Raw genomic sequence first — 72,089 nt, forward strand, 5'->3', positions numbered from 1 at the left:
CCACGAATAGGATGGATGGACAGTGTGAAGAGAGCACTGGATGCGAGAGGGATGTCTGTTGAGGAAGGAAGAGTGGCTGTGCGTGATAGACATGAATGGAGAGAAATTGTGAATGAATAAATGATGACGCAGCCCTGGGGGGATATTCTCCCCCTTTTGGTCCGATCAGCTGATCGGGTCAGGTGCGGGTAAGGGGATGGTTCTATTATTATATGGCAGGGGTAAACCAGTTCTGCTGTCGGGCCCTGCTGTGGATGACTGATTGCACTGCGCAGTTGACCCTCGTGCGGTGTGGTGCAGTGATTATCTGTCCCTTCTCCCCTTTGGGGCTAAGATGCGAATGAATGTGTTTGAGTGGATGAGTAAATTGGGAGTGTGTCGTCCTGTCTCGGCTACCTCCCTTTTCTTGGGGGAAGCAGCCTAGGTATGTAGATAGAATTCTTGCACTCACTTCGCTCACTTTTATTTTTGTACAGGGGTACAATCACAGCCTTTTTCCGCTCTCCCGGCACAGTTTCACTTATCCATGCCTTCTTGCACATCTCCAACAAGCACTTCATTCCGTCCTCTCCACTGCATTTAATCATCTCTGCATACACCTCATCACCCCCAGCTGCTTTCCCATTTTTCAGCCGCTTTACAACACTCTTCACCTGTGCGAGTGTCACGTCTCCTGGCACTGCATTCCTTCTCTACACCTCCCCAAAACCAATCATGTTTACAGCCGCTCTGCTCTCTCTGTTACCATGTAGGGGAGGCGGTGGCTGAATCGGTAGAGAGGCGGCCTGCAGTCCTGATGGACCCAGGTTCGAATCCCGGCTGGGGCAGGGAACAGCTTAAGGATTTGAATTTCATAAAAAGCAGACTTTCTTGATCTACCAGATGACCCGCCGACATGTCGTAAAAATACCCCCGCTAATACCAACACACCAGTCCTGTATGAGACAGCCCTAGCATGTATTCAATATGGACGGTGGGTGTTAGCGCCGAAATGGTGACATGTGGAGGTGTAGGAGGACTACTGGGCCTTGGGATAGGCTACTGCACCCGAGATAAAGGCCCTGAAGCCTTTGCCCAGAGTTGGACACATAAAAAAAAAAAAAAAAATCAGGCATTCATTATATTCTTTCCATCATGTCCTTACTTCATCCTCATGGGTTAATAATCTACCACCTGCATCCTTCACACCTGCACATTTCTTTCTGCTGTCACTTCTACATTTCCTCACCTCTTTCCAGAATAATTTCCTGTTTTCAGAGTAATTTGCATTCATTTTTCTTCTTAGATCATCATTTTCCTCCTTTTTCCTCTTCACTATTCTCTTTACGTGCTTCTTGCTCTCAGTATATTCAGTTCGTATTTCAGTTGAACCCCTGTCCTGTAACCACTCTAACCACTTCCACTTCTTCCTCTTTTCCTCCACCGCTCTCTTAACCGTATCATCCCACCATGCCGTAGCTTTTTTCTTTGTTACTCTTGCCACTCCGCTTTATCATTCCAAACTAAGCAGTCCCTATATGCATGCCACAGGCTGTCCAGATCCATTTCAATTCACTGATTCTAACTCCTCCTCTACTTTTGTCCTGTAATCATATTCAGTTTCTTTGGTCCTCAGCTTCTCGACTTTCAGTCTTTCTCCCTGACTGCTTCTCTCTCTCCTGGTCCACCTCACTCCTCTCAGCTTGATCTTGCAGACCACAATCATGTGATCTGTCAGACCTCCACATCGTCCTCTCGTTGTCCTCGTATCAACAACCATTCCCAGTATCGACCTTTCTACGAGCACGTGATTAATCAGGCTCCTTTCAACACGATCCCCGTTCCCTCTAGTCTATACCATGTATATTTATGTGCATATATATATATATATATATATATATATATATATATATATATATATATATATATATATAAAAGGACTACCGTAGTTCTATACAGATATACTTCAGTAGCTGTTTACATAACCTTAGTAGCCATGGCTATAGTAGAATAATACACAGGTGTGTGCAGTTTATACAGTTTGCATCCCTCTGACGTGTTCATGGTTTTGGACCCACTGAGTAGTAGCCATGACGGAAGGAAAATCGACGTTGGTAATACAGGTTTGTCAGTATAGACCAGACTGTTAAAAGGAGCCCTGGTGGCGGACGTGAAGGTACTGATGATGGGTGTGGTGGTAGTGGTGGTGGTATTTGTGGTGATTTGGTGTTAGGAGCTGGTTGGTGCTGGTCTCTCTCTCTCTCTCTCTCTCTCTCTCTCTCTCTCTCTCACACACACACACACACACACACACACACACACACACACACACACACACACACACACACACACACACACACACACGCTCAGGGTTTTGCATAAGGCATAAGGATGATGGCACACCCGAGGGCCGCCCTTCACTGTGGGGGGTGGATGGCGGGCTCCGTTTGTCTCGGCTCAAGTCATTTATAACTCCCAAAGTTTTAACAAGAATATGAAACTTGGCACAAGATGTATTGCATATTGACAGGCTTTTACCCCGTCCATGTTTTAGGCAAAGTGGGACCTCTGATGGCCACCCTGCATGGAGACAACATCAAAGTTTTTAATAGGTATCTGTGCTAAAAAGAAATTCCTCAGTATTATACCTTCAGCCGGACCAGAGTTTATAAAGGATGGAACCTCTAAGACTCCACACTCCACCTCCCTTGTAAATAATTATATCTTTTCCCGTGCAATATTCCAGGGGTGGTTGCGGCTATCATATCTGTCCTTTGTCTTGTGATAACAGTATGAAGCACACAGGTAAGGCGTATGTGAAGGAAGGGTACTCTTCGACATGCCGTGAGGGAAGGAAGTAGCTGTGTGCGTAGTGTGTGTGTGTGTGATGTGAGGGTGTCGAGTACGTGTGTGTGTGTGTGTGTGTGTGTGTGTGTGTGTGTGTGTGTGTGTGTGTGTGTGTGTGTGTGTGTGTGTGTGTGTGTGTGTGTGGGTGGGTGGGTGTGATGGGAGAGTGGGTGTGGAGTAGGTGTGGGTGTAGATGTGTGTTTGTGGGTGTGGGTGTGTTAGTGTGTGCGTAACTCTAACAGAACCACAAACCTCACCCAGACACGAATAACACACACACACACACACACACACACACACACACACACACACACACACACACACACACACACACACACACACACACACACACACACACCTAATTTCACGTGGCGCCACATCCAGAGTTTCTAGCACTTTCCTTTGAGCCAGAAATCTTTAATTACTGATCTGTATTTTACCTGTTGATTTGTTTTTACGTCTTGTCTCATTTATATATATATTTTTTACCATCTAGACAATATTATTTATGTGAGAGGATTTTTGAGCGCCCAATAGGTCAAAAAAATACAAAAAAACATAAAACCTGGTCCATTTAAGAGGAAAATTTAAAATAATTATATGTGGTTTGGAATATAAGATTGGGGCCAGGATTCCAAGGGATGATATTGTGTGTGGATGAGTGTGTGGCCCACTTTTTTTATTTTTTTTCTAGTATGCTGTTGGTTCTCTGTCGCACTTCCTCATTCCTTGTTTCTGGGTCCTGTCTCACCCTCTCCGTAGGTGATGATGATGATGATGATGATGATGATGATGATGGTGGTGGTGATAATAATGATGATAATGATGATGGTGGTGATAATAATGATGATGATAATAATAATAATAATAATAATAATAATAATAATGGTAGTAGTAGTAGTAGTAGTTATATTTATGATGATGATAATGATAATAATAATAATAATAGTAGTAGTAGTAGTAGTACTAGTAGTTATATTTATGATAATAATAATAATAATAATAATAATAGTAGTAGTAGTAGTAGTAGTAGTTATATTTATAATAATAATGATAATAATAATAATAATAATAATAGTCGTAGTAGTAGTAGTAGTAGTAATATTTATGGTAATAATAATAATAATAATAATAATAATAATAATAATGAAGTTGAGGGAAGTGGAGAAATAAGGGAGGAGAGATGAGGCAGCAGGAATTACACCTAACCCATCCGTGTCCAATGTCCTCAATATAGGACGAAACTGGACATTTTCTAAAGTTAATAAAGGGGGGGAACTCAGGGTGGGGAACCTATGAGCTTCGCGACTATGAGCTGATAGGCGGAGGGCGGTACGTCTAAATGCGAAGCCTGGGAACTAATGGGTTAAGACACAGAGCTACATCGGGTGGGGGAAGGGTAGCGTAATACAGTGCTACATCGGATGAGGGAAGGGTAGCGTAATACAGTGCTACATCGGGTGAGGGAAGGGTAGCGTAATACAGTGCTACATCGGGTGAGGGAAGGGAATAATACAATGCTACATCGGGTGGGGGAAGGGTAATACAGTGCTACATCGGGTGAGGGAAGGGTAGCGTAATACAGTGCTACATCGGGTGAGGGAAGGGTAATACAGTGCTACATCGGGTGGGGGAAGGGTAATACAGTGCTACATCGGGTGAGGGAAGGGTAGCGTAATACAGTGCTACATCGGGTGAGGGAAGGGTAATACAGAGCTACATCGGGTGAGGGAAGGGAATAATACAGAACTACATCGGGTGAGGGAAGGGAATAATACAGAACTACATCGGGTGAGGGAAGGGTAATACAGTGCTACATCGGGTGAGGGAAGGGTAATACAGTGCTACATCGGGTGAGGGAAGGGTAGCGTAATACAGTGCTACATCGGGTGAGGGAAGGGAATAATACAGTGCTACATCGGGTGAGGGAAGGGTAATACAGTGCTACATCGGGTGAGGGAAGGGTAATACAGTGCTACATCGGGTGAGGGAAGGGTAATACAGTGCTACATCGGATGAGGGAAGGGTAGCGTAATACAGTGCTACATCGGGTGAGGGAAGGGTAGCGTAATACAGAGCTACATCGGATGAGGGAAGGGTAGCGTAATACAGTGCTACATCGGGTGAGGGAAGGGAAGCGTAACACAGTGCTACATCGGGTGGGGGAAGCGTAATACAGTGCTACATCGGGTGAGGGAAGGGTAGCGTAATACAGTGCTACATCGGGTGAGGGAAGGGTAATACAGTGCTACATCGGGTGAGGGAAGGGAAACGTGATGGTGATAAATGAGTGTACAGTACTCCACCGCTCGAGGAAGAGTGACTGGCGAGTTGAGGTGGGGGGGAAAGTGACGCCAGGGAGGGGAAAGTGTGAGGTCCGGACACTTTCCTTACACCCCGGACACTGACGATACGATATAAATGGCACGAACAACACGCAATATAGTAACGGAGCAGAAAATAAATCGGTAAGGAAGAGGTGTTAGGAAGCTCTAAGAATAACAAGCGAAATAGTAATAGAGCGGAAAATAAATCGGTAAAGAAGAGGTGTTAGTGAGCTTTAAAAATAAGACACAAGAATATAGTAACTGAGCAGCATCGGAAATAAATCGGTAAGGAAGAGGTGTTGGTAAGCTTCCTAATTCTCGTCAGGTATGGAAGCTCCCTAACACCTTTTCCTCAGCGATTTATTACTGGCTATGGTTAATATCCCTTTGTACGACAATTATGCAGAGTATGGCGATATTGGAAGGATTTATGTTACACAGTAGAGGACAGTAAGGTGTAATAAGCAAAATAAATCGCATAGGTAAAGGTGTTAGGGCTTGTAATCCGTGGTAGTGTTAGTCTTATGGGTAAATCCTGGAAAATATATTCTTTTTTTTTTTTATTAATATCATTGTACAGTATTTAAGCGGTTCAGAATAGCTAGGTTATTCTCTCTCTCTCTCTCTCTCTCTCTCTCTCTCTCTCTCTCTCTCTCTCTCTCTCTCTCTCCCTCCCTCCCTCAAACTGCCAGAAAATTAACAGGTGAAATAAAGTTGCATAAATGACCGTAACTCCTTGTCCTTCATGTAGGCGACAGGTCAACTCTGGAACTGTCTCCCTCTGTCTGTTTTTCCTACTGCCTACGACCTCCAGCAGTCTTTCAAACGCGGTGTGTCCAGGCATCTCGAAAGGAACGGATCTTGAATTTGGCTCTCCGTTACCTTGTTGCCGTTTTTCTTGGAGGGGACAGTTTGCGAGCCCTTGGCCTTGGGTTCCTTCTTCCTTGAAAAAAAAAAGAAGAAGAAGAAAGAAAGACAAGAAAGAAAGAAAAGAGAAAATATATGTTTTTTCTCTCTCTCGGGATAATTGCCTCCATCAAAATACTGCTTGTGTCTGGCCAGCTTACGTATTGAGTCTCCTTGGTTACTAGTCAATTTTACACTCCAGTCTGACTACACCTGGCCATCAAGTTACCTTCAAGGTGTAATGGCTTCTTGGCAGGTGAAATTAACCCGACTATAGTTTATCTTGAAGTGGTAAAGGACAAAATAAATATATGCTTTTATGTATCAAAGTTTTATTTATTATTAAAGTTATTGACTTATTTATTACACCATGACTTAGACTAATAAAGGGTATACAAAGATTTGATTATGAAGAGATTGAAAGTAGATAAAGTGATAGATAGATTGAGTAGATAGATAGACTGCAAGTAGATAGACTGAGTGGCTAGATAGACTGAGAGGTGGATTGAGAGTAGATAGACTGAGAGTAGACAGTAGATAGATTGAGAATAGACTGAGTAGACAGTAGATAGATTGAGAATAGACTGAGTAGACAGTAGATAGATTGAGAATAGACTGAGTAGACAGTAGATAGACTGAGAATAGATACATAGAGTAGATAGATTGAGAATAGATAGACAGAGTAGACGGAGTAGATAGATTGAGAATAGATAGACTGAGTAGACAGTAGATAGATTGAGAATAGATAGACTGAGTAGACAGTAGATAGATTGAGAATAGATAGACAGTAGATAGATTGGGCGTAGAGTGAAAGAAGACAGAGTAGATAGATAGTGTAGATAGAGTACATAGACAGAGTAGATAGATAGTGTAGATAGATAGTGTAGATAGACAGTGTAGATAGACAGAGTAGATAGATAGTGTAGATAGATAGTGTAGATAGATAGTGTAGATAGACAGAGTAGATAGATAGCGTAGATAGATATAGCAGATAGACAAAGCAGGTAGCTATTCACAAACACACACACATTCATCCATTGCAAAGGGAAATATATCCGGTATTCACAAACAGACTTAAGGTCACTTCCCCGTAACTCACGCCAGGAGGCATAGCACCGCTCCGTAACACCTCTTCCTGAGCGATTCATTTTGCGTATCACACCCTAACATATGGTAAAGATCGAGTTATGTGGACTTAGTACCAAGAAAATAGTGATGTTTACTGTGGAGAGAAAATCGCTTAGGAGGAGGTGTTGCGGAATGGAGTTACTTGTGCTTTGAATTGAATTACTTCTGCTTTGAATTGCGTTACGTCTGCTTTGAATTGAGTTACGTCTGCTTTGAATTGAATTACTTCTGCTTTGAATGGAATTACTTCTGCTTTGAATTGAATTACTTCTGCTTTGAATTGAATTGCTTCTGCTTTGAATTGAATTACTTCTGCTTTGAATTGAGTTACTTCTGCTTTGAATTGAGTTACTTCTGCTTTGAATTGAGTTACTTCTGCTTTGAATTGAGTTACTTCTGCTTTGAATTGAGTTACTTCTGCTTTGAATTGAATTACTTCTGCTTTGAATTGCGTTACTTCTGCTTTGAATTGAGTTACTTCTGCTTTGAATTGAGTTACTTCTGCTTTGAATTGAGTTACTTCTGCTTTGAATTGAATTACTTCAGCTTTGAATTGTTACTGCAGCTTTGAATGGAGTTACATTTGCTTTGAATTGAGTTACGTCTGCTTTGAATTGAGTTACGTCTGCTTTGAATTGAGTTACATCTGCTTTGAATTGAGTTACTTCTGCTTTGAATTCGGTTACTATACTTCTGCTTTGACTGCTTTGAATTCAGTTACCTCTGCTTTGACTGCTTTGAATTCGGTTACTTCTGCTTTGACTGCTTTGAATTCAGTTACCTCTGCTTTGACTGCTTTGAATTGAGTTACTTCTGCCTTGACTGCTTTGAATTGTTACTTCTGCTTTGACTGCTTTGAATTCAGTTACTTCTGCTTTGAACTCACTTACTGATGTTTTATAATTATTTTTTTTGAACTTTACTAAATTTTCCATCTATGCTTTGAACTGTTCATTAGTTTTTCTTAGTTTTTTTGAATATTTTGATTTTTTTTTTGAATTTCGAAATTTTTGAGAAATTGACGAAAATTTTGTGATACTTTGAATTCCATGATTTTTTTTTTTTTTTTTTTAATGTCATGAGAAAAATTTGATATTTTTGTCTTTTTTTTAATTTTGAACTTCATGACGAGAAATATTTGTGATGTTCTGAAGGTTGTGTGTGTGTGTGTGTGTGTGTGTGTGTGTGTGTGTGTGTGTGTGTGTGTGTGTGTGTGTGTGTGTGTGAAAGCTTTGATGTTCTGAAGGTTGTGTAGTCATCGTGTGTGTGTGTGTGTGTGTGTGTGTGTGTGAAAGTTTTGATGTTCTGAAGGTTGTGTAGTCATTGTGTGTGTGTGTGTGTGTGTGTGTGTGTGAAAGCTTTGATGTTCTGAAGGTTGTGTGTGTGTGTGTGTGTGTGTGTGTGTGTGTGTGAAAGCTTTGATGTTCTGAAGGTTGTGTGTGTGTGTGTGTGTGTGTGTGTGTGTGTGTGTGTGTGTGTGTGTGTGTGTGTGTGTGTGTATTGATGGTGTTGGCGGGCTAGGTAATAACGTCTCCACCATCACTCTCATTTTCTTCTTCTTCCTCTTCCTCCTCTTCCTCTTCCTTTTCCTCCTCCTTATCTACCTCCTCTTCCTCTTCCTCCTCCTCTTCCTCCTCCTCTTCCTCTTCCTCTTCCTTATCTACCTCCTCTTCCTCCTCTTCCTCATCTTCCTCTTCCTCTTCCTTATCTACCTCCTCTTCCTCTTCCTCTTCCTCCACCAGACTTGGGACTAATCTGGAAAAAAAAAAATGTTCATGTCAACTTTGAAAAAAATGTTCATGTCAACTTTGAAAAAAAAGATGTTCATGTCAACTTTGAAAAAAATGTTCATGTCAACTTTGAAAAAAAAGATATTCATGTCAACTTTGAAAAAAATGTTCATGTCAACTTTGAAAAAAAAGATATTCATGTCAACTTTGAAAAAAATGTTCATGTCAACTTTGAAAAAAAAGATGTTCATGTCAACTTTGAAAAAAAATGTTCATGTCAACTTTGAAAAAAAATGTTCATGTCAGTTTTGAATATTTATTTTGAACAGCCGTGGCGAGTAAAATAATGTAGATTTAATAGGGGAAAATCTCTCTCTCTCTCCCTCTCTCTCTCTCTCTCTCTCTCTCTCTCTCTCTCTCTCTCTCTCTCTCTCTCTCTCTCGCCATGGCGGGTAAAATAATATAGATTTAATAAGGGAAAATAGACTTACTGATAACTATACTTAAGGTTGGTAATTGCATTCTCTCTCTCTCTCTCTCTCTCTCTCTCTCTCTCTCTCTCTCTCTCTCTCTCTCTCTCTCTCTCTCCGTCAGATCATCAGTAATTCCATCTCTCTCTCTCTCTCTCTCTCTCTCTCCGTCAGATCATCAGTAATTCCATCTCTCTCTCTCTCTCTCTCTCTCTCTCTCTCTCTCTCTCTCTCTCTCTCTCTCTCTCTCTCTCTCTCTCATACGGTATCACAAATAATAATCTCCTGAGCGCTACATCGGGTGAGTGGATGGATATAAACTCACCTTAACCTCGTTCTCGTACGTCTGCTTGACCTTGAATCCTTGTCTTGTAGGTGTTACTGTTGTCTCCTGTAGTGACGAAAGGATTATGTAGGAGAGAGAGAGAGAGAGAGAGAGAGAGACTTTGTGCCTATATCTTATCCGTCTATCGGTCTGTTTACCTGACTATATCTATCTGTCTATCTATCTATAGCCTGACGTCTTCATCTCGTACGCAGTGGCCACAAACAAATCGCCCCCACGTCACCCTCTCCTCTGCCATCAGGCCGGCCGTTCTCCAGCTCACATCCCCCTCTCCTATTTACCTCCACCCCATCCCTCCATCTCATTCTCAGCTTTCCTCGTCCCCTCCCCCCTCCACCTTACTCGCATACACTCCTAGTTAGTCTCACATTCCATTTTCTGTAAGTGGCCAAGGTACTTCTAATGCTTTCTGACAATAACTAATAACAGTAATAATAATAATAATAATAATAATAATAATAATAATAAAAGCAACAAGAACACCGACAAATTGTCCACGGATAGTTTTGCTACAGCCTTGCCACAGCCGCTGCCTACTGGAAGCCAAGCTATGAAGGACCTTGAGGTCAAGGTCACTGATCTTGTGCATGTCACCTTAGGTCATCACAGTCTGTAAGTTCACTAAGTGTAGTGACTCTGGCTTTAATCCTTCATGGAAGATTGGCTGATATTGGTAATATTCGGTAAAGTCCCAATTATTGAACCCAGGCGATCTTAGAGAATAATCAACTGATTGGAACCACATTCCTTTCCGCTCTGCGTCAGCCTTAAGGCTGTATTGTAGTAAAATTTCAGCTGGCTGGCTTAAGCGGTTCTTGCGATAGCCTGGCTGACTCACTTTTCTGTGTTTGGTACAATATCCGGTGATCCGGGTGATGGACTACCGCCATATTTGGCCACAAGAAGCGGACAGCTGTCCGACTAGGTTGACCGGGTTTGAAGGCTCTGGGCCATATAGCCTTTGAAATATCGCAGTTTTAAGATAATAATAATAATAGTAATAATAATAATAAGTAATAATAATGATAAAAATAATAACCTGTCAATCTGTCTATTCCCAGACGCCTTAATCCCTGAAGGGGTGGCCACAAACAAATCGCCTCCTTGTCGCCCTGTGCCCCGTCATTTCACTGCCCTGCTCCCAGCTCACACACCCCCTCTCTCGTATACTTCTCCTCTCCATCCCTGCATCTTATTCTTGGCCTCCCCCTCCCTCTCTGCCCCTCCACCTCACTCACATACACCCTCTTCGTCAGTCTCTCACTCTCCATCCTTTCCATATGGCCAAACCACCTCAGTGTATTTCTCCTAACGCTTTCTATCACATCCACATCCACATCACAACACTTCTTCACTTCCTCATTTGTCATTCTGTCTCTCCATGTGACTCCACATGCTCCTCTCAAATAACTCATTTCCACTGCTCTCACTCTTGACTTGTGTCCTTCCAACAAGGTCCAAGCTTCACTTCCATACGTTAGAGTTGGTATCGCAGTACTGTCATGTAGTGACTTTTTTACTTCCATGCTGTCTTCCTTGTTCTTTATCACTACTTTCAAAGAACCAACAACCTTTCTTCCTTGTACCCTTTCAAGCACTTCTCCCTCTAAACTTCCATCCTTACTCATCACTCTACCCAAGTACTTAAATGCACTCACATTTTCCATTTCCTCCTCATCCAGCCTCACTGTACATTCAGTGACTTCACTTCACTCGAAGACTATCACTTTACTCTTCCCTACATTCTCCTTTAGATTCCGTTTCTTACACACTCCCAAACTCATCCACCAAGCCTTGCAGCTCCCCTTCGTCTTCACTTAACAACTCGGTATGATCTGCAAACAGCAGTATAGGGAGTTTCCAAACACTGCCCTCTCTTATTAGGGCCACTCCAACATCCACTGCCCTACCTTGTATCTCTCTTATAACCCGTTCCATATACAGATTGAACAACCATGGAGACATGACACATCCCTTTTTTAATCCAACCTTCAAAGAGAAAAATTCACTCGGTTCACTATCCACACGCACTGCAGCCTTAGCACCATCATACATACTCTTCACAGCATTCAACAACTTCCCATCTACTCCATATATTCTTAATACTTTCCACAATCCTTGTATATCCACCCTGTCATATGCTTCTCCAAATCTATGAAGGCTGCATAAAACTTCTTGCCCTTCTCTAGAAACTTTTCCACTAAAGATCTAAGAATGAATATCTGATCTACACAACCTCTTCCCTTCCTAAAGCCTCCCTGTTCTTCTCCAACTAATTCCTGTTTTTTCCCTAACTCTGTCAATAAGTATCCTACCGTATACTTTTCCTATTACACTAAGAAGACAAATGCCCCTATGATTACCACACACTTCTTTTTCCCCTTTTCCTTTGTACAAGGGAATAATTATACCTGACTTCCAATCCTCCGGGACTCTACCTTCCTCCCAGGCCAATCTGCACATCTTCCACATCCATTCTACTACTATCTCTCCCCCATGCTTCAGCATTTCACCACACACTCCATCAATTCCTGGGGCTTTCCCCATTTTGACTTTCTTCATTGCTTCCACAACTTCCATCCTACTGATTCCTTCCTGTCTTCTCGTATCCCTCCTTCTCCCAGCCATTCCCCAGCCACTTATACTTGCATTACTTTCATTCTCTGTGTTCAACAATTCCTTAAAGTGTTCTCTCAATCTGCTCACTTTTCCTCCCTTTTCCACTAGCAATCTACAATTTTTATTTTTCATTCCCTGACTAACTTCTTTATCAACTTATCAAACTTTTTACCTTTTTCCACAACATCATCTTACAGTCCCTCCACTTTACGCTCAAACTCTTTTCAAATATTTACAAAAAATTAAAAAAGAAAACTTGCCACCGGGCTGTGGGAGGTGTTGATAATAGCTTACCCTTGTGATGGTATTGCTGAAGTCAGCATTGGGGTAGTAGCTGCTTGCCAAGTCCATGACAGTGGCCTAGGGAGGAATATTCATAAACAGTCTTACACAAAATTACAACAGAAATTGGCTACAAGAGTAAAGACTAAAGTGTATATATATATATATATATATATATATATACCGGTATATATTTGTTTATTTATTTATTCAAATCAGTATCTTTTTTCAAGTCACGATCTGTTCTAAAAGGAAAAAAAAAAACAAAAATAAAACTCCAGATAGGGTACAGTAGTGAAAACAAAGGTATGAATATATATAAAAATAATCAAATTTTCATAGTTCAGAATCCATAAAGTCTTTTCTTTACGTTACCCTGTCTACTAAAAAATTAAAATAAAAATAAAAAACAGGGTACAAGAATGAAGACAAAAGTATATGTACTTTAAAAACAATTTTTTCCCCTTAAAGGAAAGCAGATATATTAAAAAAAAATCAATCTTTTTTCATAACTCAAAATCCAGATTCTTTTGTTTACGATACCAGATCTTCTCCGTTGGCCGTGTAGTGGCTGATGTACGTGTCTCTCTCATCACGCCTGGCCACTTCCCTGCCTGAGGGTGAGAAAATTATTAGAGAGAGAGAGAGAAGTGGCTGTTGTTATGTTTGGCTAATTCCCTTCCTCAGGAGTGAGAAGGCAATAAGGGAGAGGGGAGGAGGGGTGGTTATGGTGCTTGTCCCTTCGTAACGTCACATAATCAAGAATGACACAAGCAGGAAATATTGGGTGACCAATACAGAATTATTATTATTATCATTATTATCATCATCAGATATTATGAACTGGGTGGGGCAGGATTCACTATTACTACTACTACTATTACTACTACTGCTTGTATCCACTACTACTACTACTACTACTACTACTACTACAATTAATTCTACAATAATAATAATAATAATAATAATGAATAACCAAGAGAAGTCTCATCAGGTATCACCACATTCATCATCAGTGTCACAATATCCCTTTCTATCATCACCACCATCTGTTAACATTATCATCGTCACCATCATTATATTCACCACCATGTCATTATCACCTCCACCATCGCTATCACCCCCTAAGTCACCGTCATCATCACCATCACCTTCAAAACCCCAATCAGTTACTATGAACATGGTAGGTAGCATCCGAAAAGAAAAAAATGGACTCAAGTTAATACTGTATTGTTGACCCAGAATTGACATATGTAAAAGAAAGAGTATTTTATATATATATATATATATATATATATATATATATATATATATATATATATATATATATATATATATAAATGTTTTTTTTTTTTTTTTTTTTTTTTTGGGGGGGGAGTCTTGGGTTGTAATATTGAATAGTACAAAGTGCAGTTTGTGGTGTAGTTGTGTTGTGCTGCTGTACATGCGTCAGTTTGATCCTGTGTGGGTGTTGGAGAGGGAGGCCTTCACGTGGTGGCACCGATGTAACTAGGCGGCTCCACTGCCTGGCTATACAAATTCCCTCAACTGCTTCCCTCTTCCCCGAAATGCATGGTGGACTGCAGGAAAAGGCCAGCCTCAGCCTGCAGTCCACTGGGTTCACGTTTCACATAGGCTTTATTACTACTATTCCTACCACCACCACCACCACCTCCATCACTACAACTAGTACTGCCATAACCCCACCACCACAGCCACCACCACCGCAGCCACCACTACTACTGTGTCAAGACGCCATAGCAATTAAGCGCTGTTATTACCTGACATTTTGGTTGATTGGTTGGTGGTTGTGGGTCCCTGACTGGAAGTGGCTGGAGGAGTTGCTTGGTTGAGAGTTGTTGATTGAGTTGAGGATTCTTGTTTATATTTGCTTTTTTTTCGGGCGAGTTGATTTTTGTTCGGTTGAGTTGTCAATTCTTTTGTTTGGTTGAAAGTTGATTCTCTTGTTTGGTGGAGAGGTAACGCTTGTCACCTCTTAGGCTGGGAATATGGTTCTTGCAGCGTTGGTGGTTACAGCGCTAGTGAGGACCAGAGTGCGAGTTGGCCATTATATGCCAGGGAGGTATGATAATAGGAGGAGGCGGCGCATCGGTCTTCCTCTGTTGGCGCATATCCCGGTCGGCGGGGCTTAGCGGCCTCTGGGAGGGGGGGTGGGACTGATTGAAAACATTGCAGTTTCGCTCGCAAGGCGAGTTATTACATTGAATTGCTTCCTGGTGTTCACCACACACACAAATTAGGAGAAATGTTATTTAATGTGCAAGGTACGATATATATAAAGACATTTCTTGTCAATGATATAGACCCTTGAAAAACCCACCTGGCACCACATCATACCTTAGAAAATGTCAAGGTCTTGATTTGTTCACTCCACAAATACTCATAGATATTCCTTATATGAAATGCTAACAACGTGTTGTTTTCATCACATTGTATTATAGTGACTATAGGTACATATGAATCAGTCATGTAGGCCAATAATAATCACAGATGGTACTATTGTTTAATAATTTAGGTTCTCATTTGCGATGGGGGGAATTGACTCAAAACTCTGCAGTTTCACAAGGAGATTTATTACACTGTATTGCTCTCCAGAGTTCAACACACAAGATTATTTGAACTGTTATTTGATATGGAAGGAACAAATAAAGACACGGGCATTCTTTGATAATGATCCTTAGAAAATGTTTAGTTATTTTGTTCACCCTACAAATACACAAAAATATTTCTAATGTGGAATGTTAAACCGTGCTTTTTTCCCACATTACAATACCCTGTAGATACATATAAATCCCCAATATACGTCAGCAGTTATCATAAATGGTACTATTATTTATTGCTTTTGTTATTTATGTGTATGTATCACTGTTTCCGTAATTACTATCAGATTGGAAATATCCTTAATTCTTATTTACCCGCTGGAACCCAACCCAATCAAATCTATCCCACAGAAGACTGCATAAAATTACAACCTTATAATATTGGTCGAGTTAAGCAGTGGGTTGTAACGAGGTTTTGGAATGTGCTCAGATCTCTGTTTTTATTTTCTAAGGTTTTATGAAGGCATCCATCAGCGAATCATGAATGTGTGCCTCAGTAATGGTAACTTTTATGGTATCCTGATTCATCTCTCTATCTCGTGCATTGTAAGTTAGGTTAGGTGTGCTAGGTAGGTTAAATCATGTGGATGAGCTGAAGGTAAATTAGGCTAGGCGGCTAGGTTAAGCTAAGGTTATATTACGAGTAGATTAAGTGAATTAGATTAGGTAAGTTTAGGTTAGGATGAGCTGGGCTGGCTTGGGGTAAGTAAAGTTAGTTGAGTTAGGTTAGTGACTGGTTAAGATTGGCTAGGCCAGGCAGAGCTAGGTGGGTTAGGTTAAGCTGGGTTAGGTGGTTAGGTTAGGTTAGGCTAGGTTGCTTAGGTTATAAAGGCTAATTTGGGATAGGTTAAGTGGGTTAGGTAAGGTGTTTTAGACAGCAGTAAACCTCAGGTCCAGCCTACGTATTGATCGACCGACCACAACTCGGAAGCGTTTCCCTTCCCCCCCCCCCCTAGATTTGGAATTTTTAGTGCCAGTATCAGTGTCTGAACTGAATATAGATTATTGGAGGTTGCTAAAGTCTTCAAAAACACCATTATCGAATCACCAGACCCTAAATGACAAAAGAAACGTGGAAAAGATCCCAACATGACAGAGTCTTAAGCTCATTTCTAAAAATCCATTTCATTATTAATCTGGTAGTTTTGCCTGTGGAATGTTACAGAGTCCCGTCGGTCCCTGTGCGTACACCCAGAAGCTGAACATGCAGGCCTGTTGAGTGGCTACACTAAAAATCCTTAAAAGTTGCACACTCAGCTGACGTTTGCTTTGAGCCAACGGGGGGACGGGGGGCTGGACCGCGCTGGCTTCAAGTCACATGACCTCACGCCGACTCCTGCCCTGTTATACCTCCATGATACAATGCTGAGTTGCCTGAGCATATGCATTCTGTCGGCTGGCGCTACAGTATACGTATTTGGGAGGAGGGGTGACTAACAAGAACCATTCGTACCTTTCTGCCTTCTTATAATAACTCCTTCCATTGACCTCTGCCCATTTACTACTCTTAGATAGAAAATTACCTTACTTTGCCCATGTGGAGAGGATGGAGAGCGAGAGACTAACGAGGGAGTGTATGTGCATGAGGTGGAAGGGGGAGGAGAGGGAGGGGAGGCCGAGGATGAGATGAAGGGATGGAATGAGGAGGTATATGAGAGACGGGGGTGTGAGCTGGGGTGAGTGCAGCGAAATGGCGGGGGACAGGGCGACATGGAGGAGATTTATTTGCGGCCACCCCTTACGGGATTAAGGCGTTCGGCTAAAGATAGATAGATAGATAGATATATAGATTTTTTGCAACCAGACAGTGTTTAATATCAGAGTTGTATCATTTGGGTTTAGAAGTTTTGGCAGGCCTTGTGTTGCACATTGGATTGCATTACTTGATTGCATTGTTGAGAGTTTCTGCTAAAAATATCCATGCATCACTGGTGTCTAATGTTTTGACAGTGGGAGGAGTTGGTGGTGGTGATGATGATGATGATGAGGAGGAGGAGGACGAAGAGGTGGTGGTGGTGGTGATGATGATGATGAGGATGATGAGGAGGAGGAGGATGGCGAGGTGGTGGTGGTGGTGGTGGTGATGATGATGATGATGATGATGATGATGAGGAGGAGGATGACGAAGAGGTGGTGGTGGTGGTGGTGATGATGATGATGATGATGATGATGAGGAGGAGGAGGAGGAGGAGGAGGATGGCGAGGTGGTGGTGGTGGTGATGATGATGATGATGATGATGATGATGAGGAGGAGGAGGAGGAGGATGACGAAGAGGTGGTGGTGGTGATGATGATGATGATGATGATGATGATGAAGAGGAGGAGGAGAAGATGGAGGATGGGTAGAAGGAGGAGTTGGGTGTTGATGATGATGGTGAGGAGGAGGAGTTGGGTGATGGTGATGATAATAATAATAATAAAGACAGTGATGACGAAATATCAGAAGTTTTGAAATAATCGGACGAAAGAAAAAATTGACGATGTGAAGAGAAACGTTCCTTGGAGTTTGGGGGATTTCTCAAAACCTGCTCTTAAGCGATTTATTTTGCCCCCCTTAACTATCTGTGGCTCCTATGACTCACCCAGCTAAACTCCTAGGTGTTGGCTGGGACTGAATGATGATGATGATGGTGGTGGTGGTGGTGATGGTGCTGGAGGAAGAGGCTGGCGATATGATGAGAGTAAGAAATGATGATGATGATGATGATGACAAGATGGTAAAGAATGATGATGATGATGAAGAGGATGGTGATAGAGTGATGGTGATGATGGAGGAAGAGGATGATGATATAGTGATGCTGCTGCTGATGATGATGATGACAAGATGGTAAAGAATGATGATGATGATGATGAAGAGGATGGTGATAGAGTGATGGTGATGATGAAGAGGATGGTGATATAATGATGATGATGGAGGAAGAGGATGGTGATAGTGATGCTGCTGCTGCTGATGATAAAATGGTAATGACTGTGGCGCCATAAATCCTGAAGAGATGAAGGTGAGCAAAACAACATTCCGGATTCAGAGTTATCAAAATCCCCCCCCCTCCCCCCCGCCTCTTGAACAGCAGACAGACGGAGCAGAACGTGGCGGCCCCCAAAAGTCACGTGCACACCTCTAATACCCCACCACAGTCACGTGCACACCTACTATACCCCACCACAGTCACTTGCACACCTATAATACCCCACCACAGTCACGTGCACACCTATAATACCCCACCACAGTCACGTGCACACCTATAATACCCCACCACAGTCACGTGCACACCTATAGTACCCCACCACAGTCACGTGCACACCTATAGTACCCCACCACAGTCACGTGCACACCTATAGTACCCCACCACAGTCACGTGCACACCTACAATACCCCACCACAGTCACGTGCACACCTACAATACCCCACCACAGTCACGTGCACACCTCTAATACCCCACCACAGTCACGTGCACACCTCTAATACCCCACCACAGTCACGTGCACACCTCTAATACCCCACCACAGTCACGTGCACACCTCTAATACCCCACCACAGTCACGTGCACACCTACAATACCCCACCACAGTCACGTGCACACCTCTAATACCCCACCACAGTCACGTGCATACCTCTAATACCCCACCACAGTCACGTGCACACCTATAATACCCCACCACAGTCACGTGCACACCTCTAATACCCCACCACAGTAACGTGCACACCTCTAATACCTCACCACAGTCACGTGCACACCTATAATACCCCACCACAGTCACGTGCACACCTATAATACCCCACCACAGTCACGTGCACACCTATAATACCCCACCACAGTCACGTGCACACCTATAATACCCCACCACAGTCACGTGCACACCTATAATACCCCACCACAGTCACGTGCACACCTATAATACCCCACCACAGTCACGTGCACACCTATAATACCCCACCACAGTCACGTGCACACCTATAATACCCCACCACAGTCACGTGCACACCTATAATAGTGGTAGTAGACAGTGGTATGGTAGGAAATGGTAGTAGTAGACAGAAATATGGTAGAATATGGTAATAGACAGTGCTATGGTAGTTTATGGGAGAAGATAGTGGTAGTAGACAGTGGTATGGTAGGATATGGTAGAAGATAGTGGTAGTAGACAGTGGTATGGTAGGATATGGTAGAAGATAGTGGTAGTAGACAGTGGTATGGTAGGAGAGGTACATGGCAGAGACGGTGAAGATGAACACCCATCCCCCCCTTCCCTCCAGCCTCCTCCTCCCCCCACTCAAACCCCCTCCATCCCCCTTTCCTCCCCCACTCAAACCCTCTCCAACCCCACCCCAGCCATGGCAACACCTCATTAGCCAAAAATGTTCCGGGACTGATAATTACTCTTGGCATTTCCTCTCCTGCTAAAGCATTTCCGTGTTCGGTGTTATCTGTTAAGTGGGGAGATTACAGAGAAGAGTAGATTTTTGCGATGTGGCAGAGAGAGTGTCCTGTTGCGGTGGCTTCGATGTGGTGGTGGTGGTGGTGGTGGTGGTGATGGTGGTGGTGGTGATGGTGGTGGTGGTGGTGGTGGTGATGATGGTGGTGGCGATGGTGGTGGTGGTGATGATGATGATGGTGGTGGTGGTGGTGGTGGTGGTGGTGGTGGTGCTGATGATGATGATGATAATGATGATGCTGGTGGTGGTGATGATGATAATGCTGGTGGTGGTTGTGGTGGTGGTGGTGGTGATGATGATGATGATGGTGGTGGTGGTGCGGTGGTGATCATGGTGGTGGTGGTGGCGATGATCACTTTTTTCATCACCATCATTATTTGCATTAATTTTCCATCATCACCACCACCACAACCACCATCACCCTAGCCCACGGCGTAGTAAATACTCAATCATCATCATCATCATCATCATCATCATCATCATCATCACCACCACCACCACCACCACCACCACCACCACCACCACCACCACCACCACCACCACCACCACCACCACCACCACCACCACCACCACCACCCTAGCACACAGTGTCATAAATACTCTATCATCATCATTATCATCATCATCATTATCATTATCATCATCATCATTATCATCATCATCATCATCATCACCATCATCATCATCAACATCATAACCACCACCATCACCCCCGCCACCACCCCCACCACCACCACCATCATCATCATTATCATCATCACCATCACCACCCTAGCACACAGCATCATGCTCTGACATCATCATCATCATTACATTTTCTTTCCATACTCTTTCAGCACTCTCTCTCTCTCTCTCTCTCTCTCTCTCTCTCTCTCTCTTTCTTTCAGTCAAGGATGTGCCTTATTTTTCGTAAAGATTATTGTTATCTGGGAAAATGTCATAGAGATAAGGAGTGACATCAGGCGGTTAATGTGTGTGTGTGTGTGAGAGAGAGAGAGAGAGAGAGAGAGAGAGAGAGAGAGAGAGAGAGAGAGAGAATGGCGACCCTGGAAAACATACACGTTTTTTAAAATCATTTTTATTTTTTAATAACAGAACAGAGGAAGGAAAAACAAATGATTAAAAAAGAAAAAATCCATACACCAGATTACTGGTGTCCTCTGTTCATAAAATATCTGTAAGTTAGACTTGAACAGCTGTGGGTTGAAGTCTGGAGGGAAACAACTCTGGGGAAGCGAGTTCCAGAGAGATGCAGTTCGGGGAATGAAAGAATTCTGATTGGCAGAAGTTCTGCAATATGGCTGAGTGACATTCCAGTCATGAGCGCTACCAGATGCCCGTGTAGCACGAGGGAAGGCATGGAGAGGTGGCACCATGGACACAACTTCGTCTGAGCATTTGCCATAAAAATATCTGTAAAATAAGGCAAGGGAGGCAACATTCCTTCTTACTTGTAGGGGAGGTAGTTTATTTGTAATGACAGGGTTGTTAATAATTCTAACAGCTTTGTTCTGAATTTTGTCTAGTTGTTTTAATGCAACCTCTCCACAACCATTCCACAAGGGTGAGCAATATTCAAGCTGAGAGTGCACATGACTCTTGTAAATTTTAGCTAACTGCTCGTCAGTGAAGAAGTTACGGACTCTGTGCAATAATCCAAGTTTCTTTGAGGCGGTTTTAGCAAGTGATCTAACATGAGAGGTCCAGCTGAGGGCATTGTTAAGTGAGACGCCAAGAATTTCAATACTTTTGGAGATGGGAATATTAGTAGCACTGAAGGTAATATACGAATCTGGCAATATCTGTCTATTAGTAAATTGTATATATTTAGTTATACTAGCATTAAATGAGACAAGGTTGTTTTGTCCCCATTCACTGATCGTAGATAGGTCTTGATTTATGGAGATGGCTGTACTGAGTTGAGAGGTAGAGATATTAGACTTTGTAAATGGGTGTCTGAGTGTGCATGAATTATGTAGTGTTGAGTCATCTGCATATGAGTGGATGGGATTGTGGATGACAGATAAGAGATCATTAATATGAACGAGGAACAGGGTTGGTGCTAGAACCGATCCTTGCGGCACGCCGGCGTTAACTGAGTGGAAAATGGAATATACATCATCTACTTTTACTCTTATTTTTCTATTGCTGAGATATGAGGAAATAAAAGGAACAAAGACGTTAGTCCATAGCAAAGGAGTTTGGACAGCAGGGAACGGTGCCATACTCTGTCGAAAGCTTTAGAAATATCAAGGGCTACTGCATGAGTTTCTCCATGTAGGTCAGTTGATTGATGGATGGTATAAGTTAGGAGATTGAGTATGTCAATGGTGGATCTTTCGTGGCGAAAACCATATTGTCTATCACTAATTAAGTTGTTGGATTCAAGATGTTTAACAATGTGCTTATTAATTTAAGTTTCAAATACCTTACCAAGAGAAGATGTGACAGCTATTGGTCTGTAATCAGAGGGGTCAGAGGAACTTCCTTGCTTCAGAATGGGTGGATATTGGCTTCTTTCCATGAATTTGGGAATGAAGAAGTACGTAAACATAGTCTGAATAATTTAGCTAGAACAGAGTCAAGTTCAGGGGAACACTTTTTCAAAACAATTGGCGGAATTCCATCTGGGCCTGGAGCTTTGTTGGTGGGTAAATTGTCTAGGATGGATATTACGTATCTTGTCTGTATTTTAAGTGGAACAATTTCGGGAGAGTCAAGTTTTAGTACTGGGACATTCTGGCTGGTATCGTCTATGGTAGAGTTTCTGGCAAATGTACTGGCAAAGATATTGCTTTCCCACGCGGGTCATTTGTAATGTTGCCATCTGAAGATTTTAGTGGGGGAATGAATGATAACTTGTTAAAGTTATTATTGAAAGAATTAAGAGTTGACCAGAATATTCTATTGTCATTAGCGTTGTTAAGTAGTTTTGATGCTTGCTTTTGAAGAAAGTTTGATGTAGATAGTTTTAATACAGCTTTTGCATGATTTCTAGCAATTTTAAATTGGGAGAGTGATTCAGATGTTTTTGATTTTAAGTAAGAGTTATATGCTAATGACTTTTGGGCTGTTGCTCTGGCACAGTTGCCATCAAACCATTTTGGAGAGTTCGATCTTTTAGTGAACTGTTGACTTGGTATGAATAAATCCATACCAGCTAGTATTAAGTCGCAAATGTGGGACTGGGTAGAATTGGGATCACTAGAGAAGAAAGCATGCCATGGAATGTCAGCAAGATTATTTCTAAATCCATCCCAGTCTGCCCTATCAAAGTGCCATCGGGTCACCCTGACAGGTTCAGAACGTGGAGGTGTGTGGGGGGCGGGTATATTAAAGTGGTTAAGAGATAGCGAGGTCTCTCTCTCTCTCTCTCTCTCTCTCTCCCTCTCTCTCACCCAACTGGTGATCTGAAGGCGGAACTACCACTGTGTATATATATCATTTTCTTTCACTAATCGTGTGTCTGGAGAGAGAGAGAGAGAGAGAGAGAGAGAGAGAGAGAGAAAGAGAGTAATTTTTGGACAAGTTAGAATAAAAAGAGTATAACAACTTTCGATAATAACAGAAATCAGTATCATAAAACAGAGAGAGAGAGAGAGAGAGAGAGAGAGAGAGAGAGCAGTATTAAGCCAAGTCAGAGTAAAAAGAGAATAGCAACTTTCGATAATAACAGAAATCAGTATCATAAAACTACAGAGAGAGAGAGAGAGAGAGAGAGATATTTCAGGCCGAAGTACTGTAGAGTAAAAAGAGTATAGCAACTTTCGAGAATAACACAAAGAGAAATTAATGTCACAGAACTCCACACACTGGCCATTAACTTTCCAATTGACAAGGGAACTCAAGGAAAGGCCTCGCTATCGACCAGAACATAGATAAATTTGAAACTGGCGGGGATGATGGCGGGTAATGATGGACGATGGACCTACGGGTAATGTATGTTTTGGCGCCATATGCTTTGAAACTGTCTCCACTTTCGGTTACTTATATTTTTAAACTTTTCTCAGTGCTAAAATTATAACTTATGCCCAAATATTGTCTTGTGTGGTACGGGTGCAAATTATGTTGATGTTGATTTTAAATAACTGATGTATGGAGAGAATGTTAATATAGAAAACGTAAATTAAGTAAGAAAACGGTGCTGCCAGCCCAAAGAAAGCCGTAGACACTGATATAATACTGTCATTCTGTTTTTCTGATCTCTCTCTCTCTCTCTCTCTCTCTCTTGGCCAGCCCTGCCTAATGTTGTAACTAGCGTGGATGATGGTTCCTGTGATGGACGATGGAGTTTTACGGAGCCTTAATTTTACCGTCATTCGCCTCAGCTGTTCAAAACTTTCGCCACAGCGGTCGTTCCGGGGGAATTTAACGTTGTGGTCGTTGTGGTGGTGGTAGTGGTGTGGTGGTGGTGGTAGTGGTAGTTTCAGGGTCGTCTCTTTTTCAGTCCACCTGCTTTTTTTTTTTTTTTTTTCGTTAATGGGAAGGTAGTTGAGGGACGTTTGTATAACCATGCACACCCCCTGTCTGGTTATATCCGTGCCATTGCGTGAAGGCGCCACTCTTCACCACCTGACTGCATGTAAAGGGAGGATGTGGGTGTCCAGCTGGCTCCACAATGTAAAGGGAGGGTGTGGATGTGCAGGTGGCTCCAATGAATGTAAAGGGAGGGTGTGGGTGTCCAGGTGGCTCCAGTGAATGTAAAGGGAGGGTGTGGGTGTCCAGGTGGCTCCACAATGTAAAGGGAGGGTGTGGGTGTCCAGCTGGCTCCACAATGTAAAGGGAGGGTGTCCAGGTGGCTCCAGTGAATGTAAAGGGAGGGTGTGGGTGTCCAGCTGGCTCCACAATGTAAAGGGAGGGTGTGGGTGTCCAGCTGGCTCCACAATGTAAAGGGAGGGTGTGGGTGTCCAGGTGGCTCCACAATGTAAAGGGAGGGTGTGGGTGTCCAGGTGGCTCCACAATGTAAAGGGAGGGTGTGGGTGTCCAGCTGGCTCCACAATGTAAAGGGAGGGTGTGGGTGTCCAGCTGGCTCCACAATGTAAAGGGAGGGTGTGGGTGTCCAGCTGGCTCCACAATGTAAAGGGAGGGTGTGGGTGTCCAGCTGGCTCCACAATGTAAAGGGAGGGTGTGGGTGTCCAGCTGGCTCCACAATGTAAAGGGAGGGTGTGGGTGTCCAGCTGGCTCCACAATGTAAAGGGAGGGTGTGGGTGTCCAGCTGGCTCCACAATGTAAAGGGAGGGTGTGGGTGTCCAGCTGGCTCCACAATGTAAAGGGAGGTGTGGGTGTCCAGCTGGCTCCACAATGTAAAGGGAGGGTGTGGGTGTCCAGCTGGCTCCACAATGTAAAGGGAGGGTGTGGGTGTCCAGCTGGCTCCACAATGTAAAGGGAGGGTGTGGGTGTCCAGATGGTTTTTATATCTTGAAAATTAAAATAGAAATCTGTGCTGATCTATATACAATTATCTTGGTGCTTCTGATACAAAATAAAGTACATCATTTGGTACGTCACTCAATCACGTGAGTGGATGGTGGCCGCCCCTACGTACCACAAATTTATTCTTGTACATGTAAACAGACAGACAAACTGACAAATGAGGATGTGAAGGAGCATTGTGGTGTGGATGTGGATGTGATAGGAAGCTTAGGAGAAACACTGAGCTGGTTTGGCCATGTGGAGTGGATGGAGAGTGAGAGACTGACGAGGAGAGTGTATGTGAGTGAGGTAGAGAGGATGGAGAGTGAGAGACTGGCGAGGAGAGTGTATGTGAGTGAGGTGGAGAGGGGGAGAGGGAGGGGGAGGCCAAGGATGAGATGGAGGGATGGAGTGGAGAGGTATATGAGAGACGGGGATGTGAGCTGGGCAGTGAAATGGCGGGGGACAGGGCGACATGGAGGCAGTTTGTTTGTGGCCACCCCGGACGGGATTAAGGCGTCTGGCAATAGATAGATAGACAGACAGACATATAAACACTTTCCAAACACCATTACATCTCCCGTTTTTTCTTTAACATTAATATAAACACCATATTGTTAAAAAAATAATGTTTGATGCTTGTACTGTTTATTTAAGTTATAGGTAATTCCCTGCAATATAATTATACACCTCCAGCCTCAGCTTAATTATATCTTTATACATAATTATGTTTTTTAGGTCATATAGACGTGCGTATTAAAATTATGGGAGTTTGACGTTATATCTGTGTTTCTTTATGATTTGTCGTGTGTGTGTGTGTGTGTGTGTGTGTGTGTGTGTGTGTGTGTGTGTGTGTGTGTGTGTAGTGTTAGTGTGCGTGTCAGTGCAGTGTTAGTGTGCGTGTGTGTGGAGTTAGCGTGCTTATCAGTGTGGTGTTAGTGTGCGTGCGTGTGTGGTGTGTGTCAGTGTGGTGTAGTGTGCGTGTCAGAGTGGTGTTAGTGCGTGTGTGTGGTGTTAATGTGTGCGTTTGTGTGTGGTGCGTGTGCGTGTGCGTGTGGTGGACGTGCAAGTAACTCAGCGATAAATGCCAGGAGTGCCAAGCCATACCCCATACTGAGCAGGTAAAAGAGGCCCTGAAGGTGACCCAACCCTAGTACCACTCGGGGGCCTTCGTCCTGAAAAGAAGAATTGCTGACTTTATTATTATTATTATTATTATTATTATTATTATTATTATTATTATTTTTATTATTATTATTATTAGTGTTAGGATTTGTATTAGTGTTAGTCAAGAGTTTTTAAGATGGTAGTGATGCATGTGTAAGAGTTATATGGGCATCTAAGTGAATGGTACACGATCGGTGTGGGCGTTCGACAAGGTTGTGTGATGTCCCCATGGTTGTTCAGTATATATATATGGATGGGGTGATGAGAAAGAGAGAGAGAGAGAGAAACACGAATAATGGAGAGAGGGATGGCGTTGGTAATGAATGCTGATGGATGGAATATTTCAAATTTGTTGTATGCTGATGATGCAGTACCACTTCCAAATACCAGACAAGAACTTGGTGGGTTAGTGCAGAGTTTTGCTGATGTCTGTGAGCGTCGTGCCTTGAGAGTAAATGTAGAAAAGAGTAAAGTGATGGTTACTGAGAGAGAAGGTGACTCCCAGTGCGATGTTGCAGTGAATGGAGAGACACGGAATTGGTGAGAGAGTTCAAATACTTGGGTACAGTGATAGAAAAGAGAGGAAACTGTGCAAAAGCAGTGGAAAGTAGAGTGACACAAGGAAGAAAAGTAGCTGGTGCAATGAAGGCCTTGATAAGAAACAGAGGTTTGAGTGTTGCAGCTGCACGAGGCTTACATGAAGGAGTGTTAGTGCCAACTTTAACATACGGATGTGAGACTATAGTGTGGCATGAAAATGAAAAGTCAAGAGTAAGAGCAGTGGAGATAGGACTGCTGAGGAATGTATGTGGAGTACAGAGGGTGGATGGGATACAAAATAATGTGATCCGTGAAAGATGTGGAGTGAGGAAGTTGGTGGACACCAGAATCGAAGAGAGTGTACTGAGATGGTATGGTCATGTGGAGAGAATGGAAAACAATAGAGTGGTGAAAAAAGTATATCTGTGCGAATTTGAAGGAGGGAGGGGGCGAGGTAGGTCAAGGAGAAGGTGGAGAGATATGGTGGATGAGTGAGGAAGAGAGGTTTGGAAGTCAGTGAGGCTAGGGAACTGACAAGAGATCGAGCTGGCTGGATGAATGTTGTGAGGAGAAGTGCATGATCAGGGATTTGTCACCCCTTTTTAACGCGGCAGCGTCCGGATTGACTCTGTCGGATACGTTTATGTGAAGCTACAGAAAGTGGTGAATGTTTTTTGCGTATCCGATAGAGCCAGGATTCCGGGGGTTTGAATGATGAGTGAATGGAAGCGTGGCCCATTGGACTGGGTAAATTTGGGCTGTCTGGACATTGCTACTCCTCACCCTGCCCTAGGGTGGGAAAGGAGGTGTGGATGATGATAATGATGATGATGATGATGATTAGTATTATTGTATTAGTAGTAGTATCAGTAGTAGTAGTAGTAGTAGTAGTAGTAGTAGTAGTAGATATTATTATTATTGTTATTATTATTATTTCTCCTATTGGTGCTACATACCCATATACCAATACCCATTTTCCGTGTTATATCTATATTTACATTGACGTTAATATAGAAATTCTGAGGTCTTAGCATCTCCTATATTTATACATATATTCTCAGTCTTGTGTTTATCATGTTTGGTGTTTTGAATGATTTATATGATGTTTGTTTTACCCCCGCTTCCCCTGTGTAAATACTGAGTGCTGTGTTTACTACTTTCACTTGTCTGTCTGTTGAAGTGACCCGTTTGTTTGTAGTGGACTGTGTGTGTGTGTGTGTGTGTGTGTGTGTGTGTGTGTGTGTGTGTGTGTGTGTGTGTGTGAGAGAGACAGAGAGAGACAGACAGACAGACAGAGAGCGCCCTGTGTGTGGGGAAGAGAGGGAGAGATTGAGAGAACCTTGTGTGTGTGTGTGTGTGTGTGTGTGTGTGAGAGAGAGAGAGAGAGAGAAGGTGTATGTGTGTATATACGTAAGGAATCAACGCACCAAGTCTGAAGTGAGTTCGTGAAGAAGTGTAAGGCACCAAACTACGGAGGATTTTATGAAGTCAAAGATCAACCCAGCCAAAAATAAATCGCTAAGGAAGAAGTGTTAGGGAGCTTCAGCTGACTACACTACGAGCCAGTGTGCACAGAAGTCTCACAGCTTGCATACCTCATCATTTTGGAGTACAGTGGAGACCATATTGCATTCCCCTTTGCACTATTGGTAATCGTGCTATTTTCTTTGATTTACCCCTTTGATATTTGAGAGGAGCCTGTGGAGTCGCATGGAGAGACAGACTGACAAATGAGGATGTGAAGGAGCGTTGTGGTGTGGATGTGGATGTGATAGGAAGCGTTAGGAGAAACACACTGAGCTGGTTTGGCCATGTGGAGATGATGGAGAGTGAGAGACTGACGAGGAGAGTGTATGTGAGTGAGGTGGAGGGGGAGAGAGGGAGGGGAGGGCCAAGGATGAGATGGAGGGATGGAGTGGAGAGGTATATGAGAGAAGGGGGTGTGAATTGGGAGCAGGGCAGTGAAATGGCTTGGGACAGGGTGACGTGGAGGCGATTTGTTTGTGGCCACCCCGAATAAGGGATCAAGGCTTCTGGCAATAGATAGATAGATAGATATGCCGGCAGTATACCCGTAACTCTGTCATATTTCGTCTGTTTTATCTGTATTTTATCTTTGTACCTGTTTATTTTATCAACATGTTGTATCTTTTATCTGTATTTTATCTCTGCATCTATATCTTATCTATCTCTTACCACTGTGGAGTACTGCGGCCTTCCTTCCTCCCCTCCACGCCCCTCCACCTTCCTCCTCCGGCTAATTCTTGCCTCCCTGCCCGCTGCTTCAAGTAACTGGTCCAACCACAAAGGGATAAGGCCGCTCTCAATCAGGCGGCCTTTGAGAGTGTCGAGGCGGTGACGGAACGGCGCGCCTTTTCTGTCGAGAGGGGAATAAAATCGACAGTTTGGTGTGTAATAGATAGATGGATAGATAGATGGATGGATGGATAGATAGATGGGGGATTAGGCCTCTCTCTATCAGGCGGCCTTTGAGAGTGTCGAGGCGGTGACGGAACGGCGCGCCTTTTCTGTCGAGAGTGGAATAAAATCGACAGTTTGGGATGTAATAGATAGATAGATAGATAGATAAACAGACGAAATATGACAGAGTTACGAGTATACTGGCAGCATATCAAAGGGATCAGTTAAAGAATACACCATGATTACCAATAGTGCAAAGGGGAATGCAATATGGTCTCCACTGTACTCTAAAATGATGAGGTATGCAAGCTGTGAGACTCCTGTGCACACTGGCTCGTAGTGTAGTCAGTTGAAGCTCCCTAACACCTCATCCTTAGCGATTTATTTTTGGCTAGGTTGATCTTTGACTTCATAAAATCCTCCTTAGTTTGGTGCCTTACACTTCTTCACGAACTCACTTCAGACTTGGTGCATTGATTCCTTACGTATATACACACATACACCTTCTCTCTCTCTCTCTCTCTCACACACACACACACACACACACACACACACACACACACTCCACCTTCCACCTCTCTCTCTCTCACTCTGTCACCTACCCATCCACCACCCACACTTACCTACTTTCTCCATCCGTCCAACCACCCACCCACCTACCCTCACTCTCCATCCACCCACCCACCTCTCTCTCTCTTTCTCTCTCTCTCTCTCTCTCTCTCTCTCTCTCTCTCTCACCTGTACCCCCACCCGTAGCCTCCGTAGTTAAAAAATTCCTCCCTAGCCGTGTGTATGGGTGTATAGCCGCTGGTGTCTGTATAGGAAGCTCCAATGATTGCCCTTATATAGTACTTCCAGGTGACGAAGGCGTGGCGACCTGCGATGACCCGGCCTAATTGGTCCTCGAGATTTAGCACCTGTGGGGAGATAGATAGATAGATAGATAGATAAATGGAGTGGTAGATAGATAGGTTGAGGGACTGAGGGATGGACAGAGAGAGAGATGGATAGATAGATGAATGGATGGACAGAGAGAGAGAGAGTTGGCTGGATATATAGATGGATGGATAGATAGATAGAAAGAGTGGTAGATAGACAGATAGATGGATGGATGGACAGACGGATAGATAGATAGACAGACTGAGTGGTGAAGGTGTAGCGACCTGCGATGACCCGGCCTAATTGCTCCTTGAGATTTAGCACCTGTGGGGAGATAGATAGATGGATAGATAGATAGATGGGTGGATGAATAGATTTACAGATGGATGGATAAGTAAATAAATAAATAGACAGACAAAGAGTGGTAAATGGATAGATAGATAGATGGATGGATAGATAGATAGATGGATAGGTACATAGATGGATGGATGGATAGATAGATAGATAGAGAGATACATAGACAGATAGATAGATAGATGGATAGGTAGATTTATAAATAAATGGATGGATGGATAGATGGATGGATGAATGGATAGTCAGACAAACGGATAGATAAATGAATGGATTAGATAGACAGTGAGATAGATAAAAACATAACAATATCGATAGATGTAATTGTGTATATTATAGATAGATAGATGGATGGATAAAATGCATAATATAGATAGATAGATGGATGGATAAAATGCATAATATAGATAGATAAATGTATTTGTGTATATTATGGATAGATAGATGGATATATAGATAGAAGAGAGAGAGAGAGAGAAACAGACAGACAGACAGACAAGTAAATTATTATTCATATTGCTCACTTATCACCAAAACCCACCAAGGTGCTATTATTATTATTATTATTATTATTATTATTATTATTATTACATCATCATTATTACTACTACTACTATTACTACTACTACTACTACTGCTATTACTACTACTACTACTACTACTACTACTACCACCACCACCACCACCACCACCACCACCACAGTCCTCCTCCTCTTCCTCCTCCTTCTTCTTCTTCTACTGCTACTGCTATTACTACCACCATCACTCCTCCTCCTCCTCCTCCTCCTCCTCCTCACTACTACTATTACTACTACCACAGCCACAAAACACACTCCTACTCACCAAGATACTGTTAAAAATCTGTTTGACTGTCGGACTTTCATTGATTTTCAGCCACTCCCAGCCACTCCCATACGTCGGTTCGTAGCCCCAGGTCCAGCCCTCTCTCTCGTGGGCTTCCAGGAGGTCTTCCAGGGATTCCAGGCTCGATGATTTTCCAGGCACGGTGAGGTGAGCGATGAGTGAAGAGCGGTAGGTAATAGCCAGAAGCATGCAGCATACCCACCACCACCCTATTACCATCTGTGAGGTGATAGATAGAGTGATAGATAGATAGACAGATGGATAGGTAGGTAAGTAGGTAGGTAGATAGAATGATAGATAGATAGATAGATAGATAGGTAGGTAGGATGCAAGATAGGTAGGTGGATAGATAGATGGGTGGGTAGATAGATAGACAGACAGACAGATAGATATTTGTTACCTGTGCAGTAATATTCTTAGACAGTGTATATGTCGGGTAGATAGATGGATGGATGGGTAGATAGATAGATAGATGGATGAATAGATAGATAGGCAGATAGATAGATGGATGAATAGATAGACAAATGGATAGATAGATTGATAGATAGATGGATGAATAGATAGACAAATGGATAGATAGATAGATGGATGAATAGACAAATGGATAGATAGATAGATAGATGGATGGATAAATATGTGGATAGATAGACGGATAGGTGAATGGCTGATAGATAGACAGATAGATAGGTAGACAGATAGATAGTTACCTGTGCAGTAATATTCTTAGGTAGTTTATAGGGTGGGTCTTCCAGCAATATCCCCCACGTTAGCAAGGCCGCCCTCCCCGCCCCCAGCCCACGCCCACCACACGCCCACGCCCACGCCTCCTGCAGCCACCACAACACCACCCACGCTACCACAGTACACGCCAGGGTTAACATCCACACTTTACCTGCGATAGATAGGTAGATTGGTCACACGTTAGCTGCGATAGATAGATAGATAGATGGGTAGGTAGATTGGTCACGTAAGCTGCGATAGATAGATAGGTAGATTGGTCACGTAAGCTGCGATAGATAGATAGATAGATAGGTAGATTGGTCACGTAAGCTGCGATAGATAGATAGATAGATAGATAGATAGGTAGATTGGTCACGTAAGCTGCGATAGATAGATAGATAGATTGGTCACGTAAGCTGCGATAGATAGATAGGTAGATTGGTCACGTAAGCTGCGATAGATAGATAGATAGGTAGATTGATCACGTTATCTGCGATAGATAGATAGATAGATGGGTAGGTAGATTGGTCACACGTTAGCTGCGATAGATAGATAGACAGATATGTAGATAGATAGATAGGTAGACTGGCCACACGTTAGCTGCGATAGATAGATAGATAGATAGATAGACAGATATATAGATAGATAGATAGGTAGACTGGCCACACGTTAGCTGCGATAGATAGATCGGTGATTAAACAGACATAAATACATACATACATATAAAAATACATACATACAAATATATACACACACGTACTGTACATACATATACACAAATATACACACACAGATATACATACATACACACACACATACAGATAGATATATTAATAGATACAGATAGATAAAGACGATTCTTCTTTTTCTTCGTCTTCCTCTTCTTCGTATTATTATCATTATTATTATTATTATTATTATTATTGTTGTTGTTGTTCTTCTTCTTCTTCATATTATTATTATTATCATAATTATTATTATTATTGTTATTATTATTATTATTATTATTATTATTATTATTATTATTGTTGTTATTGTTATTATTTCTATTATTATTATTATTATTATTGTTGTTGTTAATAGAAGTAGTAGCAGTGGTAGTAGTAGTAGTAGTATCCTTTCCCCTTACCTGAGAATGGCCTAACCAGCGCTAGTGCTTGTGGTAGGGGCAGGGGCTTGGACGTAACCATAACAAGAGGCTCCGAACTGTAAATCCTTGAATAATCCACCACGGGAAGGCGATTGTAAAGCCACGAGAGCATCATGGAGAAATCTGCCCTCTGGTGCTGCAAGGTGCCCACGATGCCCGTCCAATTGCCACTGGGTGTTGAGGTACCCCACTGGTTGTCCCACGGTACCCTCATCTCGTACCTGGATAAAATGAGGCGATTGTACCGTTGCATGTTTTGGCCTTCATTGCACCAGCTACTCTTCTTCCTTGTGGCACTGTACTTTCCATTTCTTTTGTACATTTTCCTCTCTTTTCTATCACTGTACCCAGGTATTTGAACTCTCACCAATTCCAGTCTCTCTACATTCACTGTAACATCGCACTGGGAGTCACCTTCTCTCTCAGTAACCATCACTTTACCCTTTTCTGCCTTTACTCTCGAGTCACGACGCTCACATACACCAGCAAAACTCTGCACTAGTCTATCAAGTTCTTGTCCGGCATTCGCAAGTAGTACTGCATCATCAGCATACAGCAAATCTGAGATATTCCATTCATTACCAACGCCATCTCTCTCTCCATTACTCGTGTTTTTACTTTTCTCATCACCCCATCCATGTTTATATATTGAACGACCATGGGGACATCACACAACCTTGTCGCACGCCCACACCGATCGTGAACCATGCACTTAGATGCCCAGTAACCCTTACACATGTTACCCTACCATCATAAAAACTCTTGACGGCACGTAGCAGCTTACCATCTTCGCCGTACATGCCCAAAACCCTCCACAATCCTTCTCTGTCCACATTGTCGTATGCTTTTTCCAGATCCATGAATGCCATAAAAACATTAGGGACCCTCTCACAAGCCTTCTCTACTATCTGTCCCACTGGAAATATTTGATCCACATATCCTCTGCCACTCCTAAAGCCACCCTGTTCATCACTCACTAGGCCTTCTGATATCTCTCATGCTTTCTTTATGATAATTCTTCCATATACCTCCCCTACTACGCTTAATTTCCCGTCTTAAGTCATATAACCACAGAAAACGGTCGTGGATGAGATAAATTAAGGGTAAACTCACGTAAAATTGAGGTGTTTGGCGATCGTCTCCAGCATGCGATAGTCGAGTGAGTCTAGGGGCGTGACCAAAGTGCCTCCTTGGTTACTAGACCTGCGGAACTTGATGAAAGGAAACCAGTCCATTGTAACCACTCGCAGTCTTACTCCACCTAGACTGCGAAACTGATCTGGGGAAGAATGGAAGATGTTTGACTGGGTTGTTTTAGGTATGAAGGTGACTGCTAGAAGGGCGAATATCAGTCTTATCATCCATTCATTCATTCGTTCATATATACAGCCATTCATTCATTCATCCGTTCATTCATTCATCCGTTTATACATCCATCCATTCATTCATTCATTCATCCGTTCATTCATCCGTTCATTCATCCATTCATTCATTCATCCGTTCATTCATTCATCCATTCATTCGCCCTTCCATCCATCCATCACGTAAAATTATAAAAACAAATATTTTAATATGAATACTCTCAGTCAGTGTGTGTGTGTGTGTGTGTGTGTGTGTGTGTGTGTGCAATCCACTACTTCCAAAAAAATCTTAATACGTGTCCAAGTTGATGATGCTAATGATAATAATGATAGTGATGATAATGATAGTGATGATGATGACGATTATGATAATGATGATAATAATAATGATGATGATAATAATGATAATGATGATGATAATAATAATGATGATGATAATGATAATGACGGTGATGATGATGATGTTGATGATAATAATAATAATAATAATAATAATGATGATGATGATAATGATGATGAAGATAATAATAATAATACTGATGATAACGAAGTCGATAATATTAATGATGATAACGATGATGATAATAATGACGATGATAGTAATAATAATAATAATAATAATAATAATAATAATAATGACGACCTACCAGGGAACAGCGTATGGTGTGTGAGTGAGGCGGGGGGTCGTGCCGGGAACCACGTGAAGAGGGTCGTGACTGAAGGACGACCATTTTCACAGTAGAGACAGCGCCAGACGACCTCCACTTGTACCGGGTCTGTGAGAGAGACAGACAGACAGACAGAAAAAGTATCGCAAACAACAGGACAATACGCAACAGAGAGGGGAGAGAGAGAAAGAGAGAGAGAGAATAAGTATCGTAAACAACACAAAAAGCAGAGAAAAGGACCACAGTAGAGCAGACAAACCCTCACCCTCAGCAGACGCAGACGTAGCAGCAGCAGGAGACGCAGACAGAGAAGCAGCAGAAGACGCAGACAGAGAAGCAGCAGTAGTGGCGTTGGTGTAGGCCAAGTAGGTGAGATGAGCGGCGTTACGTAGGGCAGGGTGGGTGAGGGAGGGAGTGGCCAGGTGAACAGGTCCCACGAAGACAAGGTAAGCGTCTGGCCACTTGTACATCTGCGTCCGCTCCAGGAACCTGCGGGGTGGGGGGGTAGTTATTCTCAAAAATAGTGTATAATTTCCTGGTTTATTTATTATTTATTTATAATTATGATAAGAAGCATTAGGAGAAACACACTGAGGTGGTTTGGCCATGTGGAGAGGATGGAGAGTGAAAGACTGACGAGGAGAGTGTATGTGAGTGAGGTGGGGGGCAGAGGGAGGGGAGGCCAAGGATGAGATGGAGGGATGGAGTGGAGAGGTATATGAGAGAGGGGGGTGTGAGTTGGGAGCAGGGTAATGACATGTCGGGGGACAGGGCGACATGGAGGCGATTTGTTTGTGGCCACTCCTTACTGGATGAATGCGTCTGGCAATAGATAGATAGACAGATAGATAATTTTAATAGTTGTGGATGCGTGAAAGTCTGTGGCTTACTTACGGGGTTGCACTGAGTCTCCTTGGTTACTAGTCAAATTACCCCTCCAGTCTGACTACACCTGGCCATCATCTGAGCTAAAAAGGGGTTTTGAGAGAGAGAGAGAGAGAGAGAGAGAGAGATGAATATTTCTCTCTTTATACTCACAGGAAGATAGGTGAGAGAGAGAGAGAGAGAGAGAGAGAGAGAGAGAGAGAGAGAGAGAGATGAATATTCGATTCCACACTCACTGAAGATAGGTGTGTGTGTGTGTGTGTGTGTGTGTGTGTGTGTGTGTGTGTGTGTGTGTGTGTGTGTGTGTGTGTGAGAGAGAGAGAGAGAGAGAGAGAGAGAGGTGAATATTCCTCTCCACACTCACTGAAGGATGGGCTGCAGATCCGTTCCCTCAGACACGCCCACCACCATCCCCCAGCATCCAAATCTCGTGTTTCTCCTCCTCATGTCTTCATATTCAAGTCCCACTCCAGCCACCTCGTCCTTCAACCATCCTTCCTCCTTCAGGTTCACTACGACTCGAGGCAGGGCGAGTCTTGAAGCATCTAGGGACCTGGAAAGTAAAGCGTATGGTTGGGAGCGTTTTTCTGTTCTCTGTCTGTCTGTCTGTCTGTCTCTCTCTCTCTCTCTCTCTCTCTCTCTCTCTCTCTCAAGCATATAGGGACCTGGAAAGTAAAGTATATGGTTGGAAGCATTTTTTTCCCTCTGTTCTCTCTCTCTCTCTCTCTCTCTCTCTCTCTCTCTCTCTCTCTCTCTCTCTCTCTCTCTCTCCCCATCTATCTACTGTCTGTCTGTCTAGCTATATATGTGTGTGTTAGTGTTCGTGTCTATCTATCTATCCCTGTCTATCTACCTGTCTTTCTGTCTATTTATCATTACATCTGTGTGTGGATTCTTGTCTGTCTGTCTATCCATCTGTCTGTCTGTCTGTCTCTGGCTATACATCTGTGGTTGTACTCGTATCTATATCTTTCTGTCAGTCTGTCTATCTATATATCTCTCTATCTATCTATCTCTCCATCTGTCCAATTCTTCAGCGTACGTCCTTAGATTTCACCACTACCATCCACTCATCGAATCAACCGTAGCACATAACCAGCTAACAGATGGTTCGAAGGGCACTACAGTACATTCCCAGTGATGGCAGGGGCGGTAGTTAGGACTGGGTGATTACACTGTGAGTAGTTGGGGTCAATAATCGTGGTACACGTTTGGGGGAGTTTGAAATAGTGGTTGTAGCAGTAGTAGTAGTAGTGGTGGCGGTGTTGTTATTATTATTATTATTATTATTATTATTATTATTTTTACTACTACTACTACTTCTACCTCCGCCACACGATATCTCCAAAAGTTCTCAATGACTTTCAGTAAAATTTTGTGGATGAGCGTGCCATGGGACAAGGAACAATTAATTAACTCTGGGGACGGATGTGAACCTTATGTATTCCACACATTATCTTCACGGGTCTGGATCCGAGTCCTTTTTATTGGCAGTGATATTGGCGGGGGTATGCGCTGTCTGAGTGCTTTCTGGTTATTATTATTATTATTAGTAGTAGTAGTGGCAGTGGTGGTAGTGTTATTATTATTATTATTATTATTATTATTATTATTATTATTATTATTATCATCATCATCATTATCATCATCATCATTATTAATCAACACCTAAATTTTCCTCCCTTTACCCAAACTCATGCTTTAAAAATACACAAATAAGCAGATAAATACCGAACAACGGGAGTGGGGGGGGGGGTGTTCCTAGAAGGGCGCATCACAATCAATGCTGCGACGGAGCTGAGGAGGACGAACGATAATTATTTAAATGGGCCATATATTTTGCGACACGGGACGCAGTGGATAGCGCCCTGTGATGTAACGCTACAGTGAACGCTACATTATGAACTGGGGCCAGACTGAACGATACTTTGTGGGACTGTGGGTAGATAATTATGTAACTAGACAATATTCTGAGGGAGACAGTGAATGACGCCCTTTGATTATGACAGACTGAACGATGCATTTTGAGATGGGAATGTACTGAGCGATGTATTATGCAATGAGGTGTATAGTAGATAATTACTGAAATGGACGATGTATTCTGAGGAAGGGAACTACTACTACCACTACTGCTGCTGCTCCTGTTGCTACTACTACTACCACAACTACTACTACTACTACCACCACCACTACTGCTGCTGCTGCTGTACTAATACCAATACTACCCCAGCATCATCTTGACGGGAATCCAGTGGACTGCAGCAAACTAACGCTGCAGTCCACCATCTTCTTTTCTGGATGTAGGGGAGGGGGGAGGAGAGGGGGAAGTAAGGAGCTTTTATGCATCAGGGCTGGTACTCCGTCCGTGTCCGTGGGTGCCATCGCGAGAAGGCGTCCCTCTATAGCAGTGATTCTCAAATTATGGGCCGCGAGAGGAAATTTCATGGGTCGTAGGGGGCATAGAATAGGCCTAATGCTTTCAATGTATTTTATTTAACTGATATTGTAATTATCCATATTACACTATTAGCATATTCATAATAACTACGATAGGCTATATACCGATTACTCTCTCTCTGTCTCTGTCTGTCTGTCTTTCTGTCTGTTTGATTATTTTACCCCGTGGGTCGCAGAGTCTTGAAATATTCCAAATAGGGCCACGCACTAAAAAGTTTGAGAACCGCTGCTCTACAGTGTGACGGCTTACGTGAAATTAGGTCAGAGAAATCCGTAGAGTTTACCATAATTGGCGAGGTGTTGCGTGAAATGAGGCAACAGAAATCCGTAGAGTTTATTATAATTGGCGAGGTAAAGGTGTAATATAAATGCGTGTAGGCCATCTTGCATTCCCTTGAGTGTTACAAAGCTTTGATACTGACATTTAGCTTACTCTTATAGTTTGCTGGAATAGAATTATATTGTTCCTACCATGCCTTCAATACAGGAACAGTATGTTGTCCTTAAAATGCACCAGAAGTATTATTATTATTATTATTATTTTTACTACTACTACTACTACTACTATTATCCGGCCTTCATCTTTCAGTGCACCAAAAGCGACCAGTTTATTATTATTATTATTATTATTATTATTATTATTGGTATTAGTATCCAGTCTTACCTCAAAATACTCCAAAAAGCGACCAGTATCGTTTGAATTTTCGTATCTTTTCATTAACTTACACCAAACAATTTATTTCATCCGATTTTTTCTTTACCGTAGGATGACGGGTACGATCCCAGAGTCGATGTTTACGCCCACCACCACTAGATGGCAGTCCCTCAGCGCCCCCTCCACCACGCCACGCACCACCACGCCCACGTACTCATCCACGCCCACGCCCACGCACGCCCCCCGTAGCAGCAGCAGCAGAGTTAGACCGAGGTGGGAGGCGTAGACTGTCCGTGTTGACATGATGGATACCCTAGCCTGTAGTAGTAGTTGTAGTAGTTGTTGTCGTTGTTGTTGTTGTTGTTTATATTAGTATTTTTATTATTATTATTATTATTATTATTATTATTATTATTATTACTATGCTTCTCCTCCTCCTCTTCCACTACCACATCTCCTCCTCCTCCTCCTCATCATCATCATCATCATCATCATCATCATCACGTCTCTCAACTGACCTCCTCCTCTTCCAGTACCACATCTCCCCCTCCTCCTCATCCTTCTCCTCATCCTCATCCTTCTTCTCCTCCTCCTCCTCATCATCATCATCATCATCATCATCATTACGTCTCTCCAATTTAACCTCCCCCTCCTCCTCCTCCTCCTCTTCATCATCATCATCATCATCACGTCTCTCCCAACTGACCTCCCCCTCTTCCTCCTCCTCCTCCTTCTCTTCCTCCTACTCCTCTTCCTCCTCCTCCTCCTCCTCATCATCATCATCATCATCATCATCGTCTCTCTTAACTGCTGTATATATGAAATGAAATAAGATCCAGGAACAAGCAAAGAGACACCACTAATTTTGGAAGAAATATGAACAGCATGTGTATTGAAGTGGGCCACACACTCATCAATCAAGCCCCACGAATCCAGTACAGCTTTAATGCGTACGCTGTTCTTCATCCAGCTAGTTCGATCCCTTGTCCATTTTCTCGCCTCATCAACTTCCATTCCTCACTTTCTCATCCATTTACCGCATCAGTCATTAACATTAATTCTCTCTCTCTCTCTCTCTCTCTCTCACACACACACACACACACACACACACACACACACTTAAAACATCCATCCACCGTCTCTCTCTGTCTCTCTCTGTCTGTCTGTCTGTCTCTCTCTCTCTCTCTCTCTCTCTCTCTCACACACACACACACACACACACAGAAACAAGAGAGCATTCAGGATGGGAGGAGATTTGCAGACCTTTATCCATTACTACATTCCACACCAGCCACACACTCGTAGCTGGTGGAAGGTAGTGATGGGCACAGGTCTCTACATCTCCCCTTATCCTGAATGCTGTCTTGTTTCTGTGCTTGTTTCATTTCTTATCTTCGCACTTCTTCCCTTTGCGGATTTGGAGACCTCTACCCATTACTACATGCCACACCTTAGCCACAAACCTGTACTTGTAGCTGGTGGAATGCTCTTGTTTCTGTGCTTTTTTGTTCATCTCTTATCTGTGCCATTCCTACTTCTTAACAATCATTTTAGAAGATAATTTTTGTTTTCTAGTTGATCTTTTTGTGTCAGTTTAATTATGTATAAATCAAGTGTTAGATTAGGATTGTTACAGGCATAGCACACTGAAAGACTAAAACGAGGCTGCCTTCCCGTGACAAGAAGTGTTTTGGTACGTTGTTTACCTGTAGGCGGCTGCAGCCAACCAACATTGCGCAAAATGGCGTACTTACGGGTGACGCGATGGGGTTTTCAGGTCGTAACTCGCGAACCGTAGCCTGAATGCTTTTCTAAACATGGAAAGAAACATGTACACTTGACAAGCAGCGTTTTGGTGTGTAGTACACTCGTGTACGCCTTTTCGGTTTGGAGTTATTACTGATGGCGGAGGAAGAAAGAAAGAACAAAATCGATATTATTGCGGTTCGATTTTGCGACTCCTACGAAGGTTAGCAAGCCTGCTAGTAGTTTTGCACTTGAAGAGTCCATAAGCTTAGAACTAAGCTTTACGACCGTTTTCCCGTGAATGCTTCTACCTCCTATAGGACAGGAGGTCACTGAACCTGCGTCAGTTCTACTTAAGGATTACTTGCGCACTCCGTGGTACTTTGTCTTGTACCTCCACGCTCATGTGAAACGTGAACCCGGTTGACTGCAGACTTAAATTGCTCCTTTTCGGTCCATCTTCCTCCTTTTGGGAGGATAGGGAAGCAGTGGAAGGATGTCTGTATAACCAGGCAGTTGAGCCGCCCTGTTATATCGGTGTCACCAAGTGAAGGCGTCTTCATTACCAATAAGTCTCTCATTCCTACCTTCTCTCCAAGCCTTCACCCAGGAGCGGTGGAATGGCCGTGCATACTCCCCCGTGTCTACCTGCTCACTGCTTCTCGCGTGCCTTGACCCTCTCTTATATAGTATTAACGCCACATAAACTTGTACGGCCTTATTCTTAAGTTATCGCCTGGAATCATTCGTGTGTGAACAAAGAAAATGGAACAGGTTATTAGAAATGTTAGATAATGCATTTTCAACTCAGTGACTTATTACATGGGGTGGAGAGGTAAATGAGAGAAGGGGTGTGTGAGCTGGGGGGAGGGCAACGAAATGGCGGGGGACAGGGCGACATGGAGGCGATTTGTTTGTGGCCACCCCTTACGGAATTAAGGCGTCTGGCAATAGAGGTAGAACTGTGAAGTACGATATTAGTGAGAATTTTAATAACAGTGATTATAATACTTTTTGACTTGAAATTAATACAAACTTTAAAACCAGCACAAGTACCTATAGTAACTCATAACAGATAATAATAATAATAATAATAATAATAATAATAATAATAATAACAAACTTTAAGACCAGTTCAATTAGTCTCGTAGTATGGTATGGTTTGGTATGTGGGAGGACCACTGGGCCTTGGGAGCAGACTGTGATGCCTATGCCCAGAGTCGGACACATTAAAATAAAAAAATAATAATAATAATCTATCTATTATTTATTTACTGCCAGACGCCTTAATCCCGCAAGGGGTGGCCACAAACAAATCGACTCCACGTCGCCCCGTCCCCCGCCATTTCACTGCCCTGCTCCCAGCTCACACTCCTCTCTCTCATAGGCCTATACCTCTCCACTCCATCGCTCCATCTCATCCTTGGCCTCCCCCCTCCCTATCCCCCCTCCACGTCACTCACATACACTCTCCTCGTCAGTCTCTCACTCTCCATCCTCTCCACATGGCCAAACCACCTCAGTGTGTTCCTCCTAACGCTTCCTATCACATCCACATCCACACCACAACTCTCCTTCACATCCTCATTTGTCAGTCTGTCTCTCCATGTGACTCCACAGGCTCCTCTCAAATAACTCATTTCCGCTGCTCTCACTCTTGACTTGTGTCTTTCAAACAACGTCCAAGCTTCACTTCCATACGTCAGAGTTTGTATCACACTACTGTCATGTAATAACTTTTTCACCTCCATGCTCACTTCCCTGTTTCTTATCACTGCCAGCATGGAACCAGCAACCTTTCTTCCTTGTTGTACTCTTTCAAGCACTTCACCCTCCAAACTTCCATCCTTACTCATCACTCTACCCAAGTACTTAAACGTGCTCACATTTTCCGTTTCCTCCTCACCCAACCTCACTGTACATTCACTGAGTTCACTTCTCTCGAAGACCATAACTTTACTCCTCTCTACATTCACCTTTAGATTCATTGTCTTACACATTCTCCCAAACTCATCCGCCAATAATTATAATAATAATAATAATAATAATAATAATAATAATAACAATAATAATAATAATAATAATAACAATAATAATAATAATAATAATAATAATAATAATAATAATAATAATAATGAGAAGAAATTGCAAAAACTAACTGAATTAACCCTTTATGTAGATATTGTCGAAGAAATTTGAACAACTTAACTATACTCCGTTCACCCTAACTTGGCCCAGATTTTCGTCCTTCGGCGAATTTGACATAGCGCAATAGCAGAATAAGTCAGTACAGGGTGTCCCGCAAGTCACGCACCATAGGGAAAATTGAAGTTTAGAGTATCTGTTCGAAGTGCTGACCATCCTGCCTCATACAAATATTCAGACAGGTGACCCACTCATGGAGGACACGTCGTAAGATGTCAGGGGTTATTTCTCTGCATGCAGCTGTGATTCTTGATTTCAGATGAGGCAGTGACGTTATCTTCTCTGCATACACAACGGCCTTTAAATGACCCCACAGGTAAAAATCCAGAGGTGTGAGGTCAGGGCTACGCGGGTGCCATTCAACAGGTCCACGTCAACCAATCCATCGTCCAGGCAACTGTTTGTCCACATATGACCTGACTTCAGCAACATAATGAGCAGGGTCTCCGTCCTGCTGAAACCACGTTGGATATTCTCCCTCAGGATTTAGGATGCTTGGAAATGCCTCGGTATCCGGCATCTCCAGATACCTTTCTCCTGTGACATTGTTGTCAAAGAAGGATGGACCAATCAGTCTGTCTTTCCACAGACCACACCACACCATTACACGTTCACTTCCATGTTCTTTACTGGCGTCAAACCAGTGAGGGTTCTGAGAGGACCAGCAACGCGTGTTTTGGCGATTAAGCTCGCCGGACACGTAAAAGTTGGCCTCATCAGAGAATAGGATGCCGGTGGCAAAGTCGGGGTCACAGTCCACTTCTGATGAAGCTCACCTGCAAAACTGCACTCGCCGATCTGGGTCGTCCCTGCTCAGTTTCTGCAGTAATCGCAGTTTGAACGGATGCCACTTCTCCAACTTCAGGATTCGGTGAATGCTGCTTTTACTGATCCAGATTTCAGTGGACAATCGGCGCAGGGATTTCCTTGGACTCAGCAAAGCGTGTTGCTTCGTTTACAGCAGTCTTTGGCGGTCCTGAACGTGGCTTGTCGCACACACTTCCCGTCTCCTTGGAATTGGCAATCAGTCGTCCAACAGTGGTATGAGAAATTGGGTGTCCATGTGGATGTCGGTGATTAAACTCGTCTGACACCCCTCTGTTGCTTCGTGTACCCACCAGCAGGATGATGTCAGTGCGTCTCTCTTGGGTCGACATTGCTGTGCAGTTGTATTACAAACCCTGCAACAGAAGAACACATAATTAACTTTTCCCCCTACGGTGCGTGACTTGCGGGACACCCCTGTATTTCAGCTCTACTCCCTTCTCATAGCACTTCTTCGTGACTAGCATCATATTCTAGCGCTAATCCATTGCTACAACCGAGAATTCAAAGAGATCAATTTTAAACCAAGTTAGAGTGAAACGCATATAGTAGATTATTTAAGCTTGAAAATATACAGAGAATTACCCGTTGAAATATTTGCACACACACACACACACACACACACACAGCCAACCCTACATCAAAGAACACCAGTAAATAACGAAGGCAGGAATTAAATGACGCAATAACCACGGCTAAGACTCGTTAAATGTCAATAAATAAAATAACAGTAAATGAATAAGTAACGAAGGTAGAAATTAAATAACGCAATAACCACAGCTAAGAATCGTTACATAATGAATTGTGTATGTGTGTGAGAGAGAGAGAGAGAGAGAGAGAGAGAGAGACTGTAAAAATGACCAAATCGTGTATGTATGTGTGTGTAAGAGAGACAAACAGAGACAGAGACAGACAGATTACCTAGCATATTGGCCAGCTCATAATAAACGCAATTACTTATCGCTATTCACCTTCCGACACAATATAATCACCAGAACGGGGAAACAGACACGGCACATATCATTGCGCCTCAGAACAAAGATAAACACGTCATTCACGGGGCATCGGATCGAACGTCATTGAAAACAGGGCCGGGGAGCACGTCACACAACCCCACGCCTCGCATAGGAAGTGAAATACGAGGTTCCTTTTTTTTATATATATATAATTTTTGAGGCGAGTTAAATGGATAAACAGTGAATTGCAATGGAAGATCTCTATTTTTTACAGTAAATTTTGAAGCAAGTGAACGATAATTTCTGAAGCGAGTCAGTTGGATAAACAACGAATTGGAATGCAAGGTCCCAATTTTTGGCGATAATTTCTGATGCAGGTGAGTCAAATGGTTGAAAAGTGAATTGGAATGCAAGGCCCCTATTACTGACGATAATTTCTGAAGCAAGTAAACGATAATTTCTGAAGCGAGGCAAATGGATGAACAGTCAAGTGGAATGCAGGGTCCCTGTTTTTGACAATAACATATGATACGAGTTAGATGGATAAACAGTGAATAGGAATGCAAGATCCCTAATTCTGACGATGATTTCTGATGCAGGCGAGTCAGATGGAATGCTTTTGCCCTTCCTTAAGTGTCGCTGTGCATAAACGGATCTTGAATTTGGCTCTCCTGATTTTGTTTTTCTTGAAGGGAACAATCTTGCGGGTGTCTGGCCTTTGGTTCCTTCTTCCTTTCATAATAATAATAATAATAACCTTAGGCGTTCCGAAAAGATGCCAAAAAAAAGAAAAAGAAAGAAAAAAGAAAAAACTGGGAGGTTTGTACTTCTCTGCCCGCATTCACGTCGGTTAAGGAAGCTCCCTAACACCTTTTCTTAACCTATTTATTTTGCTAATTACACCGTACTTTTTTTTCTATCTATCCATCTATTTATTGCCAGACGCCTTAATCCCGTACGGGGTGGCCACAAACAAATAGCCTCCATGTCGCCCGGTCCCCCACCATTTCATTGCCCTGCTCCCAGGTCGCACACCCCTCTCTCATATACCTCTCCACCCCATCCCTCCATCTCATCCTTGGCCTCCCCCTCCATCTCCCCTCCTCCACCTCACTCACATGCACTCTCTTCGTCAGTCTCTCACTCTCGTCTGTGTTATATAAATCTAACATCGCCATACTCTGCATAAATAACGTACAAAAGGATATTAACCAGCCATATCCAATAATAAATCGCTAAGGAAGAGGTGTTAGGGACTCACATTCAAGTTGTCCCTTTCCAGCATCCTTCCCTTAACTCCATAGCACTTCTTGGTGACTAGCATCATATTCTAGTGTTCATTAGTTGTTTAATAGTAAGACCTTGCATCCATTACATAGCACTTCTTCGTGACTAGCACCATATTCTAGTGTTAATCATTTTTTTTTTTTGTGTCCGACTCTGGGCACAGGCACCACAGCCTGCTCCCAAGGCCCAGTAGTCCTCCTACATACCATACACCTCCACATGTCACCACTTCGGCGCTAACACCCACCGTCCCTAATGAATACATGCTAGGGCTGTCTCATACAGGACTGGTGTATTGGTATTAGAGGGGGTATTTTTACGACATGTCGGCGGGTCTTCTGGTAGATCAGTAAAGTCTGATTTAATGAAATTCAAATCCTTAAACTGTTCCCTGCCCCAGCCGGGATTTGAACCTGGGTCCGGTAGGACTGCAGGCCACCTCTCTACCATCTAAAACCTTGTATCTTTTACATAGCACTTCTTCGTGACTGACATCATATTCCAGTGTTAATCAGTTGTTTAATAAGACCTTGCATCTTTCACATAGCACTTCTTCGTGACTAGCTTCATATTCTAATGTTAATCACTTGTTTAATAGTAAGACCTTGAATCCTTTACATAGCACCTCTTCGTGACTAGCATCATATTTTATTCCAGTGTTAATCGTTAAAACTCGGCATTGAGGAAGTGGGTGTAGAAGGAGAGAAATGGGTGTAGAAAAACGTGGGTGTAGAAAAAGCGAAGTGAGTAGAAAAAGTAGGTGTAGAAAGAGTGAAGTGGGTGTAGAAAGAGTGAAGTGGGTGTAGGAGGAGTGAAGTGGGTGTAGAAAGAGTGAAGTGGATGTAGGAAGAGTGAAGTGGGTGTAGAAAGAGTGAAGTGGGTGTAGGAGGAGTGAAGTGGGTGTAGAAAGAGTGAAGTGGATGTAGGAAGAGTGGGTGTAGAGTGAAGTGGGCGTAGAAAGAGTGAAGTGGATGTAGGAAGAGTGGGTGTAGAAAGAGTGAAGTGGGTGTAGAAAGAGTGAAGTGGGTGTAGAAAGTGAAGTGGGTGTATGAAGAGTGAAGTGGGTGTAGAGAGTGAAGTGGGTGTAGGAGGAGTGAAGTGGGTGTATGAAGAGTGAAGTGGGTGTATGAAGAGTGAAGTGGGTGTATGAAGAGTGAAGTGGGTGTAAAGAGAGTGAAGTGGGTGTATGAAGAGTGAAGTGGGTGTAGAGAGAGTGAAGTGGGTGTAGGAGGAGTGAAGTGGGTGTAGAATGTGAAGTGGGTGTATGAAGAGTGAAGTGGGTGTAGAATGTGAAGTGGGTGTATGAAGAGTGAAGTGGGTGTAGAGAGCGTGAAGTGGGTCATTAAGGTTGATTTTTTTTCTTTAATTAGAGACAGACAGACAGACAGAGCTAGAGAGAGAGACAGAGAGCTAGAGAGACAGACAGATAAAGAGAGAGAGAGAGACAGACAGACAGACAGACAGACAGACTAACACAGAAGATAAAGAGAGAGAGAGAGAGACAGAGAGAGAGAGCGCGAAACTGAAGGGCAGAATAAGGCAATACTACGGCGCTACCTCCTTTCCATGGCACTTCTTCGTGACTATCTCCATAAATTACAGTGTTAATCTCATGTTACAGTCTAGCATTCAAGATGGAGAGATGGCAGTTTTGGGCCAGGTTAAGCGAACGTAGTATAGCGTTATATTTTAGTGTCAATCTCTTCAGTAATTCAATAATTCAATTTGTTTTAGCTCAGCATTCAAGATGGAGGTGGCAGTTTTAGGCGAGGTTATAGTAAACAGAGTATAGGACTGTATTCTTATCTGTTATTGAAGCTTACGTCAATGTGTTTATATATCCGTGCATTCCTACGTTCCTGTGTCTATATATCCCTACATTCCTACGTTCCTGTGTCAATATCCCTACATTCCTACGTTCCTGTGTCTATATCCCTACATTCCTACGTTCCTGTGTCTATATCCCTACATTCCTACGTTCCTGTGTCAATATCCCTACATTCCTACGTTCCTGTGTCAATATCCCTACATTCCTACGTTCCTGTGTCTATATATCCCTACATTCCTGTGTCTATATATCCCTGCATTCCTACGTGATCTTACTTCTACCGTGTCTATAGTGTGTTTGATCCAACCTGGCTAAAAGCAATAACCCATTCCACCTCATACGATGGCCGGATGCAGTCACATGGAGTGTCGATATAACTAGTAACCAAGGAGACTCAGTCCCGCGTCATAACTAAGGCATCGCGAATTACAAAGATCAAAAACTCCAGCTCAGTTGATGGCCGGGTGTAGTCAGATTGGAGTGCCGATGTAACTAGTAACCAAGGAGACTCATTTTAGCGCTGTACGTACACTGCTACACGATTTGTCAACAGTTCAATGTCTCCTGGTTCAACCGTGGCGGGTACGTGTGTGCAGGAGAGACGCCCTGTTCAATATTATGGACGTCTTCATGTGTACATTTGTTCAGTTCACCTCACACCATCTTTCACTTTTGTTTATTTTTATTTTCATTTCATCCAAAATTTAATACACTTGTGTTTATTTTGGTTTTTATTACGCCCTTTATTAGGAATGTTGCTACATCTTTATTTACTCTCATATATAATTGTTTTTTGTTTGTTTATCCTGCACCAGAAACGTAAACTACATCTTTATTTGGCCCGTATTCTCGTCGGTTAAGGAAGCTTCCTAACACCTCTTCCTTAGCGATTTATTTTTGGATAAGAGTAGTTAATATCCTTTTGTACGTTATTTATGCAGAGCATGGGAAGATTACAATGATCTGAGTGGCACAGAAGAGGACGCAATGTATAATACAGAAAATAAATCGCTTGGGAAAAGGTGTTAGGGAGCTTCCTCAACCGACGAGAATATTGGCCTTTGTGTACCACCATTCAAGCCCCCGGAATCCTGGCTCCATCGGATACGCCAAAAACATTCACAACGTTCTGTAGCTTCACATAATCGTATCCGATAGAGTCAGTCCGGACGCTGCCGCGTTAAAAAGGGGTGCCAAATCCCTGATCATGCACTTCTCACAACATTCATCCAGCCAGCTCGATCTCATGTCAGTTCCCTAGCCTCACCGACTTCCAAACCTCTCTTCCTCACACACTTATCCACCACATCTCACCACCTTCTCCTTGGTCTACCTCGCCTCCTCCCTCCGTCAAATTCGCTCAGATATACTTTTTTCACCACTCTGTTGTTATCCATTCTCTCCACATGACCATACCATCTCAGTACACTCTCTTCGATTCTGGTGTCCACAGACTTTCTTACTCCACATCTTTCACGAATCACATTATTTCGTATCCTGTTCACTCTGTACTCCACATACATTCCTAAGCAGTCCCATCTCCACTGCTCTTACTCTTAACTTTTCATTTTCATGCCACACCATAGTCTCACATCCATATGTTACATTTGGCACTAACACTCCTTCATGTAAACCTCGTTCGGCTGCAACACTTAAGCATTATTATTACGTACTTCTACTACTGCTATTACTACTGTCATTATCATCGTCTTCATTGTTATTGTTATTATTTCATTCTTCACATGAAATTAGTTGCCTCATTCGTTGTACAGCAATGGTGGAGTCACTTAATCGACTATAATTACCACATATAAATACCACCTCGTTACTAAGGCTTACCCAATACCACTTAGGTGTGGAGTGGCCCAGTTCCGTCCAGTGAAGGCAGATTGACTATGATACCTGTTCACTGTGTATTCTTTCTCGACGTCTCTCTCTCTCTCTCTCTCTCTCTCTCTCTCTCTCTCTCTCTCTCTCTCTCTCTCTCTCTCTCTCTCTCTCTCTCTCTCTCTCTCCAACTGCATATCTTTTTATATATCTATGAATACTTCAGTTTGTCAGTCTATCTGCCTATCTGTCTATATCATTATCATTCAGTTTGCCTATATATGCATTTGTTTATATACTCGTATCTCTGTCTATCTATCTAGCTATCGTCCATCTATCCATCCATCTCTATATCGTCCATCCATCCATCCATCCATCTGTCCGTCTATCTGTGTATCTATCAATCTATTCATCTATCCATCCATCCAGTCATCCATCCATCTGCTAATCTATCTATCCCTCTTACTACCAGCCCTCCCTAATCAAACCTACACTAACCTAACCTAATCCCGTCTCTGCCTCCAAGTCCTAATACACAGTCAAGTCTCCCCTAAAGAATGAGAGAAAATGGTTCCCTGGCGCCAGTGTTGTCATTAGCATCGTGTGAATAAGCAATGGGGATTCGATGTGATTGAATATTTATTGTTCCGATGCTTCCTTTGCACGTTTTAGCCTTCATTTGCTGTCGTAAAAAGATTAGTAGCGTATGTTCTTTAGCGATTTATTTTGCTTGACGCCAACTCTTCCCTAAATAAGAACAATGACTCCCTCAGGCCTGGCGGTGGTAGTTTTGTCAGGTCTGTGTGAATAAGTAGATGTCGCGGTTTCTCCTCTGCTATTCACACCCAGGTGGATGTTTGGCCGTATTTTGTCGTTAGCATAGTTCGCAGCGCCTCTTCCTCTGCGATTTATTTTGGGCCAACTCCCCCCTAAATAAAATAAAACACTAGCCCCCTAGCGGTGGTTTATGTTAGAGCCGTGTGAATAAGTAACACGGCGCGGTGTCTTCTCTTCACACCCGAGCGGAGTTTGATCCGTATATCTTCGTTGGCTGGCACAGGAGGCATCTCAGCACCTTTTCCTTGGCGATTAATTTTGGGCTAACCCTCTTTTTTATCCTCTAAATAATCAAATGCAGGCAGTGGTGTCAGGAGCACAGTGTGATTAAATGACGAGGCGCGGTGTCTCGTCTTGACTATTCACACCCGAGCGGACTTTGGTATTTTGTCTCAATACGTAGGTGTTGATTAGAAAATTGTTGATCAGTGGAAAGATTTTAAGCAGAACTGACACCTGATTGTACTGAAAGAATTATGTATGTGTACTGAAACTGACACCCAGGCTCCTATGACAGTGTCTTCTGGATCAAATCTATCTAGTTATCTTTAGCCAGACACCATAATCCCATAAGAGGTGGCCGTTTGTCTTCGAGTTCGTTGTTTTACGGGGAGAGGCACTAACCCTCCGCCAACCCAATTGGTGACACGTTGGGAACACGTATGGGTTGGTTATATGGTTACCACCCAGTGTTGTAAATAGTTTCCTGGCTTACAGGAAACCATTGGGCTTGTCACTCAATATAAAGCCACCTGAAAATGAAAGAAGAGTAATAAAAAGTGACAGGAAAGATGGGAAGAATAGGAAGAGAGGTGGACACACACACAAAAAAAAATGATTAAGGTGAAGGAAGAAGTAGGCAGCACTACATCAAGTGAGTGGATGATAATCTTCGTCAATTGGAACAGAATACTAGAGCTGTCTTAATCATGCTAGAGTTTAATCTGGACTGACACCGTATGTAGAGGGAGTGAGTTAGTGTTTGTGGTTAGAGGTGTGTGTAGCGTGTTTGTTATGTATGTGACGCTGTTCCTGGTGGTGGGGAGGTGGAGGGCTTCAGAGAACGGGATATACGAGTATAAGCTATGACCAGAGACGGATGTATAAGTGTCGTAGTTATCGCTCATAATCGATATATTCATCTTTATCATCATTTATTATTATTATTATTATTATTATCATCATTATTATTATCACATTATTATTATTATTATTATTATTATTATTACTACTACTACTACTGCTGCTACTACTACTACCAAGTCTTGTGTCTGTCTATACCAAATACCACCCAGGGTAACACTTGGGGGGGGGGTAACTGTGGTAACCTGATGATAGTGGTCTTGTATCTCAGGGTATTGGGTGAATTGCGTAGCACAAGTTCAAAGGCTTAAGTTACGGAGATGAGCACCCCGGCTAGGCGTCTCTTGGCTTTGGCCCCCACTTTGAGAGAGAGAGAGAGAGAGAGACAGACAGACAGACAGACAGACAGACAGACAGAGACTGACAGACAGATAGACAGAAAGACACACACACACACACACACACACACAGAGCGAGAGAGACAGACAGACAGACAGATAGACAAGGAGAGACAGACAGACAGACAAGGAGAGACAGACAGACAGACAAGGAGAGAGAGAGAGAGAGAGAGAGAGAGAGAGAGGCAGACAGACATACAGACAAATCGAACCAACCACAGTACCCCCTCGCTTCCTCGCGCGGGCGTAATAATTAAAGAAAATGGTAAATGAGTGAGATAGGTGTGACTAATGAGACAGGTGTTATATAATTAAAGGGAGGCGCCATTAGTGTGTCCAGTGACCTTCTCCCTCCTCACCTGACCTTTCCTCACCTGACCCAGCCATGTTTAACCCACGAGGGGCCTTCACTTGATGGCACATGACCTCCCCTGCCCTCAGCCTTCACCTTGGTCAGTCTATAGGTCACTCAGGCCTTATTTCCGTCGCCTTCACGTGGTGGCACTGATATAAAGACGGGTCAACTGCCTGATTATCCATTTTTATGCAAAGAAGAAAGAACCAAAGGCCATAACTTTTTCATCTTATGTCGCTTAAAAATCTGAATGTGGAGAGGATGGGGAGTGAGAGACTGACGAGGAGAGTATGTGAGTGAGGCGGAGGGGGGGGAGAGGGATAGGGAGGCCAAGGATGAGATGGAGGGATGGTGTGAAGAGGTATATGAGAGAGGGAGGTGTGAGCTGGGAGCAGGTCAGTGAAATGGCGGGGGATAGGGCGACATGGAGGCGATTTGTTTGTGGTCACCCCTTACGGGATTAAGGTGTCTGGCAGTAGATAGATAAATTTTGATGTCACTAATAAAGCAACTCAAGTATTTTTATTGTAATTTTGTATATACGTCTATCAACTCCCTTCCTATCCCCCGAAAGGAAGATTTTGAACTACAGAAAGGCATCTTAAACCTAACACTAGAATAGGATGCTAGTCACGAAGAAGTGCTATGGAAAGCTTGTAGACCGTAGTACTTTTTCCGTCACTGAGCTACGTCAAATAAGAAGCAAAAGGATGAAAATCTGGGCCAAGTTAGGATGAAAGAACTGTAGTGTAGAATAGGATGCTAGTCACGAAGAAGTGCTATGGAAAGGGTGTAGAGCCTTAGCACTGTCTTTTCCCGCCACTGAGCTACGTCAAATATGCAGCAAAAGGACGAAAATCCGGGCCAAGTTAAAGTGAAATTCGTCTTTGTGTCTTGCATACCGTATTGTTGTGATTGTTTTGTTATTGTTTTCGTTTTCTTCGGTCTGGTATTCCGTTTGGAGAAAAGGCAGTACTGAAATGAATCTCTCTCTCTCTCTCTCTCTCTCTCTCTCTCTCTCTCTCTCTCTCTCCACGGCATGCCAGTTTATATGCCAGCCCAGCCCAACCCAACCCAACCCAACCCAATCCAACCCAGCCCAGCCCAACCCAACCCAACCCAACCCAGCCCAGCCCAGCCCAGTCCAGCCCAGCCCAAGCTAACCTAACCCAATATTAACACAGATACGGTAACGATTGGGGCCACTGGCTGGACCACCTCGCCTCCCCCCCCCTTTTTTTCTCATCTAAGTAATAAAAAATGCAATTGTGGCTGATGTGTTAAAAAAAAAAAAAAAAAAGGGGGGGGGCATTAAATTGCGTAAACGTAATGGTGAACGTCTTAATTTCAGTCTCCAATGGTTGGGTGTGAATTCAAATAGTTATCGAAGCCCTTTAAGTGCTCTTGGTGATTCCGTGAAGAGTGTGTGTTTATTGTGCATGCGACACCGTTCCTAATGGTAAGAGACCTGCAACTTATCCTATACCTTTCATTATCCCCCACGCTCGTTTATTCTCGCTTCCCTGGGCCCAACACATTCCTCCAATTAAACTACAAACCCTATAATAGTAATTTTCACTGTATATGCCTTCCTGACTCAGCCCCACCTTCCACCAAATTTGTTCCCATCCATTCCTTTGACGATTTTATGGCGCGACGCAGCTCAAGCGGTCAACGAGCACGAATGTTAGAGCTAGATTATATTCCAGGTACTCTTGCCCTGACCAACCATTCCCAGGTAAAAAGCTGTGGGCTACATGTATTTATTCTTGATATCTTTCATGCCCACCTGTTCAGATACAATCATTCTGACCTTAACGTGGTTCAGATTATTGTTCTTTTGCAACCTATTTCATGCAGCACAACAGATATGACACTAGTACGACTTTACGTTCTTTTCATAGCACTCATTCATGTCAATATAATTTTCTAGTTAATCTGTTGTTAAAATGCAGATATAGATGAGGAAATTGCAGTTTTAGGCAAGTTGGAGGCTGTAGGGTGGCAAAACTATTCGTTCGCAATGTAAATCCACCCAAACTTTGCTTAGTAATATGTACAGCTCAGACAACTACCAAACGTTTCAAAGTCAAACTGGAGTAAATATTATGTGAAGAATACGAAAAACGAAACCATTTCTTATGACAGTAAATTGCAATAGATTTCTCTATGGATATTGGTCCTTGCTTCCACCATAGTGTTTTTTTTTATATAAATAACAGAACGGAGGAAGGAAAAACAAATGAGTAAAAAAAAAAAAAAAAAAAAACAATCCATAAACCAGATTACTGGCGTCCAACATTAAACTATAGATAATTTTTGTTTACTGTTCTGCCAATAAGTTTTTCATTAAACTTAAATATATATTAATACTGTACATTACTTTGGTCACTTATTTCGTTGATATTATGGTTTTAAAAGAGTTTTACACATATTCTGGGATGTGGATAAGTGCTAGCCCAGAGATGTCCTACGTACGATAATTATCGTATTTGTACTATAATTTGGGGTGCTTGTACGATGTACGTATCACATTCAAAATATACGATAATTTTTGTCTATTCCAGCTTCCCTAGATTTTTTTTATATGCAGGTTAACAACACTCAGTATTCCCGCCACACGGTTCATTGTGCCCACACCCCAGTAACCCACGCTTACCCTGTCTCATGAAATTCCTTTCCCCTCCCAGTCCCATGTATGTAGAAAATGTAGACGCTAATATTTTTAAGAACAATCATTTTTCCTGCATAACTAAGTTAAATAAGTAATTTCATTGTACCATAAAATACCTATGAATTAAAAGTGAACAATTTATTCATTGTTTTAATTGAAAATTTACCTGTACGATAATTTTAGGGTAAGTTACGATAATTTTCATGCTACGGTACGATATATTGGGTCGCTGGGCAGAACATCCCTGTGCTAGCCTCACAGCATCTTTCCTGTGAGGGTCGGCTTGCGGAAGGGCAGGTGAGACGTTGTTGTAATTATAAATTCTTCATGTTTTATTGACAATTTCGGGTCATTTTGATTACAAAGTGTACCAGTGGCTCCTGTAGTTTCACGTAGCAGATTAAGAGGTGTGTTATTATTGAGGATGTAGTCAAGCAGGTTAATTTCTTTGCTGTTGGCCAGATTTGTTTACGTAGACCTGTTGTGGAGTCCATTTTTATCATAATATTACCACGGCATCCGAACTCATAATGGACCCCTGACTGCACCAAGATCATCCAAAATATCTTGTAGCGACTTCCAGTTTGCTTCAGATGTGTTGAAAATATGGTTGAAATATGAAGTGTTAATTGTCAGCCCCTACCACAAATGTTGGAGGAAATATGAACTGGTTTTCGTTGATTTTCATGTATTTGCAGCAGGGTCGGAATATTTATGGTTTCAGACAGGCATGCCTCATAGGTTAGGTTATTTGGGTAGGTATGGTTGGTTAGGTTTAGGAAAGGTGCACAAGGTTTATTAGGTTAGAAAAGGCCGTTGGATTAACTTTGGTTAATTTACCGCAGGATCCCCTTATTGCTAATGGTATAAATTGTTCTTCACCAGATAACTTATTTTAGGATTGGTAGATGCAGTCCCTGGCTCATCTTGACTCTAGGAATGTTGCAATACACCATCCTCCTTTTGGGAAGTAGGGGGAGGGGGGGGTCATTGGGAGATGTTTATGCATTTGGGCAGGTCCTTAGTCTGGGTGCATCAGTACCTCCAAGGGCGGTCCTTAAGGAGATATAGGACCATCTTAAGGAGAAATAGGACCACCTTATTTTGTAGTTTTCTTGTATTTTTCCTTAACATAGCAGCTGACCTCCTCATAAAATGTTTTCAGATTGTATTTCCAAGTTTCAGTGTTTTTTATTTCTTTCAATAATGGTGAAAAGTTTAAAAAAGTAATGTTTGATTACAGACGGATGCCATCATGTGGTGTATGAAGACAGACATACCCCATCATAGAATGCCGTAACTGAATGAAAATACTCTTAATGCGTTTTTATCCAAACAACGTAAATTTTTGTAACATCCATCCATCCATTGCCAGACGCCATGTATCCCAAACGGGGTGGCCAAGGGCTTTGAGTTAATTGTTTTACAGGGAGGGGCACTAATCCTCCACCAACCCCACTTGACACATAGGGATGCCAACAGCATCTGGTGTTCCCAGGCGGTCACCCATCCAAGAACTAACCTGACCCAACGTTGCTTAACCCAACCTAACCTATTTTATGCTAAACTAACCAAACTTATACAAACCTACCCGTACCAATCCCCTATTTAATCATATTTTCTTCGTTTATTGATGGATCCTCCTCACACTGTACTAAAAAATGCACTTTGTACACCTTTACAAAGGCACAGAATCATTTCAAAAGCAGGGAAAAGAAGATTTGTACTTTAAATGGCATTGATGTGACGCTGTGTAATAACATCCAGGTTTAACATTGTGGTCGTAGATTGCGTCAGGTAGCCTTAGTTCTGATGGTGCTGACAAAAAATTTGGGAAAATTGCTTCAAACGGCCATGGAATTTTTGATGCATGGAGTTTTTCTGATGCTGTGTGTGTTGCGATTCCAGCAGCTTTTACGTGTTTCTGTCGCGAGTAACATATTTGGAGTTAAAGCCCCGGTCTCCATCGTCCCACCTGTCAGTAATGAGGGAGTTTTGTAAAGTTTTGGGTAGGAAGTAGCTAGAGCCTATGTGAGACTTTACGGTAGAACGAATGTGAAAAATTATTTCCGGTATTAATATTTTTATCATTTGCAACAACAGTACATATGTATCCATTTGGTTATTGGTTTTCAGCCCACAGTTCTGTTACTTTCAAGAAAATACTTTGCTAGTCACCAGGAAAATGCCATTGTGAAGAAATTTGATTATCCCACTTTTTTCTATAATCTCTGATACAAATATTTTTCACGGCAAGATGTGTTTGCCGTATGTAACCTAATGGTCACCGATGCTGAAATTACAATGCGTTCGCTGCGTTGTCTTTGCTTTTTTGCCGCATTACTTTCCCAAGTGGAGGGATGAATCAAGCCTGTACCAGGGTATATTGTTGGTGAGAAGTTCATATACCGGTAGGTGTTTGTTCTGTTGGAGTGGCAATGTTTATGACAGTGTACAGGTTTTTCTCTCCTAACGCGGTTTGCTGTAGCGCGATATTGCTCTAACGTGGCTCAATTTTGCGGAAGGAAATAAACACTCTAACACAGGCACTCTCAGTGTAATGTGGTAAATTGAACTGGGTGGGCTGTGGAGGACCTAGACAGTGATGTTCAGAGCGTTGCTAGTGAATTAGACTTTGATGGATTTTAGTGTGTGTGCTCCCCATCTACCTCATCTCCGGTGACTTGTGTCTGCTCTTCTTACATAAGGCACAGTACAGTAATTAAAAAAGTCCTATATTGACCTAATGTATTTATTATAACCATATTAATGCTTTTAGGAGGTTTAAATTGGGGGGGTATTAACAAATTTTGTACCACAAAGAGGGAAAAGTGGACCTTGGGCAGGGGTGCAGAAGGAAATATAGGTTTACAAGAGTCCCTCTAACATGACATTTGCCTAATGCGAGGTTGGTGCGGAAGCAAATGCCTGCATTAGGGGAGGAACACCTGTATACATAACTGAGGGAACTTTTATGAACATTCTGCTCCACTGACATGAATGACCATCTCCATGTGGGATTGAACCTTGATTTGAATAGTTGGTAGACTTGAGCTTTGGCGAACCAACTTCCAAATACTCCTAGCAAAGGCTGATTAGAACAATATGATAGTTTTATTGTGGTCTATTTTCTCCATGGTTAATGGAGTTACTGTATGTCAAGCGAGAGAAACGTGGGATCCAGTAGCTGTTTAAATAGTTGGTATCGCCTCTCCCCATAGGCCTTTTGCCAACCTACACCATGATGGGAACTCTCTAATGCTGGACCATCCTCCTGTTATATTGTTCTAGGCCTACAGAAATTTGATTATCCCCATTGTATTATTTGCAATCTGGTCATCTAAGCAGATTATACACTACACTGGTCCCCTGGTTATCGCACATAGTTGGTACCGAACATGGCACGTAATAACAGATTTGCCAGATATTTAATACACAGAATTTCTGGGAATTTGCCTAATTGGTACTGTACCAGGTACTCAGAGTGCAAACCCAAATTTTCCCTTTTATGACAATTTAGACCCACTAATTTCTTACCTACTGTTATGGTAAGTATCAGAGACACACAGGCATGGTTAGGTTAATAGAAAATGATGAAAAGGGCACAGTAAGGAAGAAACATACTATATAGACAAGATGGGTTTGATATAAGGGGTTCCAAGGGTAGGGGATGGGGAGTTAGTAGTCTACACCACCTGGGATTAAGTACTTGAGTAGGGCCTCATCATTGAATCCCTCAGAGCCATTAGAAATCACATACACTGCATCATCATTGTTCATAAAAACCCGCTCTGGTGCCGATAACAATGTTTTGAGCAGAAAAAATGCTCTATAATGTTAACTGCACAGATTTTCATCTCGCCATGATAACAAAAACTACTATGAACAAGTGCACTTTGACCAAGGGATCACATTATTTACCCTGCCTGTAGTTTCTCTTGACTCCAAGTTTTATTTCAGTCACGTTCATACTTCCGTTGTTGTAATCATTTCTTTCTTTCTATCTTTCTTTTTTTTTAATAAGTGGTCAGTATGTTGTCAGTTTCACTTAATCAGAATGGCAGGCCAGAATCAAGTGGATGGATTTCTGCTGTGCAGTAATTCCTGATTGTGCTGTAGATGATTTGTACTGGTAGTTACATTATAAGTGATAAATAAACTCTGGATCCAAGTACAATAGATTAGAAAGGAAATTAATCTTACAGTAGTTTGGACTAAGTATGTGGACTGAATTTTATGTATTTTTATTTCCAGGGTTGGGAGGTGTTGTCTGGTTGTTGGTGACTTCCATGGTTGCCTTGTGGAATATAAACAGGAGGAGTGGCTGCCAAGAACTCCTTTGTGTGTAGACATGTTTGCACACAGCACACAAAAGTAGTGGAGATGAGAAGAGCCTGAGGAGTAACTTTCTGAAGCCACATTAAGCTGGGAGATGTAACATGGCAAAAGTACCAACCTTCACTTTCAAGAACAGCTCCTTATAGTACATGCCAGAACATAGCACCCAGAAGTGTTAGAGTCAAGAGGAGGACACGCACTCTGTGGAAGGTGTGGCAGTTTTGAAGTTTGAACCCATAAAAATCCCAGCAAAGACAAGGCAGATATCTATCTAACTATATCCTGACGCCCTACTCCCACAATGGGTGGCCACAGACAGAACGCCTCCAAGTTGCTCTGTCACCCATCATTTGACTGCCCTCCCCCCCAACTCACTCCTGAACAAACCGCCTCGGACCAAGGCAGATATATCATCCTTTATGTAAAGAACACATCTACAGGTACAGTACCAGATACCACAACATCCAGAAGCAGTAAAGACAAGGGAAGGATGTGGGTGTACAAAGTCAAAGATATTGCAAGAGATAACAAAGGAGACAGCATGACCTACGACATCATTGGACGTGGAATTTTCATGAGCAGTACCAAGTGAAGGTTAGTTTTGGCTGGTGTTTTAAAGAGGGGTGGTGAGGGAATGGTAGTTGACATTATTGATGATTAACCTTTACCAGTTGTTTTATTGTGCTTACCACCAGAAGTTGTTATGCTTCTGTCAACACAAACGAGTATTTTATTCAGCCTGACACCAGGTGATTTACTTCTGAGAATAATTGTGGCAATTATTGTAAAAAATATTCTGACAAAGCAAGTCACCTGGGAGGGGAGGGGTGCTTGAGAGGGATGCCTCAATGTAGTGGCATTCCACTGGCAGTTTCACTACCTGATTATGCAAGGGTCTCGTCTCCACATTGTACCCAAAGAACGAGGATGGTATACTGCTGGAGGGCAGCTTAAGCCTGTATTCCACTGGGGTCACATCCAGGTGACCCTGGGGCTACAATACCAAGCAGTTTATTCAGCTTGGAAAACCCTAGCAGTTAATCCCCACATTAGTGTTATTTTCATTGTATTCTTACTACCATATATTTTTATTTTGCCCAAGGAAGACATACTTTAGTGAAGTCTATACCTAACACTCCATCTCAGTCTTTCCCAGACTGAATTAATTTGTCTGTTTGGTACAGTAGCAAGAAAAAATGCAGAAAGAGTATTTCAGTTTTATAGAAGTGTTGTATTCAGTGTAACACTGAACAACTATTCAACTAAGAAATTCAGGTATTCAAATGGATAATTAGGAGAAAAATATCCTGTTGTTACTGGGATAGTAAAATTGTTACATACAGTTAAGCTATCTCTCCATCTTGACACCTATGATGATAATTCCTTACCCAGAATGCTGAATGGGTATAATTTATCAGCATTTTATTTCAAAACATTTAGTGGTACAGTACAGTAGTAAGTTCTTGTATGTTTTTATATACATACTGAAGGATACAGTACATTTTGTAAGACTTTCTTGGTTGCAGGTTCAGTCTGTTTCCACCTGATGGCTGCTTTCTGAACTGCACAGTCTCCGGCATTCTGATTTTCCCATAACGCTGAGGCCTGTTCTTAAGACGATATCTGCCTTTGTATTTGGTCTGACAGCAGTGGCTCCCTTCCACCGTCAGGTTTGTACATTGCTGCACCCAGTTACTCGCATACATTCATTTCACATGTCCAAACCACCTTAGTCTTCATGTTCACCTCACCACACCAACAAACTCACTGCCCAGGCTTCCTCATAAATCTCCATGTCAGTTTCATCCCTGAGTGTAGTACTGTGCATCCATGTAACCATTTTCACTTCAATGAACGTGAATCGTCAAACATCTTTGTCTTTTTCTGCCCAAGTTTTGCTGCCTTTCATCTTCACTTTTTACACGCTGTGGCATGAAGCATAAAATTCCTGTAGTATGTAGAGTCCCTCCATTGTCGACCTGTTAAACATCCTTCACTCCTAATTTTCAGTTGTTCATTTTCTAGTGTTTACTCTTCTGTATCTATTCATCATAAAAATAGCAAGGGAAGTAAGATATTTTAGATAAGGGAAAGAGAAAATACTGCTCATATATTTCGTGCATGTTGTTTGAGGCAACTAAAGGAGGTGGAAGGAAGGACAACCCTTATTTATGACTGGGTGTTGCAGTAACCCCACCACCTAGCACTGGGGTTGCAAACATTCCTGAACCTCCTGTCACACAGAACAGGGGAGGGGAGGGCCTGGATACTATACCTACACGTCTTTTCTCTTGTTCCTGTCCTGTAAGAAGTGGAGGGAGGGGGGCTGGATATTGTACGTGAACTTATTTCTCTTCTAGTTCATTAGTTCATGCCTTGTAAGGGTTATGAGAGCTCTGTCTAGGAACCTACCTCATTTTAACAATGGGATTTTGAGTTAGGATGATGAAAAATACAGTTGTCATTGAAAGTGATCCAGCAGATCTTGGAAACTGTTCTGTATGGAGGGGTGGGGATGAGAAATCTCTGGTGCATGGTGGAGTATTTATAATATTATATACAGTATTCATGTGATGCACTGTTAATTGCTATTAATGTACAGGAGTTTTACAGAGTTTTGTGAATGTCTTGTGTACAGTAAAGTACTGTATTTTGAAAGTAAATGTTAAGTGTAAAGTGACTTGAGAGTGAGTGACACTTGTACAGCACTAGTGATGGAAAGAGGCGTGGGTTGGGGGGGGGAGTTTAATTACCATGATGCAGTGTTACAAAAGTTAGATAACTGTGTAAAGAAAGTGGAAGGAGTGGAATAGGGAAAAAAGTTACCGTAGCTAATTAGTTAGTCACATTGACATGTGGGTGTGAGACTTGGGTGCAGCATGAGTGTGAAAAAAGAGGAAGAGCAGTGGAAATGAAACTGTTGAGGAATATGTTTGGAGTGTGCGGAGTGGGTAAGATATTAATTTGCAATCGTGGAGCATGAGCCTGTTTATGATAAGAGTAGAAGTGTGTGCTTTCATGGTATCATCTGCAGAGAATTAATACAGATGAGGGATGAAAAGGGTATATGAGTATGTGTGTGAGTTTGAAGATGGGAAATGTGCAGCATGCCTAGAAGGAGGGCAGATATGACAAATTAGTTTTAAGAAAGTGAGCTTGTTTGAAAGTTAAGGAGGCAAGGGAGTTGCTTGGAGAAGGTATATACTGTACAAAGGAACACATATTAGGGATTTAACACACCATTACAAATTCAGTCAACAGATTATGTGACTGTAAGGTGTGTCTGTGTGCAAATGGTTTGGCATTGAAGATGAAGCTAGGGTTCAGGGGGGTTTGAATAATTGTGTGTCCCATTTTGTTGAGTATTTTGTTGTTAATGCTCCCACTCCTCCTTTCATATTCCTTGTTCCTGGATCATGCATCGCCCCATCTTCAGGGAGGGGGGAGAGTGTAATGGTGCTGTACTTAAGCTTGATCTCTTTTACAGGTGCTGTGGTGCCGGACTGGTGAATGGATGAGAGGGAAGGACTTGGCGTGCTGTGGAGTTAATCTCCATGCTATGGTTTGTTTTGTTGCTGCTGTGTGGAAGGACCTTGTAAGCTGAGAAGGTCATATTTGCTGTGTTGTGTTGCTGGCAAGGGGTTCAGGTGATGTGTTGATGTAGATACGTTTCTGTGTTTCTCAGTGTTGCTTGTCTTTCTTTTGTCTTGGTGTGTTGAAGTACCAGAGACTACTGTGTGTGTTTCTGCAGTGTTTTGTTGTAGTTGTCCTGAGTTATTTACATTTTTGTATTTGATTTTTTTTTTTTTTTTTTTTTTTTTTTTTTTTTTTTAAACTAATTTTGCAGCTGTGTTACTTTGATTATTGTAGGTTTGTGTCGTTTTTAAGATGCTTTCTGTAGTAGTTTTTTTTTTTTTCCGTTATGAGATATTTTTGGTTTTGCCTTTTTGTGTGTATTGCTGGCATTTCTATTGGTAAACTTCAGTAGTGTTAATAGGAAAAAGATTATCACAATAGACATGGCAGGGTTAGAAAGAAAAAACAGTGATTGAAGGACATATCAGAAATGATAGTTGTGAACAAGTGACAGTTTCAAGCAAAAACACACCATACATGTTCACAGTTTAGAGTAGATAAGATGCAGTATACATGGCAGAAGATTATGCAGTGATATGATAGAAACTTGTTAATGTCAGTATATTGTATTGAGGTGTGGGTAATGTATTGATTGTGGGTGATGACAGCTGTGTGTTGGAGTAGCTGTTGTGCACGGGATCAAAGGACCAAATTGAAGCTGCCCACCCCTTGTGTACATTGGGGCACTGGTATGGGTTTATGACCAAAGCTACATTTCACACTGAGGCCGGAATTGACATCTTACATGGATCGTCTGCTTGTGTAGGTTGGGATAAAATTTGGATAAAGAATAAGCCATTTTATTGCTTGACTTTGTGGGCATTCTAATTCTTATTGTCACATTTCATCTTAGTGGCAAAAGTGCTTTATTTCCAGTTTTTATCCGGACCTACACAAGTAATCATTTCCATCAGATATATTCAATTCCAGCCTCAGTGTGAATGTATTGTAAGAAGCATTAAGTCACAGGCAGCCAGGATGAACTCTGGGATTGAATACCAGACTAAAAGTAAGGGTAAAAGCTTCCCCCAGTCACACTACTTCTCCTCAAGGGGGGGGAGGAGAAGATGACTGGGGGAAGCTGGGGTTAATCTTTTTGCTGCTGTGGATGTGCCAAAGATATTTTTACTGAGGCACCACAAGTTTAATTCATCTGATAGGAATTCCAATATATAGCAGGGGGTTGAAAACTGGCTCAACCTTTGGACTGCTGGAAATTCTCTCAGTTGAGTAAATTGTTGTGGATAAAGTCTAAGTGAAATACAGTAGCCAGGTGTGTCCATGGCAGCAAAAAGGTTAACCCCATCAAAGTATAGGACCTTCATGGGTTGAATATAAATGTATGGTGGTGGCAGAGTTTAGATGAAAAAAACAAACAAACAAACAAAGACATTAATGGAATCCGTCTTTAAACCCTTCAATCACTGAGGTCGCTCTTGAGTTGAATGCCATTGAAGGAGACTGGAATAATATAGAAAATTACCATGCTACTGAAGTTTTTCTTTTTTCTTTTTTCTCTCCACAAAGGTCCTTGGTGACTTAGATGAAATAATCAGGTAACCTAACCAGAATGAATGAGTTCTAAGGGAATTAAGTCATTTAATAGGTAAAGCTTCTCTTATGGTAGTATTTATTGCCACCTGTTCAATCCCAGAGTTCATCCTGGAGTGATGTGATTTCATTCCACCCCTTCTCCCCCCATCAACAGTAGGTCTCTCTAAGTGCAATTGTAAAGAAAAATATGTATCTCCATAGACAGGTACAGCTGCATTTGTAAGTATTGATACACATCTGCTTATATTATCTGTTGTAGAGTCTACTGTTGGTTTATGTACTGCCTGGTGCACTGGTCATCAATGTGCCCGTAAGAGAGGGACTTAGTTCTGAATCTTACCTGCAATGGATACCATAGTACACTAAACGAGTAGACGTGTATTGTTTCTCCTGAATGCGACTGTACCTTAACACTGGAAAGGGTGAACACAGACAAATTACTTCCATGTCACTGTCTTCTTCCATCAGGCAGGGTAGGGATTAATGAAGGCAGTATCTGCTCCCTGTATTGAGGAAATCTCTAGGCTGAATAATGTACTAGCAGGAAAGGGTTAAAGCTTTCATAATTATAGACTTGAAAGTTCTTTAAATTATTGACAAAGCTGAGTGAAATAATTTGATGGTAATTGAAATATGATATTCAGTATTGGTTCAGAAGCTAATTGCCAGAAAGGGTTATTTGTGGCTGTCTTTCAACTTTTAGATTGTGAAAGGTCATAATCTAAGCTGGAATTTGTCTGTCAATATCGGTAATACCATAAATATGTTGTAATATTCGTCAAATTTTAAAAAGTATAAGAAAATTGAGCTGGCTAGATGAATGTTGTGGGGAGAAGTGCATGATCAGGGGTTTGGCATCCGTTTTTAACTTGGCAGCGTCTGGATTGACTCTATCGGATACGTTTATGTGAAGCTACAGAATGTGGTGAATGTTTTTGGCGTATCCTACAGAGCCAGGATTCTGGGGGCTTGAATGATGAGTGAATGGAAGCATGGCCCATTGGACTGGGCAAATTTGGGCTGTCTGGACATTGCTACTCCTCACCTTGCCCTAGGGTGGGAAAGGAGGTCCGGATGATGATGATGATGATAAGAAAATACTGTATTGTGAATGAATGATTGAAAATGTGAAGTATGGAAGTCAGTGACCCTGGGGAACGAAGTGACTGGGATGGTTGGATGAATTATGTACAGAGGAGTATGGGACAGTTTTGGCACCCTTTTAGTTCATGTAATAGTGTGTGTAGTGCATCTGGCAGGTGTTTGTGAAGTACTGTATATCTGTGAAAAAAAAAAAAATTGCCCTGAAAGCCTGAAATTATGTGCAGATGGTTAAGTTTATGGTGTGTCAGTTGAGTGTGTGTGGCCCATTTCATTTGACTAGGTATGCTGTTGATAGTTTCTCTCTCTCTCTCTCTCTCTCTAGATATTACCTTACCCAGTTCTTGGGGGGGGGGGGAGAAGAAAAAAAAAAGCCATGATGATAAATGTACTGTGTGCTTTTGTACAAGGGTAAGGGAAAAATATGTGATGTGGAGCCTTCATGATCACTGTTATCATCACCAATAATTTTCCATCCATCCATCCATCACCCAATCCTACGTTGCCCCATGAGGAGCGTAGGAGGCCGGGGCTAGGCAGTTGGTCCTGACATTTAAGATGAGAGTGACCAGCCTCACTCATCTCTGAGTGGCATTACGTGAGCAATAAACCCGAGTGGCATTACGTGAGCAATAAACCCCAACCATCCTTTGGATATAAACCTTCATCGGCTCAATCCGATTGGAGTGCCGTAATTATCCACTAAACTACCAGGTGCCATAATTTGGTTATATGGTTACTACCCAGCGTAGTAAATGGATTCTTGGTATACAGGAAACCATTTGGCTTGTCAATCAGTGTAGGGTCACCCACAGGCAGAAGGAAAAGGAAAGAATGAAGGAAAGAAAGACGGAAGAGGGAATGTAGTCACCCGTAGGCAGAAGGACGAGGAAAGAATGAATTTTCACTATCATTATTATCACTGAGTATCATAACCATTATCATCATTCTTATCCACATGGTTTCCTTTTGCAGTCCACCATCCTCTTTTAGGGAGGGAGATAATAGATGTTTGTCAGGCAGCTAAGATACTAAGTCATATCATTGCCATCACAAGAAGAGGTCTATCTCCAGCACATTGTAGTCTGGGTAGGTAAACTTGTCTCTCGTCAGATAAGGCAGTTTCTGTGAATGTCCCAACACATCATAGTCTGGCTTCAACTGGTGTCCCACCCGTAAAGTCTAGTTTCTGTGGATGAACGTCTAAAGGGGCTCCATGGTGAAGTTTGATTGAAGGTTTTGGATGGTTGTGTTCTGTGCATGTGGGAATTTATTTGTGATTTATTCATGAAGTGTATTGCAGGGTGGAGACAGGGTTGTTATTAAGATTTTTTAAACAGATAAATTCAAGATCTGTTTACTTTGAGATGCCTAAATGCATTGTCTTAGTGGAATGGGGGTCAGGGGTAGAGAGATTAAATAGGAGAGAGGGCTGGAGTGGTTGTGGGGTCATGACAGAGGGAGGGAGGGGTTTCTTTGTGGTAGGGAATTGTTGAGCATAAACTAATAAGGATATTTTGGATTTCTGTACAGGAGTGAATTGTTCTTCACTTTTTCATGTGGTCCATGATTGGATATACTTTTGTTTGTTGTTGTTGGTGATATATGTTTATAGTCTTTGTACACCATCAGGGTTTTTTGCCTTTTTATTCCATGTATGTGACTGCAGATGTGGGTCCCAGTTTGTGCTTGTATAGATTGTTGTCTAGATGAAATGTTTGTAGACTGTTTTCAATTAATTTCTTTACATTGGACTCTCAAGATATGCCTTTCTGAGATACACTGAGACATGCTGTTCGTATATAAAACACCGTATGCATTTTTGAAGTATGCCTTTCCGAGATAAGCTTTTTCAAGATGTGCATTTCTGAAGTGCGTCGTTCAGAGGTACGCCTTTCCCAGTTAAGTGCGTGGCCCAGTCGTGACCCATTTCACACTCTGCATTTGTGGATTGAATTAGTGGTAAACCCTGAGACCTGAAATATGCCGTGTGGTGGACGTCATTTGTGTCGGTGTAGTACAGTAATACCTCGATATACAATACCCCTAGATGCGATACCCCGGCTTAACGATGGGGGTAGAAATACCACCATGCCCCGCCTAACGATGGCCAAACCCTGGAATAACGATGGGTTTTAAGTTTTTTTACCGATTTTGATATTTTAGACTAAAATTGTGTTTAGGTTGATTTATTAAACTGTTTTTAGACTCACATTAATGTGTTTTAGCCATAGGTGGGGTGAACATTGTCATTTTGGGGTACAGTTAACTAAGCTAGATTTTTTCCAGACTTATATTTGACGATTTTCAGATTTTATTTGTTGTTTTAGTGAGTTATATACAGGTGTTAGCTTAGGTTAGCTTCCATGACAGTCATTAGACCATTTAGACTGGCTTTAAACTTGTTTTGGGGCTCATTTAGGTGGGTTTTGGGCTTGGTTTGGGGGGAAACCCAAGGCTGGTAAACGCTTCACATTACTTTACATGTTAAAAGTACTGCGATATACGATACCCTGCCTAAGGATTGGGTTTAACCTAACCAGTTACATTGTTAAACCGGGGTATGCCTGTATTTGTTGCTGTCTTACTGAAGTAGTGGTGGTGATGGTACTATTAGTAGTAGTAATGATAATGTTGCTGTCTTACTGAAATAGTGGTGGTGATGGTACAATTAGTAGTAGTAATAATAATGTTGCTGTCTTACTGAAGTAGTGGTGGTGATGGTACTATTATTATTAGTAGTAATAATAATGATGGTATTTGTAAGTGGTAGTAAAGGTAGGTGTTGTAGTGGCCACTACAGTATCTGTTGGTTTAAGCCCCTTAAGTTTTACATCTATGTAGTAGAGTATGTCTGTTGAAAACATATCAGTAGGTAAGTTGGGGGCATGCATAATTTTTAGTGATAAAGCGAAGGTCATTATGGAGATGTGATTGACATTTTTAATACACGCTTTTCACATATGCGGTAAGCTTAGTTACCCCATTATCAGTGTATCTCAAAGGCCCACTAATGATTTAATACTGCATATTGAGGTTGAAGGGACCCACTTCAGCAGTTCCTACATATGTGTCAAGATTAGGTAACATACTAGCCATATAACTTAAGAACCCACAGTATCATATGTTGTCTTGAATGTGTGAAAACTGCTTTTGGTGATAACTTTTATAGTCCAGAGGTTGCCCCTGTGGGTGTTTTCAAGGCATTTACTAATTGGAGATCTTTGCATTGAATTTTGTAGTTTCTTGAGGCATGTAAGGCCAAGAAGGTGGCTGGATGGTATGTGATTGCATGGAATAAGTGTGGTATGAAAATTGAAAAGCAGAAGACTTGGCAAGGGATAGAGATGTAGGGGTGAGGTATTTATGAATGAGACAAGGGTTGCAGAATTTTTGACATAGAAATTGATAGAACAGTACATCTCACAGGCATTATGAAGTAATTGTTTGGCCTCTGAGGTGAGCCGAGACTTATGAAAGCTTAAATGTATGTGTGTGGCCTGAAGTACTGAGGGCTTCTGCTTGTGTACTTCCCTCTTCCTGTTCTGGACCCACATCAAAGCATGTGGGTTCCTATCTACCCACCCCCTCCCATGATTTGGATCATGATAACCCTGAATTAGTGTAGGAGTTAATATTTCAAAGTTTCTGCACTTCATCTGTTCACCACGCATCCAGCTAAATTTTATATTAATGTACTTCCTTTCCTTCCTTCCTCTTCTGTCTTTCTTTCCTTCACAATTCATTCCTCGTCCTTCTGCCTATGGGTGACTTAACACTCCCTCTTTTGTCTGTCTTTCCTTCATTCTTTCCTGTTCCTTCTGCCTATGGGTGACTCTACACTGAGTGGCAAGCCAAACAGTTTCCTTTACACCAGGAAACCATTTACTATGCTGGGTAGTAACCATATAACCAAATTATGGCACCTGTTGGTTTAGTGCGTAATTATGGCACTCCAATTGGATTGAGCCTGTGTAGGTTTACATCCAAGGCGTGGTTGGGGATTATTGCTCTGGAGAGAGTTTTAGAAGGTATGATTAGAGAAAGAGTGAATATTGATGAGATGCAGTTTGGGTTTATGCCAGGTAGGGGGACCACTGATGCCATATTCATTGTTCGACAGCTTCAGGAAAAATATATTGGTAGGAGAAGGGATCTTTATTTTGTTTTTGTTGATTTGGAAAAGGCCTTTGACAGAGTCCCTAGAGAGGTGGTGAAGTGGGCAATGAGAAAGCTTGGCTTGGAGGAGTGGCTGGTTAGGGTGGTTATGGCCATGTATGTGGGTGCTCACACCCAGGTGAGAGTGAATGGAGATTTGAGTGATGAGTTTTCCGTGAATGTTGGTGTGCATCAGGGGTCAGTCTTGAGTCCCATGTTGTTTATCATGGTACTTGAAGCCCTTTCACGTGACTTTAGAAACGGACTCCCGTGGGAGTTGTTGTATGCTGATGATTTGGTGTTGATTGCAGAGAATGAAAGGGAGGCGGAGGAAAGGTTTAGGAAGTGGAGAGATGGTATGGGGCAAAAGGGTTTAAGGGTAAATGCAGATAAAACAAAAGTGATGATATCTAGGGTTGGTGGCGGTACTGTCAAAGACGAGGGAGAGTGGCCATGTGCAGTTTGCCACAAGGGCGTGGGAAGTAATTCCATCTTATGCGGTGTGTGTGATAAATGGGTGCATAAGAGATGTAGTGGTATCAGAGGTAGACTGCGAGATAATGCTGATTTTATGTGTACGGCGTGCCGGGGTGAGCAGGTGGAGATCGTCAGACGTGAAAGAATTGAACTTGCTGGTGAATCTCTTGAGTGTGTGGAAGAGTTTTGTTATTTAGGAGACATGTTGTGTGCTGGAGGTGGGGCTGGAGCTAGCTCTGTGGCTAGGGTGAGAAGTGGTTGGAAGAAGTTCAGGGAGCTCTTGCCTCTCCTGACATTGAGGGGGCTCTCCCTACGTGCTAAGGGGTCTTTGTATGCAGCGTGTGTTAGGAGTGTAATGCTGTATGGCAGTGAGACCTGGGCAGTGAAGGAGGAAGACATTCGCCGGCTCAGACGTACAGAAACGACAATGATTAGGTGGATGTGCAGTGCGTCCCTGCGTCCAAGGCCTGGAGGGGCTGGGTTTACAATGGAAGAGTTGAGAGGTAGGATGGGACTGGAGTGTATTGGTGTTGTGATGAGGAGAGGTAGATTAAGGTGGTTTGGACATGTGGAGAGGATGGGGGATGATAGTTGGGTGAGGAAGGTGAGAAGTGTTAATATTGGGGGTGGGATTATGAGGGGTAGACCGAGAAAGACATGGGACGAGGTCATTAAGTGTGACCTTAGGGTTAAGGGACTGAACAGGGAGGCTGCAATGGATCGTGCAGCATGGAGAGCCGCCATTAGGTGACCAAGGCCGACACATGCAAGCATGTTGGAGCCTTTAAAAACGAAAACGAAAACGTCATGCCACTCAGGGATGAGTGAGGCTGGTCACTCTCATCTTAAATTTCAGGACCAACTTTCCTAGCCCCGGGTTTCTACGCTCCTCATGGGGCAACATGGGACTGGATGATGATGGATGCACTTGCACTAACGTAATCGGCTTTTACAGGGATATTGCTATTTCGTATTACCAGTGTAACGTTTTATAAAGTAATCCCTTGATTATCCGGACTTCCATTATCTGAAGAATTCATTACCCGGACGTTGTGATCTGGCTGTTCGAAACCATTATTTGTACATTTTTCCCTTTCAACCAGGCAAAATGCTTCCGTCTGGGTGGAAAGTATGGCCATGTGAACATTTTCGCCCAGCCGGGTCGGTTTCTTGATTTTTTTAAAGTGTCACTGCAGGGTATGGCTCTGCAGTGGTGACTGCATATCTGTGGTTGATGGGTTGTTAAACCATGGCAATTGCTTGGCTGTGGTTTATAGGTCTGGTTGACCAGACATTAGTGTTGTACAACAGGAATAAGTGTTGTACGATGTACTGTAGTGGCCTATTATTATGGCTTTCAAAATTAGGTTATGTACGAACGGGGGCCAGTGGAAAAGTCCATTACCCAGACGGATCCAGATATGCCTTTGGCTTTATTATGTCAGATCGAGGGATTACTGTGTATGTAGTTATGTATACATTTTTAAATTGTCCAGTGCGTAAGTAAATAAATGCAATATTTTTTTTCTCTGATTTTGATTCAGTGCCTTTTTGTGTTGTGTGTAATTTACTCCCATTATTATT

The 72,089-nt window shown here is 42.4% G+C and overlaps 1 protein-coding gene across 1 annotated transcript; it reads right to left on the reverse strand.

Moving 5' to 3' along the window:
* Positions 1–10,567: 10,567 nt before the first annotated feature.
* Positions 10,568–39,523, reverse strand: LOC145397530 (glutamate receptor-like). Its single transcript, XM_080270601.1, has 12 exons — positions 39,327–39,523; positions 36,473–36,661; positions 35,483–35,712; positions 34,308–34,473; positions 33,174–33,415; positions 32,032–32,216; positions 31,304–31,543; positions 29,969–30,147; positions 29,006–29,186; positions 26,170–26,277; positions 12,647–12,712; positions 10,568–10,654 (listed from the first exon to the last, which is right to left on the reverse strand). Exons 1-12 carry the CDS (start codon positions 39,521–39,523, stop codon positions 10,568–10,570), a joined length of 2,070 nt encoding a protein of 689 aa, XP_080126727.1.
* Between the last annotated feature and the right edge of the window lie 32,566 nt (positions 39,524–72,089).

This window comes from Coenobita brevimanus, chromosome 41, assembly GCF_032717465.1.
Source record: "Coenobita brevimanus isolate Jiangsu-jjx chromosome 41, ASM3271746v2, whole genome shotgun sequence".
Lineage (NCBI taxonomy): Eukaryota > Metazoa > Arthropoda > Malacostraca > Decapoda > Coenobitidae > Coenobita > Coenobita brevimanus.

Coding starts and splice junctions, on each gene's coding strand:
- LOC145397530 (XM_080270601.1), bottom strand. CDS start 39,523: ATGTCAACACGGACAGTCTACGCCTCCCACCTCGGTCTAACTCTGCTG. Junction 30,148..31,303: donor AGATTTTTAACAGTATCTTG/GTGAGTAGGAGT, acceptor ATCTCCCCACAG/GTGCTAAATCTCGAGGACCA. Junction 26,278..29,005: donor GGCCGCAGTACTCCACAGTG/GTAAGAGATAGA, acceptor TCTTCTTTTCAG/GACGAAGGCCCCCGAGTGGT.